The sequence below is a fragment of the Diadema antillarum genome, unplaced genomic scaffold (genome assembly GCF_040938485.1).
Source record: "Diadema antillarum isolate AM-2024a unplaced genomic scaffold, OU_Dant_1.0 seq00001575_RagTag, whole genome shotgun sequence".
Taxonomy (NCBI): Eukaryota; Metazoa; Echinodermata; class Echinoidea; order Diadematoida; family Diadematidae; genus Diadema; species Diadema antillarum.
Window position 1 is genome coordinate 298610 of NW_027272295.1, and position 60948 is coordinate 359557.

General features: G+C 38.9%; 1 protein-coding gene across 1 annotated transcript; it reads left to right on the plus strand.

Annotated features, from left to right (window-relative positions):
- The first annotated feature begins 14625 nt into the window (after positions 1-14625).
- On the plus strand, positions 14626-60716 carry LOC139710847 (major vault protein-like). Its single transcript, XM_071622768.1, has 26 exons — positions 14626-14748; positions 19499-19632; positions 22016-22079; positions 22563-22629; positions 24472-24501; positions 25644-25792; positions 28629-28720; positions 29964-30033; positions 30714-30875; positions 31947-32088; positions 33435-33536; positions 34067-34172; positions 44464-44524; positions 45119-45213; positions 46436-46520; positions 48166-48222; positions 48718-48814; positions 50819-50898; positions 51350-51409; positions 52478-52556; positions 52927-53069; positions 53876-53976; positions 56164-56344; positions 57197-57388; positions 58305-58385; positions 59504-60716. The coding sequence occupies exons 1-26, from the start codon at positions 14632-14634 to the stop codon at positions 59609-59611; spliced, it is 2655 nt and encodes an 884-aa protein (XP_071478869.1). The 5' UTR covers positions 14626-14631; the 3' UTR covers positions 59612-60716.
- Positions 60717-60948: the final 232 nt, after the last annotated feature.

Sequence of the window (60948 nt, forward strand, 5' to 3'; positions counted from 1 at the left end):
GCATTTCACTATTTTTCAAAGCGACACGGTGCTTATAAGCCTCCAGGACGTAACAATTTATGAAATTCATGTACAAACAAAGAATGAACTTGCGTAGACTAGGTATGAAGCATCCATTTCATTACTGTTCATCGAATGCATTATCATATCTATTATCATTGCAAAGTGTTAGGCTTCTACGAACTCTTTGTTGCTGTCAGGTGGATGAGCTAGCTGACAATCACCAGTTATAAGGATTACATGAATAATCAATCTCAGTGAATAGTTAATTTATTTCAATCTGTGGATGTTTCTTATCCTACAGCCTATAAAATAGCAACGTTGTATTTCATTCACCTGCTCCCTCTCATTAAGCTCCATAGGCAGGAATCCGCTCAGCTGCTACTTAGTCCATGGGCCAAGACCCGAAAAATGGGTTGTTGGTACCATCTGAGGTGGCACAATCTTTTTGGTGTCAGTTTGTTTGTCGGGCATAGATATGCTTATCAAGCTATGATAGCATTTCCAAATGAGTAGCTTAGTCATAATAAATGAATTTTTAATCAGTTTGGTCTCGTTTTTATATCCCTATACTTCTGAATCGAAACTAAACCGCTATACAAAGAAGAGCACTGCCTTCTGCATGTCCACAGGTGTTCTGTTGTAAACGCGGTGCGCTTAGTCTTTATTCAAGGCAGCGAAGGGAATATCCAAAGTGTTATGACGTCCACAGCTGTCACGCGGTGCGCTTAGTCTTTATCTAGACCAATGTACCGTTATCATAATTTATCATATATCGCTGTTGCTTCAACGTGACGTACATTGCCGTAAGTACCACTAAACTACTACGAGTGCTACACGTCTGTACAGTCATTGTTTGAATCCTATGTGTTTCCTCACAGTGTTTTCGAGAGAACAAGTCATGGAGCAATAATTTCGTAGCATACAACTCAGTTTGAGGATGCATCTAAGTCAACATTCTGGAACTTAAAAGATCAGGCACGTACCTGTCATTATGAGAATCTGCACCAATCGCCATTTTCGATAGATCTGATGAATGAGATACGAGTTTTATGACAGATTTGACCCTGAGATATCTCCACAATAATGATCGAACATTTACATCGTTACTGATACATGATATTGATATATTACGTTCCATCGTGATATAACTCATCAGGTCTTTGCTGACTGATTTTCCACGCACTTCATATATTACAACTTCGCCCGCCATCATGGTTGCATTGACCCAAGATAGAGTCCGAGCCATTATTGACGAGGCATTGCAGTCTTTTGTTGAAAGCGATTCCTTCCTTCAACTAATCCGTAAAGCTGTGCGTGAATCAGTGAAGGCCGAGATGTCCATCGTCACGGAGCGGATCGAAAAGAATGAAGCGAGGATAATGGATCTGGAGAAACAAATTGAAAACCAATCAACCGAGATCGCTAAACTCTCGAAAGCAGCTGAACGTGAACAAGAAGTTGTAAAGAGCCTGCAAAGGAACGCCAACGCACAAGAACAATATTCAAGACGCAATTGTCTGCGTTTCTATGGCGTCGAGGAGTCCAACGGAGAGAACACTGACGATCATGTGTGTCGAATAGTGAGCGAGGTTCTCAAAATTCCGATCACCAAAAACGACATAGAGAGATCGCATCGCATCGGTTCTGTGAACAAGGCGGAGCAAAGATCTCGAAATACTCGCGCATCACGGAACACCAAAGAAAAGCCTCGTCCGATCATTGTGAAGTTTGTGTCATACCGAATGAGGAAGTTTGTCATCTCCAAGCGACGTGCGCTGAAGGGATCCAACATGGGAATTGACGAGGACCTCACAAAGCAGAATGCAGCGCTGCTACAAAAAACAAAAGCGTGCCGTAAAGTTCTCTCATCCTGGACATCGGATGGAAGAATAATCGCTCTTCTTCCTGCTACTGGAGGAAAGACAATCAAGCGGGTCATCAACTCAGAAAGTGACTTAGACTTGATATGATAGTAACTTTCCCTATAGTGCTGACGCCTATTCAACCAATGCAAGAAATGAAAATCCAATTTTTGGTCAAATCTTCATATAACTACAGTAATATCAGTGTGTATGGTTATAAAGATGCATTCTCGTTCTATTGAATTGGTACCTTTTCATAAGAAGTTTTGTTTTTTGTTCTGTTTTTTGTTCTTTTTTTCTTTTCTTTTCCGTTGGTAATTTCTATTTGACACGGGCAATTTGAATTTTTTTCCTTATTGCACTGATTCATTTTAAAAGTTGTTTGATATTCTCATGACTCTAAGATACCCCTGTGTATCATGTGCCAAAGCAGTAAAAAACAATCAGAGAGGACTACAATGTACTTCATGTTCTGCCTGGATGCACATTACTTGTGCGGGAATAAATAAGGAACAATATGATGACATTCATTACTCATTTATCAATTGGAGATGCACAAAATGCATTTTCCAGTACTTACCTTTTCATTCGTCCTCATTTACTGAACCCACGAAGGAATGTATGGATTGGAGTGGATTAGTTGATCAAAAGACGCCGATGAAAAAATCCACAGGCAATTTTGTGAATTCTCCCAATATAGATCCTAATGATTATCAAGTTGAACATGAAATAGATAAGATTTTTAATCCCATCCCAATTAAATATTTTTTGACTTCTGAACTGAATGATGTCATACAAAATTGCTCAGTGACAAAAAACTTCAGCATGATTCATTTCAATGCAAGGAGCATGTGCCAAAATTTTGAAAGAATACATACTTACCTTTCATGCATCGAATTTAAGTTTTCAGTGATAGCTATATCTGAAACGTGGATAAACTCAGCTATATATGTTCCTTTTGCACTTGACGGTTACAAATTTATCCATGTTGACCGACCAACTGGTCGTGGGGGTGGAGTTGGCCTCTTCATCCGAGAAGAGCTAAGCTTTACACATTATGAGTCTAAGGAGCAATGTGAAGGAGTTGATCAGTTATTCATTAAAATTAATTGTAAATCATTTCGAAATATCATAGTCGGAGTGATATATCGCCAACCAAAATATTCCATTTCTACATTCACTCCTTTCTTTGAAAAACTGATCAGTGAATTCAATATAAAACAAAATGTTGTATATTTGATGGGAGATTATAACATCGATTTGACTAAAAAAGACATAAGTCCATCAATACTGGAGTTTGTAAATGTAACTGCTTCTTCCGGATTTCACCCCTTGGTAGATAGACCAACTCGCGTCAGCGCAACGTCAGCCACAACTATCGACAATATATTCACAAATGATAACACCATCTCCACTCTGTCAGGCATCCTGATGACAGATATTTCTGATCACCTACCAATATTTCATATATCATTACATCCAGAGGAGAATCGTAACAGTAAGAAGCCAAAAATATTCAGGAAGATTACTAAAGAAAATCTCGTTACCCTTTGTGCTGACCTAGCAGACACGGATTGGTTAAGAGTGTATGAACAAACTGACCCCGAGGGGGCGTATAATGTGTTTTACGAAATATTCATTAATCTGTATGATGTGCATTTACCTAAGAGAGAAATCAAGAATAAGAAAAAACAAGAAATCAGAAAACCGTGGGTTACAAGTGAACTTTTAAAACTTATCAAAAATAAAAATAAATGTTATAAGAAATATATTAACTTTCCCCTTGAATCAAATTATGAAAGGTATAAGAAAATTCGTAATAAAGTTACTCTTTGCTTACGCAGAGCAAAGAAGGGTTTTTATTCGAAAAAGTTTGATTTAATCAAAAACAATTCAAAAGAGACATGGAAATTCATTAATACAATTTTAGGGAAGAAAAGATTATTACCAATAAAGAACAAACTTTTTCGCACAATGGAACTGATATTCATGATACCGCTGATATTGCTGAACATTTTAATGAATATTTCGTTAATATTGGATCAAACATATCCGCTAATAATGTGGCGCATAATAAAGATTTTTCTATTTATATGAATAAACCTGTTTTTAATACTTTGTTTTTTAAGCCAGCCACAGTAGATGAAATTTTAGATATTGGAAAGGCATTAAAGTCTGGGAAAAGCAGCGGATTTGATGATATTGATCCAACTGTGGTTAAATATGTTTTACCTTATATTGTTGAACCTTTTTTGCATGTTTGTAATCTTTCCTTAAGTACTGGTATCGTACCATCCAAAATGAAAGTTTCAAAAGTTGTTCCAGTTTTTAAAAAAGATGATCCCAGAATATTCACAAATTATCGTCCAATATCTATTTTGCCTTGTTTTTCAAAAATATTAGAAAAAATAGCTTTTACTCGTTTTTATGATTTCTTGCTTCAGTATGATTTATTATACGATAGTCAGTATGGATTCCGGCAAAATCTGTCTACAGACATGGCAGTTATAGAAATACAAGACAGAATAATTCAAGAAATGAATGATGGTAAAGAAGTTTTGGCAATATTCATGGATCTTTCTAAAGCATTTGATTGTCTTTCTCATGAAATTTTACTTCAAAAATTGCAATATTATGGTGTTCGTGGTGTCTGTCTTAAGTGGTTCAGAACTTATTTATGTGGGCGGAAACAATTCACTGTTTATGATTCTTTTCATTCGTCTTTTAGAAATATCAATACGGGTGTGCCTCAGGGATCCATTCTTGGACCTTTACTGTTTTTGATTTATATAAACGATATTGTCAATTCTTGCCATGAATCTCATTTTATTTTATATGCAGACGACACCTCACTTCTTGCCTCTCATAATGACATCAATGTGTTGATTGAACTTTTAAACAAAAATCTTTATCAAGTACGTAATTGGTTTAAGTGCAATATGCTCACTTTGAATATAAGTAAAACACAATGTGTACTTTTTAAACGCGGAGGTGTGCAGTATAATACTGATGATATGATTTTAAAAATTGGTGATATACGTTTGAAATTTTATGAATCTGTAAATTTTTTAGGTGTTGTATTAAACAGTAAGTTGAGTTGGAGCGATCATATTGACTTTGTCTGTACAAAAATTTCTCGTTTTATTGGAATTTTGAATCGACTGAAATATGATTTGCCAAGTTACATTTTGTTCGCTCTTTATAATGCTTATATCTTATCTGTTTTATCTTATTGCAATTCTATTTGGGGAAACACGTATTCTTGCCATACTCAAAGACTTTTTATACTACAAAAGAAAGCAATTCGAATTTGTACAAAGTCAGATTATAGAGCTTCAACATCTAAACTTTTTAAATCATTACACACTCTTAAATTGCAAGATTTGAATAAAATTCAAATATGTTCCTTTATGCAACGTTTCCATGCTAAAACTCTTTCACCTTATTTACAAAATATGTTTTCTGTGAACTCTGATGTACATAATTATTATACAAGATCGTCAAATCATCTTCATCGATGGCGTTTTTTAACCGATAAATCTAAATATTCGTTACGTCATACTGGTCCTGTTTTATGGAATACGTTAGAATTGAGCAAATTCAATACACAGTTTAATAATATGTTCAAAAGGCAGTACAAGAAGTTATTGATTAGTAAGTATTGATTGGATTATTATGTATGGATGCATTGGTCTTTCTTTTATTTGTATGATGGTGTTTAATGTTTTTCTCTTTTTTGTTATGATAAATTTGATTTTTTTTTAAAGTAATTTTCAAATGACTATAACGCGGAGTATGTGCAACATAACAAGCCTATTCTGGCTTTCTACGCGCATACCATTTTCCGGTCAACCAAACACATAATGTTAATGAGTTTCTGTTTTCTATGTACCTGTGATATCTGTTTTCCCGATGTGTTTTTTTTTTCTTTTGTCTTTATCATAATCTCGCTTTGTTTTGTTGTCGTTTCCATTGTTTTTAAACTCACTTTTTGTACAATTTGCTCATATTCACATATATTTTGTATATTATATATTGAATCGGAAATAAAGATTGAATTGAATTGAATTGAATCTAAAGTTCCTCATAAAAGGGATTATCTATACTGTTTTTATACCACCCTAGCAACAAATACATCAGTTTTAAACAAAAATCACTCTGTTCATTTACAATATCATTCATTATAATGTATCGTAGTGTACCGGTACATTGTTTTTGCATTATCTTATATTGTTGGAGGGAAATAAAGGGACATTGGCGTGGTATCAGCGTTTTCACCGTAGCGTTTTCGCCGGAAAATGATAAATAATTGAAAGATACGGTAAAATTCACGAGAAATTGCTTTTGTTGTTGTTGTTGTTTTTATATAGATAAAAGGATATACACTGTATCATTACGCTTTGGATATTCCCTTCGCCGTCTAGAATAAAGACTAAGCACTGTGGACATCATAACCTTTGGATATTCCCTTCGCTGCCTTGAATAAAGACTAAGCGCACCGCGTTTACAACAGAACACCTGTGAACATACCATAGAGCTGCACTTTACAGCTCTATGGAACATACAGAAGACAGTGCTCTTCTTTGTAAAGCGGTTAGTTTCGATTCAGAAGTATAGGGATATAACAACGAGACCAAATTGGTTAAAAATTCATTTACTATGACTAAGCTACTCATTTGGAAATGCTACCATAGCTTGATAAGCATATCTATGCCCAACAAGCAAAATGACACCAAAAAGGTTTTGCCACCTCAGATGGTACCAATATCTGGCCAGCGACTGGCCCGGCCCATGGACTAACTAGGTTGGGCAAGCCTCCGGCATGCTTTGTGGTTGCAAGAGCAATCTTTTTGAACAAAACATGCATAGAATCTGAATATATTACAGAACCGATCTATTAAGACAAAACAAAACAAAACCCAAAAAAAAAAAAGCATGCCTGTTATCACAAAAAAAGACCTTTCTCCGCTCATGCTCAAAGTGGGATTTACAAACTTTCTTGGCACTCCATATACCGCCATTTACTTCGATATTGAATTTTCAAGCAGGAGCTTCATTTTGAGAAATACTCCCAGCATTTGAATGATTAGCAGGCAAAAATTTTACACAAATTCCATTATGCTAATCAAAAATTGCCAATTATTTCTGAAAGATATAATCAAATTCCTATAGAAATGACAGATTTTATACCCTTTGTATATAGAGGATAAAATTGGTGATGAATTTCATTATCGTCAGTGCAGCCTCTTTTATGAACAACCCCAACAGAAATGGGGGCATCCCACGAGACCGACACCCACGAGTCATACGGTCCACGAGACCGACATCAATAATAGGTCCATGAGTCATACAGCCCACGAGTTATACGGCTCAGGAGTCATACAGCCCATGAGTTCGACACTACGCACAAAAGACTCATGAGACCGACACTAAGCAAACATAGCCCACGAGACCGACACTAAACAATAAAGGCTCATGAGACCGACACTAAGCAAAGAAAGCCCACGAGACCGACAGTAGGCAAAAAAGACCCACGAGACCGACACTAAGCTAAAAAGGCTCACGAGACCGACACTAAGCAAAGAAAGCCCACGAGACCGACAGTAGGCAAAGAAGGCCCACGAGACCGACAGGATAAACAGCGCCATCTACATGTCAATCATCTGTACAGGGTGTTCCATGAACGGAAAAATAACATACTGGCGGTTGTAATTTCGTCACGCTATCAATTGAAAGATGGTGACCATCTACATAATTATGAACGACATCAAACATGTATTTCTACATACTTGGGGGGGGGGGGCAAGTGTGTCAGGGAGCGACATTGTTATCAAGTAGAAAAATAGAATTGTATTCTTCATGCCCCCCCCCCCCCAAAAAAAATAGAAGAATTAGTATTCTTCACCCCCCCCTAAAAAAAAGAGACACCCCCCCCAAAAAAAAAGAAAATGTATTAAAAAGAGGGCAAGAACGATGTATGGATTAATTTTAGAGCTTTGATAATGCCATCGTGCTACTTTAATAGGCTTTCCCAGTTTTTAGCTAGAAGATGGACAGGATATAATTTTTACCTCTTCTCTTTCCCGATTCACTAGTTACTTATTCTATTTTAGATATTCTACCCTCCTGCTTGGAAGTTTTGCAGTAAGATCTATGTGTAATTTTCTCTGTAACTATAATGTAATGCTACTGATTAAAACGTTTTATATCCCACGGATTCACCTCAATTTGTGGCTTGTGTTATTCTCCGCCAAACAGTAAATTTTTTCGTGAAATACAATAGCTGTTTTCATGGATCCATCTAATTTTTTTCCCAATCCCTTACGCTACCCTAATAGACGATTACGTTATTTTTTATTTTTGATTAATACTAATTCAACACCCTCGCAGGTTTACTGTGGAAAGATCTGTTACACACTTTGACTGTACTTTGTTCATTTTTTTTTTCACAAACAAACACCCATGCAAACACAATTAAAGATCCTGATCATTTCGGGGGGGGGGGGGGGGGGGGGGCAACCGATGGGGTAACACCCTGCCGGAGATGGCAACTCTTCTTTTCCATGTCTCATATCTTCCTATGCTATTATCAGGACACCCTATACAATTTATTGGTCTATAGGTGGCGCTGTTCATCCTGTCGGTCTCGTGGGCCTTCTTTGCTTAGTGTCGGTCTCGTGAACCTCCTTTGCGTAATGTCGGTCTCGTGAGCCTTGTATGCGTAGCGTCGGTCTCATGGACCTTTTAAGTGTAGTGTCGGTCTCGTGGGCTTTGTTTGCTTATTGTCGGTCTCATGAGCCTTTTGTGCGTAGTGTCGGTCTCGTGAGCCGTATAACTCCTGGGCTTATTTTACTTGATGTCGAACTCGTGGGCTTTACTTACACAGTGTCGAACTCGTGGGCTGTATAACTGGTGGGCTGTATGACTTGTGAGCTGTATGACTCGTGGGCTGTATGACTTGTGAGCTGTATAACTCGTGGGCTGTATGACTTGTGGGTGTCGGTCTCGTGACGTGCACCCACAGAAATATCTTAGAAGATGTTAATGGATGTATCCAAGTACCGTGAAGATTAATCAACTATTTAACTGTGCAAAGAAGACAGTCCTTTCTTATCTAACCAAGTTTTGTTGTTGTAATAATGACATATGTTTAGATTATTAATTCCGTTCTTCTCTTATTACTATAAGCTTTATTTACAGTTATTATCAGAGTTAATTTGTTTAAGTACCTTGTAACAAGTTTTTTGCGTCTTTCTCACTCTTCCCTCTTCCCCTCGACTTCTCCTTTCTCTTCCTCTGGTCACATTTTCCTTCCTTTGTTTTTGTATTCATTATATCGTATTTCATATGCATTTGTGTACATTTTCCTTTTTATCATTCGTATTTTACTCTTGTTTTGTTTTATTATGGTTATATTGTATGTTTTGGAAAGTAATTCGTAACTCTGTTAATATTATCGAATTAATGTGAAATATGTTTCTACATTGGACTCCTATACCCTGAATGGGTTGTTGAGTATAATAAACTTTCAAACTTAATTGCCAAAAGATCGAGGAGATTGACAAAGATCCGGGAAATATTCTTAGTTTGATTGGGAAGTTTGGCGGGAAGTTTCGACATGGCGGTCAGGTGGCAAAACTTCGAGATCTTTATGATCGCGATCTTAAACTGTCTTCTCGATTTTTTTTTTTTTTTTGCCAGCGTGATCACGGCTATTGATTTGTCATCGTCTGCTTGGTGTCTGCATTTGGTCAATTCATGTACATTGTACCTGCATCCGTTCCTACTGGTATACGTTGTACTCATGTGTTCAAGATGCACTATACATCATGCAGTAAACGGGCCTTATCTTTCAAGAAGTAATCCCTGTTGAATGCAGCTTTTCACAGGAATATTCTGGGATGAGAATGATACCATATATTTTGGCACACCAATCACAACAAACTTCTGCCAATATATCGAAATTATCATATCTCCCGGCAAGCATGCCTGCGTTGATTTATACTTCCCAAAAATTGCACCTTCTGTTTTGATGAAACCCGCAGACGAACCTGCGCACAAAGGGCCTATACTTTAACTAGAGAAGCGCTCTTGTTGAGAGCGCAGACGTCCGCAAAAGCTCATTTTCACCACTGATCTTGTTCTTCCATAGAGATCAGTGATTTCCATCCATACGTATGCATGCTGAAAATCGCCCGATTTCCCAATTAAAAAACATTTTGTTACGTCGTCAACTTCCAGCTGCGCAGCGCCTTGCCCTTGCAAAAGCTGAAAGTTGGAAGTTTATTGCATCAATCACCCCATTTATGCGAGTACCAAAATAACATTATTATCATACAAAATATGATAACATACACAAACATAATAATGTACAGAAACGTTACAGGCACCGCCTGTGACGCTAAAACACGAACTCATAGATGATACAATTATCATTCTATAGGCCTACCAACTAAATCATCTTCAATTATCATATCAACCCTGGCCCTCGCAAGCCCAAGTACCCCTGTGGGGAGTGTAATAAAGCTTGTACCAACTATAAAGGTGCAAAAGCCAGTATCCTGTGTGAGTCGTGTAACACATGGTTTCACTCGGAGTGTGTGGGCCTGTCAGATTCTGCGTTAGACAACCTCGGAAGAAGTGATCTTCCATGGGAGTGCTGTCACTGTGGATTACCTAACTTTTCCTCAGGGCTCTTTAACTCTACAGAACTTGATGGATCTAGCACTGTGGACACTTCTAACATTTCTCACACTCACCACTCAACAAGCTCCACAAGTTCAAGTCAACTTGGTTCCCCTCTCGCTAAATCATCACCGAGCTCCAAGACCATATCTCATCAATCCTTTCAGAACCTCCGCTTTCTCGAGGTTAATTTCCAGAGCATTTTCGGGAAGCGTGAAGAATTCTGGAGTGTTTTGGATGCAGTCAAGCCTGATGTTGTTTTTGGTTGCGAAACGTGGCTTAAACCAGGGATTTCAAATGGAGAAATCTTCCCTCCTGGATTTGATGTTTATCGCATTGATCGCCAGGATGGTTACGGCGGTGCGCTACTTGCTGTCCATAGTAGCTTGAATAACCACCAGATCTCAATCAAGACTGAAGCTGAGCTAGTTGCTGCTAAGATTGTCAACAACAAACAGTCTATCGTTGTTGCCTCTTTCTACAGACCAACTAACAATAATGTTGACTACATGGTAGATCTGTGCAGTACTATTAGCCAGCTTTGCCAGAATCCAGGTGCCGCAGTTTGGTTTGCTGGAGACATAAATCTGCCAGATATCAACTGGGAAACCTCCAGCATCATCTCGGATCAGTACCGGCGTACCATCAATGAGACTTTCTTGTATCTACTGGAGTCGGCAGGTCTTGAGCAAATGGTTGATTTTCCAACCAGAGGGGATAACACACTTGACATCATCTTGACAAACAGGCCTTCCCTCACAAATAGATGTTCAGGTCTTCCTGCTCCACTAGTGATCATGATCTTGTCTTCATGGATGCTAACGTACAAGCCAGCAGAAGAAAGCCCATTCGACGCAAGATTCTTCTATGGAATAAGACCGATTTTGACGTCATCCGCTCAAGGGTACAACAGATGTCAACCAGCTATACCTCCAGTTTCAATACTTCTACATCAGTCGATGACCTTGCCGACGCTCTGCAGCAGGAACTTGATTTGATCATCAGTGACTGTGTTTCTTCCAAGATGACCTCAACTAGAGTCAATCAACCGTGGTTTAATTCCAAAACCAAACGCATTCTGAGACGCAAACGTCGTGCCTTCAAAAAGGCCCGCCAGACGAATATGACCAGGGACTGGGACCGCTTCAAGCTCCTCAAGAAGGAAGCCCAAAAAGTGTGCCGTAAATCCTACAACAATTATGTGCACGACATCATCCACAGTGTACCAGCTGGCTGCAGAAACAAGAAGTCGGGTGCTTTAGTGAAAGCTAAGCGTTGCGACCACATAGGTGTTGCTCCACTGAAAGATGGAGGTTTCCTTCATTCGGACCCAAGATCTAAAGCCAACATCTTGAACAGGCAATTCTCATCTGTCTTTTCAATTGATGATGGAGCCCCTCTCCCAGACCTTGAGGACAAGGAGTACCCCACTATGGATAACATCCAAGTCAGTGAAAACGGAGTGATCAAGCTTTTGAAAAATCTCAAGTCCTTCACTGCCTCAGGTCGATCCTGATGGGATACCAACTATGCTTCTGAAACAAGCAGCCGTGGAGATTGCACCAGCAGTGACTTTACTTTCCAAGCTTCTATCAGCCAAGGAAAAGTGCCTTCACAGTGGAAAAAGGCTCAGATCGTTCCATTGTTCAAGAAAGGAAGTCGCTCTGATGCTGCAAACTACAGACCCATTTCTCTAACATCCGTACTGTGTAAGCTGTGTGAACACATAATTCACTGTGCTGTAATCCGTCACCTGACTGACAACAACATCATTTCGGATGCCCAGCATGGTTTCCGCAAACTGAGATCGTGCGAAACACAACTCATCTGCATGCTGGATGACCTTGCCAAGGGTTTAGACATGAAGTCACAAATTGATGTGGTCCTTCTCGATTATGAGAAGGCTTTCGATAAAGTCTCCCATCGACATCTCATGGAGAAGGTCCAGCACTATGGAATCTGTGGTAAAACAGCAGATTGGATATCTGATTTCCTCCACTCACGCACACAATCTGTTCTTGTTGATGGCCAGGAGAGCAGGGAATCCCCTGTTACATCGGGAGTCCCACAAGGAAGTGTCTTGGGCCCCCTGCTCTTCCTCATCTTCATCAACGACCTGCCGGACTGCATCTCAAGTTCATCTGTCAGACTATACGCTGATGATAGTGTGGTTTACAGGCACATTTCTTCACCTGATGACTCAACCCGCTTGCAGAGGGACTTAGATGCAGTTCAAGAATGGGAAGCGAAATGGCTGATGCGATTTAATGCTACCAAGTGTCAGGTCTTGCAGGTCACAAACAAGAGGAATCCCGTTCCTGCCTCCTACACCATTCATGACCATGTACTACAAGTTGTCCGCTCAACCAAATACCTGGGTGTCCATATCGATTCAAGATTGAATTTCAACAATCATGTGGATACCGTCACCAAGAAAGCCAATGGTACTCGAGCCTTCTTCTCATGCAACCTACGTCATAGCAGCCAAAAAGTCAAAGAAGCTGTCTACACAACATTCATCCGACCAACTGTCGAATACGCAGCGACTTCATGGGATCCAGACACACAACGGAACATACACAAGCTTGAGCAGGTTCAGAGAAGTGCAGCTCGATTTGTCACGGGCGACTTCGAAAGATCTAGCAGCGTCACAGCCATGCTGGATCATCTCAAGTGGCCTCCACTGCAGGAACGTCGCTCCCAAAATCGTCTGCTGATGATGTATAAGATCAGACATCACTTGGTTGACATCCATTGGCAGACTTACCTGACCCAGCTCTCAATATCTACCAGAGGACACTGTTCCCGATTCACTATCCCCCACACCAGTACTACAGCGTATGCCAACTCATTCTTCCCACGCACCATCCGGGACTGGAACAGCCTGCCTGTTGATCCTGCCACATACCCATCCCTCATCGCCTTCAAAACTGCGCTGAGGGAACTCTGTAGGATGTAACTCTTCATCCAGAGATTTTTACTCGCACCTGTAAATATTTTTCACCTGATTTCAAATTTCTGTTGCCCCGGTGCGGCGTATGCGCATGTTCTCGCAGTGCGTTCATCCATGACCATTTGAGGGCAGCACTTTATCGGAAGAAGAAGATTTACACACACAAAAAAGAAAATCATTGGACTGTATTTATGATAATATTTTGATATAGCCCTAGGCTCTAACTTATCGAAATCATTTATCCTAAAACAGTTAAATGTATATGCCTACGATATAATTCCTGATTTATTCTGTGTTATGTTTTGTTGGAAAAAAGGAATGAAAATGAATGAATTGAATTGAATTGAATTGAAATTACTTGAATTGAATTGTATAATGTTGAACAATTTCTTTGCAGAATTTCGCTATCTTCACTAGTTAATGTCTCTCTGGTAGGCCTACTGTCATTAAAAAGTATATCCATTTATGTACGTTTCGGTGTTTCCAGAAATATTTTTTAAGCGCTTGTTCGCGAGGATTATGAAAAAGTGGACATCGAAATGAATAATGAAATTCATTACCAAACTGGCCGAGAGAGCAATTTTCACGAATTCTTTCACTTCTTGGGATGTTTGAGTACCGTCACCACAGGTAACTTTTTATTTAAAAAAAAAGAAAAAAAAAAGAAAAAAACCCTTCGCTAGAGCAAGCACGCGCAGCTTGAATTCCAAAGTTCATTGACTCCTTACCTGCCAAAATATCGAAAATCCTTGAAGATACCATAAAAATTCCCGGATCACTACTAAAATTTAATCATTTGTTTCTTGTGTCATTCTCAACTTTTCCTGTAAGTTTCAAATCCGTTCACGCAACTTTTGAGTTGTTTTGCACACAGACATCAAATAAAACAAGCTAACTAACAAACGAACAAACAAACTTCTACTATTAAGGCTGCTGCTTTCACTCAATCCACATTTCTCTTTGGGTTTGGGTTCCCTTTAAATTTTGAGTTCGTGAAACACACCTCCCCCCCACCCCCCCCCCCCCCCCCCCCCCCCGGGTTCCTAGGCATAGGAAGTTGACGTCTGGTTCTATGGTGTGGTTGTGTATTATGTTTGCCGGTGGTTCGAATTCCAGGTCGGTGTGTTAATGTTATTATTGACATTGTTGACATACAACTGTACAAGCCGAAATCCACACGAACATCTCATCATGAGCGATCTTATTGGAATTGGACCTTCCGAGTTCGTCCACATACTTGATGTTGTAAGTGTATGCCTATGCCATTATCAGCTTTATACCTCAAGTCACACAAATAACGAAGAAAATGACGCCACGAGTCTTTCGATTGACATGTTTGCGTTGTTGACGAATTGGCTGTGCAAATTCTACATTGTAGTCCTACGCCTAGGCATCTGTGTTGGGTCTGTAGCTCTGCGACCAATTCAGTCACTGTTCTCCTTCCTAATTGGAGTCCTATCCAAGGGCGGATCCAGGAATTATGTAAAGGGGGGGGGGGGCGCAAACGATATTTCTGGCGCTATTTCCGAATTTCATTTCATTTTTCTTTTCATTTCTTTTGTTTTAACAAGAAATAAAGAGGGGGCGTGTGCCCGGTGCTCCCCCCTCTGACTGGATTCGTCGCTGCTACTCACTACGTCAGTATCTGACTAAAAGGTCTATTGACAGATTCTGTGACGCGCTATGTGTATTTTTGGCATGGGCAGCGCCATTACGCGGTGTCTCCACCGACCCCTCCCCTCTCCCCCACCCCCTTCCACGCACGGAATGAAAAACTGATACATGGTTGTTTTAGCCAATGCCAATGGGCGTGTCGTACTGAGTGCGCGAATGCTTGCTTAGTGCCTTAGTGCGCGAACCTTTGTTACAACTGCGCGATAAACATATACTCTTCACTTTCAACTCTAATAACTCTTTAAAAGATAATGCTACTGCTTTGAGAGTTAGCATTAATCATGGACAGAATGTGTTAATATAGAACGCTCAATTTGAGCTTAATCTAGTAATCCCTTCGTTGTTGTTGCTCTAGTACTTTCTGTCTTTGTCCTATTCATTGCACAGCTACAATGTAGCATGGCTTGCTAAAGATTACCTGTAAGCTCTTGAATAGACCCTATATTTCAGAGCTTCTTTTCTCAGTTCACACTTTTCCTGACAGTGTGCTTTCTTTCCAATATTTAGATAGGCTTGGAGAGTCCATTTGTATTGAGTTATGTACAAGTACATCATTTTAAAGCTTAGAGTCTGCTCAGATTTTAGAATCTGCCCTTAACTAAAACGCCATGTGTGGTGACTTTTTGTTGGTTTTGTGATGCAGGATAACACGTAAAGGACACTTCAGGTTATCTTAGTTTACAGAAAAGAGTTTTATTACATGCCTCTTCTCCCCATAAATATGGCATAATGTCATAATCTTCTGATCTTTATACTTTGGCTGTAAATAATGTGTGTGTATTGCCTGACTACAACGGTATTGCTTGGGGCATATATACTGTCAATGCACAATTGCTACTCACTCATCACTCTAAGGTCAAGTGGCCTTGTGCATGTTCGGCTGAAATAAGCCAAGGCTGATGAATTGTCATAGCTCTGATTCTGTTCTGGTATTGTTGAATGCTGCACAAGTGCTGTTCTGTGTTCTCCATAAGATATTTAAATTGTATGGCAGCTTCTTATTACATTGTGAATGATGGATAATCCATTTACTAAATGCAGGAGTTTCACTGTCTTTTTTTATTTTCTTTTTACAGCTAACTATGAAATGAAAACAAAAACAAGAAAACAGTGCATTTTAATACTGTCGGGGTCACCAATTTAGCGAGTGGTATGATGATGATTGTGTAGTGGTAGCAACACCTACTCACTTATTAATTAAGGTCGAATACACTATAGGAAATGAAGACATCGAGCACTCCGAGCGTACATTGTAGATGAGGTTTTATTTGAGCCTCTGCCCAGAGTTGTAGGGGCAGCTGCTGTGTTGAAATTGTGATACACTCTGCATTTTTACACAAAGAGCAGTCGATATTTATACATGTAGAACAGCAGAGAAGTGACTCACCTCTCTGGTATCAGACAGTGAAACAAGTGGTCAGTGTTGACAAGGGGTTACCTTGGAATTGTTTTGAAGAGAACCAGCGGGGAGGATAAATGACCCACGGAGAGAGGAGGAGAGAGAGAGGGGAAAGACGGAGAGATCGGAGCGGAGAGAGAGAGATTGTGGAGGAGAGAGAAGCAGAAAGTTGAGCTGCTACATGTATAATATTACTGATTTATACAAACTGTACAAATGTATGTAGAAGTTAATGGGAAGATATCTGTATTTCCATTAATGATAGTGTTTGTCTGTCTGTGATCCTGAGATACAACAAAGTGGACTTTACAAATGTTCTAGAACTATTGATGAGATAATTGATTATATATGATTAAAATAGATGATAAAGTGTGTGTATAAGGAGAAGACTTGTGATAACTGGTAAGATGCTACCAATACCATTACAAGTTGTAGACCTGTATCAAGCATTGTACTGAGATATTTTACAAAATGTGAATATAAGGCCAAGTAAAAAAAGAAACCAGTTTCTCGTCCTCGCGCGCATCGATTTTGGCCGCCGCATCGATTTTTTTACTATTTACTATTTTCAAAATGGCGCTGAAAATACCAAGAAATTCATAATTCTCGTCCCAGCCCGCTCCCCGCCCGCATCGATTTTCAGTTGCCGCATCGACTTTTTTGATATTTACTATTTTTTCGGCCGTGTCTGTAACTTGCTAGCTGTCCAAATCGGGTCCCCAGGCCATCGCACGCATGAACACATTCGAATGTGTAGAGGCCCGTACACTCTGCTCTGTAACGTTGCATCTGATGGCGATGTATTTTGAAGAGAAAATGAGTGCGCTTTTCCAGCAAATGTGGAATTATAAAATGGGTGTATCTACAAAATGAATAACTTTTCCACGGATTCTGGTTTGTATCGTATTTCTGCGGGATACTTTTCTTTACGACGTAAATTCACGGACACGGCCGTGAATCGTAACATCTGTAGTGTGGTATACAGGGCAGGGGAAGCTCGGTATATAAAACGAACACTGCTATAACGAGATATCGGTTATTACGAGGAAATTTTCCCGGTCCCAAATTTCCTTCCACACAAGTCCATGTAAAATGCTACTCTTATAGCGAGATTGGCTATAACGAAATAACTGCTATAACGAGATAAATTTTGTGATTTTCAAACAAAGAAAAACATAGCCAATCAAACCTGATATAGCGAGGTAAAGCAAAATGTCTTCGGGTAAAGCTTAACTTCGCCTGTGCTATCACGGTCCGAGATTGTAAAGCTCGATGCGCCAAAAACTGTCTTGTACACACACATTTTCTTCATGACAGTTCACTCTACAGCTAGCACCGCGTGTTGTACGTGTATGTGTGTGTGTGTGTGTGTGCGCACTGATACATGCAGAAAATGTGGTGGGACGGCCGTATACATGACATCATCATGACATTTAGCAAGTGTGAGGCAATCTGATGCTGTGATTGGCTTTCTACGTAGGGAATTCCCCATCTACACACACACATGCAGTCATGTACATACAGAATGTGTCACACACACACACAGCATTGTGCAGACCATATTCAAGCTTTCCACACACAACACCCATACCATAACCACATACCAATCCACAGACGATCTTCACACAATCGCAAGCTATGTAGATTTACAAATTCAAACATCTATTCTACAATTAATAAGAAAAACATTCTTGATATCGGATTTCATTGGCAAAAAAACATCTTCTTACCCATAAAGGTGAGTAATTACCTCACACACATTAGCAAGTTATCAGTATTGATTGAAAGATGATGGGTAGTCCCACGTGTGCAAATTAATGTCTTTATGTTATGTTATGCCTTCTTTTATGCCTACTGATATAACGAGATATCGGCTAAAACGAGGAACACGACTCGTACCCGACCATCTCGTTATATCGAGTTTCCACTTGTACAATCATCATCCAAATGATGAGTGATTATCAAATGTCTTTTTAGAACATGAAGAAACATCTTTGTTTAATGCTATAATGCCATAAATCGTATCATTTTGACATCCATCTGCAATTATACAAGCCAGTTTCCAGTTGAATGTGCTACAACACTACTGTGAAGAAATGCATATATACATACACTATACCAGCTGTGTGGACACAAAATGTCACAAACACAATAATAAATAAAGCAGTGTTTTGAATATCATGGAATTCATTTCAGTCGTACATTTGTTGAAAGACATGTTTTATACCTGTTTCAATTAATAGCACAATGCATCAGAATTGCAAGTACACTGGTATCAGAAATGCCATTACAACACTAAATACCAGTATTAAGATGGTCATTTTCCCTTGACATCTGTAATGGAAAGAAAAAGCAAATGTATTTCTGCATGCATGAAGTTTCATTTCAAGTATGGTACATATATCTATTTGTTTGAAAATGTTTGAGAGTGCAGGCAAGACATACACTTGGGACCTGGTTTTTCATAACACAGCTACCACTTAACAGAGTGATATTTCATTTCATAAATTGGATATAGAAAATAGTAAAGCCCTCTCTCGTTACTTTTCTCAGAATTACCGGACGAGAAACACATATTACTTTCATTTTGACAATCCTCGAAAAAATAGTAAGATATCAAATAGTAAGGACCTCCCTCATCGCCTTGCTCAAAAAACCCGGACGAGAAACTACTTTCTTTTTTTACTTGGCCTAATTGGAAAGCATGGCAAAGCAAGAAAGTAACCCACATTGAACGATCAAATGGAATCATACATGTTTGTACAACAAGTAGTTACAGTGTGTGTGGCAGCACAAGAGCCACTTTTTTTCTGTGGTAGTTTTCTTGTTGCTACATTGTATGTAACAATAATTATTTTCTTCTGACTTTGTGTACTTGAAAGTGGAGTCATACACTCTTTTGTGTTTGTCCTTGTTCTACAGACCACCAACATCACTCACCTGGTAATGGGCCCGAAGCGGCTGATGCTTCAAACACACCAGAAGAAGATAGTGGGCCCCTTACCCTGCATTGTGGTTCCCCCTGGATCGTACTGTGTCATTGCAGATCCCATCAAGTAAAGCCTCTCACAACATGTCAATATATTTATATTTCATCACAGATATAATTTGTACATTGCTTTAATAATTTTTTTCCCTTAACCTGAGTAGCCCTCTTTAGATATGGGGAGGGGACCGAAGAAACTAACCTACATTGTATATTTAGTCTGAAATGCTGATGAGGTAGCATAGAATCACTGCTTAAAGGTAAACTAATATCCCTTGATAAATCACAAATGGATCTCCCAATTATCTGTTAGAGTAATGTTGGCAATGCAATAAGAATTGCATTCACAAACTCTGAAAAAATAAAGTATTTTGTTTTTGTTTTTATGAGCATTGTTAAAAAGCTTGGAAAAGATGGATAATTGTCATGGTTCCTGCACTCACCCCTCTGATAAACTGAGGACGCATGTGTGTGTGTGTGTGTGTGGGGGGGGGGGGGGATGTACTTTTGACCACACCTTGTAAATGAATATCTCACTATTTTGGAGCTACTTTCACAAACTACTGTAAGTATTGTCATGGTACAGATATTCTAATATGCAAATGATTGTAGTGTCAAAATGGTGCAGATTACTCTGGTCTCAGTCTGATGTTACAACAAATAATGTGGACATGATCTGCATTATTGAATTTCTGAAAGGGTATCAGGAAATATTTTTGTTTTGTCCCTTGCAGCAGCTGGGAAAAGGATTCTTTTTTGTTTTTCATGTGTATTTAGATATTCAATGATTACCATGGCGTAGCCACTGTATATATCTGAATGATGTATCGCAGGCTATTACGATACAAAAGGGAAGCTTTTGGCAGCTTGTGAAAGTGAATTCTACTACAAAAAAAAAGAAGAAAAAAAAAAAAAGAGAAGAAGACAAGAACGAAACAGAAAGAGGCTTCCTTCATTAGCAAAATTAATTCTCAATGCAACATGCAGTGAGCAGTACATGCACCCAAATAGTGTTTGCAGATGTGTACAATTATGAAGAAAGCAAAATGTATGGTGTATGAGGTTATCAATCTAAGTCTGATTTGTCTTATTAAAAAAAGATGCCAGTAATTATGATACAGGTGTAAGTAAGCATATTGAAAACCTGGTTTCATCTCATAAATGGGAAGTAAAAATGAATGTAAATAAATGAAACAACAAACTGTCAGTCATCCACGTTATGCATTAATTTACTTTTCCTCTGACAATGCTGAAAATGGTTTTGCTGGTTTTTATAATCATATCATTGTGTACCTTGTAGTTAATCAGCCTGTTTTGCACATACAACGAAAGTGACTACACAACTGCTGTAAAGAGAGAGATTAAAAAAAAAAAGAATGCTTGGTATATCCTGTTTTCATGGTCACAACACAGCTCTGGTGAGTGGTGGCTATTTCCTTCCTGTTACCAGAACCATTCATCGGTGGAATTTTTGATAAAACTTCCGAATATCCTCACAGTTCGAACAGATCCATGCTGGTAATTCTCATGTATGAAAATACTGTGGAGTTGACATCATTCTACTACTCAGGAGAATAGGCTGGTCTGGTCTGCCAATGTTTCAATTTTTTGGATGGTTTTATGAAACATTGTAAAACATGCCATTTCTCTTCACCTGTCCCTGCTACATACATTGTACATTCCAATGCTCGGAATCAAGTGTGCATAATTTTTTTATTCATTTATTTTATTTTTTTTACTCTTAAAAGGTTAAAAGGACTGGAGTGTTGGAGACTACCAGTTCGTATGGGGAGGTTGCTAGTTTGCTGCCCACCAGGGCACATTCAAAATAGAACTCCTGCTGCAGCAGGACTGGTGGAATTCTTCTCTGTGGCTTTATGTATTCTTGGTTTCTATTGCAAAGTACATGTACATGTACCATTTTCCCTGTAGATATACACTGTACATATTTTTCTGTGTATTTTGTACTATATTTCCTGATTTGTATTTCTTTTTTTTTTTCATTTGCTCAATAACATGAATTGACAAAAACTTACTCTTATTATTATGTATTACTTTTTGTTGATGGAAATGAATTGAGTCGAACCTACTATGTACATAGTAAGGTTCGTGTCAATAAACAATGAAAAGAAAAAATAAAATAATTGCACATTGGCAAATATGTGTACTAAAGCGCATGCTCATCGGTAATGTTCAGCTCTCTCTGAGATTCTTTGGCTGTGTGTGTACTGTGTATAAAGCTGTACACGATTTGTTTCAGGGATTCCCAGACATATCAGAGTCGGGCCAAATCAATCTAAAATTACAAAACATAATTTCCCCAAACTCTGCTCCCCTTAAGCCTCATGCAAGCTTTCACGTCGTATGTACATATTCACAGGTACCTTCAATTATGATAAGTTTATAAACCTGTTTATTGTATAACGATAAACCTGAATGTTTGTTCCTCCCAGAAAATACAAGGAAGGAGAAGTTTGTGAGCTCAGGTATGGCCACAAGGAGATCCGATTCCACCAGGTGAGATTTGTATTTCATCAAGCCTCAGAAGCAGTGTTTTTTCATGTTTTGTTTGTTTGTGTGTGCGTGCTTTGTTTTTGTTTTTGTTTGTTTTTGTTTTTTTACTTGTTAACCTTCTGAAAGCAAAGAAAATGGGATTTGTCTTGTTGACACACTGACATGTGAACCGTTTTGCACATGATGATGCATACATGTGGGTACTGAAAAAGGACTATGCCATTTGCTTTAATAGAGTTGCAGTTATTGTTGAATGATTCATTCAGTAGAATGCCAGAATTGAACAAAATCAGGTGTGCTCAAACTAAACTAATAGTGGTCTGGCTGATGGATAAAAGTCATAAAAAGCTATTCACAGATCTATGTTACGTGTACTTGAGTCATACTTTAGGTGAATTCAGTTATGTGACGTGTGTGTATGTTTGTGTTATTCCCATTCTGTGTTTTACTCCTCTATTTCTTTTGGTCTATCTTTTCTATTTCTAGGAGCCGTTTCCCCTGTACCCTGGAGAAACCTTGGAAGGAGCTCCACTTTTCATGGCCTCAGCAAATGGTATGATGATTTTGTTATGTAAAGGCACTTCCATTTCCTCTTTACCCTCTTCCTGTACCAAGCCCTGTACTCAAGAGGAAATTTGTAGGACTGTATAAATTCCTAATGACAAGTGGATTATTTCTTAAATTGCCTGTAAACTAAATGCTGTCAAAAGCTTGACAAGAATTTGTGACAGCTGATTGATAGATAATCATAATGATATAATGATCGATTATTTTCACCATTATCAGTCGTATGTTTGGCATTGATCATGATTATTACGATACCACTACTATTACTACTACAACTACTAATGATAATAGGGCTGATTATGTTAATAAAAAGAATAACAAGTTTATTTGGGGCTATTATTGTAACACCAAGGAGGGTAATAATGTTAATCTTAATGTGTATCCCTGTCACTGTTTGCCAGTCATTTTCAGTGGAATCATTTAAAACATTTCTAAAAACCATATCTGTTGAGAGTATGTTGTAGGAAAAAAAGGGGGAAGGTGTCACATACTTCTTTCTTCTTCTTCTTCTTCTCTTTCTTTACCTGAAAGCCTAAAAACGGCATGAGCATCTTTTTGATGTATTGTTGCATTATAGAAGTATCCATTATTATTATTTTTTTTTGTTATTATTATTATTATCATTATTATTATTATTTTTCATTATTATTATTATTATTTTTTTTTTATTATTATTATTATCCTTATTATTATTATTATTATTATTATTATTATTATTATTATTATTATTATTATTATTATAATCATTATTATTATTACCATTATTATTATTATTATCATTATTATTATTATTATTCTTATCATTATTATTATTATTATTATTATCATTATTAGTACTATTATCATTATTGTTATCATCATCATCATTATTATGATTATTATTATCATTAATGGAAATTAGGAAAGTAATGTTATGTATTATCATTAAAAGTACCACGTACATGTATACCGCATGTACAACTTCCACCAACATTATTGCTGCAACTGATCCTCAAGATACTCTGTGATCAAATCGGTGCTGTGTAATGGAGTTGTTTAAGGACCCATTGCTGTTGGACTGACTCGGTGATGAGTCGCTCCTATGTCACCTCACCCCAGATAGTGAATGATTAACTCCACCCTGGGTTGGGGAGATTAGCTTTGGATTCATACATGTATTAAATGCCCCTTTAAGAGTGATGACTCATGGGTTGGTGCTTTGAGTGCTGTGATGGGCAATATGTGTGTTTTTATCATACCTGTAGAGTCCTCTCTGTTTTTGTGTGTATGTGCATGAAAATCTTGTGTTTTTTAGTGTAATAATTGACATATCCTGTTTCACTGTGATGCCATCGTGGGGAGTACTGACTAGCATAGCGGCTCTGAAGGAGAAATTAAAGGCCTGCTACATGGCACCGTCTATTGTGGCCTGGGTACAATATAGTTATTAGACAGCAGTATTTGATGTAGTTTTGTTTATTGGTGCAAACGACTATATCATCAATTCAGTGTAAATGAAATAAATGAGTGAATATCATATGCGAAGAAAAAAAAAAACACACCTAGTCTTCACTAGATAGTTCATTGGCTGTATCAAAGAGGTCAAAGTTATGTACAAATAATTAGACTGCCAATCTTACATCTCTTCATATTTGTGATGTATTCATTCTATCTTTCTTCCAGTGATAGTTGATTTTAATACATAATACATACTGTGCATGAATGATTCTATTCTGACACTTCTCAACCCCCCCTCTCATATTCTCTTACATTGTACCTCATTGTTTATGATCTTATTCCATTATACTTTCTTGCCCCATCCTTCTGTGCTGTCTATTGGACTTATCAGGGGAGTTTGGTAAGAGGCAGTATCTCAAAGGTGAGTGACCTCTTGCTTCCTTTCTTGAGTAGTCTGACATTTAGTCCCCCCCCCCCAAAAAAAAAAAAAAAAAAAAATTAACACAAAACAAAACAAAACAAAACAAAACAAAACAAAACAAAACAACATGCAGTAATGAAAGGGGGTTCTTTATCATAGTAACTTGTATGTCTGTTGTGTTTCTTTTTACACAACAGTATTATGAGATTGGAGTGAAGACTAGGCTCTTTTTCCCTGCCTTGAAGTTGACTGCTGTGTTTTGTCAATCCGAGCATTTCCATGTCAACTGTCTAGAGAAAAAGGAAGCACTAGATGACCTCAGATACAGGAACTAAATGCAACCAACACTAAGCTTGAAATAGACATGCACTCATGCAAACTGGCAATATTGAATAACAAGGATTGAGGGATGTGGTCAATTTTGTGTTCATGATTTACAGCTTATAACTGTTATATTCCTATGTACCAACGAGAGTCAAATTTGGGCAGATGAATCATAGTTGCAGAGTGCATTATTTGTAGTTTGGATGAGAATAAGACTAACTTACATATGAGCCATACTTGATGATAGTTGATATACTTCAGAAGTTGTTCAGAAATTTAAAAACGATGAATAACACTTAAGTTATCTCAAAATGAACAAAATATATACTATTCGTTTTTTACCAATGATTTTTTCCCCCTTTCCTTGTTTAGTGTGCTGACCATTCTTGAATGCACACGTAGCAATAAAATGTAAAAAAATTCCAGGTATTGAGCAAACCTCACAAGAATGGTTAAACGTGATATTGTCATATTTGGAATTTTAAAAGTGAAAAGTAAAATGTCATATGTCAAAATGTCATGAAAATGTAATGTGAGATGTACTTTTAATGGTATTGTAGTAAGTTATTATACCCCCGCATACACAAAGTGTATAAGGGGGTATATTTCAACTCAGTTCTCTGCATACGTGTAATTCTGTGTTGGAACCTCCTACACAATACAGGCAGTTTCCAATCATGGAAGATGATATGCTATATCGTAATAGCAGTGGAAGAACACTTGTATGTTCCTAATGTTACACTTGCCCTGCAGTCTGAATATCAGTTTAAAGTTATCATATTTCGTGAAGCGCTCCTATTCTATTTTCTGTCGATCAGCAATGAGACCGTTGCCAGTTGTGAAAGCGAACCAGGCTGTTCGTCTGAAGGCGGTCATGGACCACACATCACCTGACGGAGTGAACAGGATCGCTGGGGACATGTGGCAATACAATGGACCACTCACCTATAAACCATGTCCAGAGGCGGTAAGTTTGGGAACATTACATTGGTCGTTTACTGGCTCGCCTGAGTCAAAGCTCAAATGAGCTATTGTAATCATTCATTGTCTGGCGTCAGTTGTGCATTGTGTGCAAACTTGTTACATTGTCACTTTCTTGAAAACCCCGAGACATGTTTTCACCAAACCTGGCAGGTATTATCCCAAGGGTGATAGGATCTCAATTTGTTCAAATAGGCACCATGCTTCCCCCCCCCCCCCTTCTGGATTTTCACTGTACTTGACAGCACTTGTAGAGAGTGTGTTTGTACAAATGGACACAATTTCCCACTTGGGGGCCACATGGGCACTATGACCCATGGGGAGGTGGAAGGCAAAGCCCTCAAGTTAATAAGGAATCTTACTGAGTCTTTTTCTTTAGAACCAGAAGTGATATGTTCAGTAAGTATTATGCGTAAGTAGATTTGTGACTGCAGTTCAGCCTAAGTCTGTTCATGGCAGTTCCATGGGTGGGCCCTGTGAAGGGAGAGGGACCAGATTGGGGCATAATTTTTACATTATCTTCTTCTTGAAAATGCATGGTTGAATTTGTCACCAAACTTGGCAGGCGCAATTCCTAGGGTGACAATATCTATTAAAAACAAGGCCCCCAAGCTCCACATTAGAGAATCTATAAAAAGAAGAAAAGAAAAAACAAAATACTCTGAGTAAATATATTAATAAGTGAATTTACTTTCAAGGTTATTTATGGTAGATCCAGTGTTTATTCGGTGCCTGAATTGGGTGCCAGTTTCTACATTTTGATTTAAAAAAAAGAAAATATGTAATCATATTTTCTGAACGCAGTGTACTTGGCACATATTTTTACCAGTGTAATAGAATATACAAATGGACACCATCCCCACACCCTCGAAGCCCCCCCCCCCCCCCCCCCCCAAGTTTGCTATGATCTCTGGTAATAAGCCTGCAGGAATACATGGAAGGTGAACTTGTGATACTCTGGTGAGTGTGAGACACTCAGGTCTCTCTCTCTCTCTCTCTCTGTCTCTCCTGCATAGTGGAAGTGAGACTCACTTTTCCATCATCACCGTTATCGTTGCTGGCATTGTCAGCAATTAGGTTTACTATTTATAATTTTCTGCAGCTTTGAGCTATGACCACCAAAGTCACACCACACGTGCATAATCTCAAAATGCTGGTCAGGTTTGATGATATGGGTAAAGTTGGACAAGGACAAAGGTCGCAATGATTAACAAACTTTCCCTGATAAGCACCAATATATTGTGGTGTGCTCTAAGTAATTTTCCACAGCCCTGAGTTGTAACCACAAAACTCACACTGTAGATACATCACCTAAAGATGCTGGTCAATTTCCAATAGTGGTGTGAATTCAGACAAGGTCAAAGGTCAAAAGATCAAGGAACTTGCATCGAAAAACACTGTAATTACAAACTGTGATCAGGCAAGACATCGCTTTGTGTTTGCCTGGTTTGTAATCAAACTCATGGATCCTAATTATGCAAACTTGCCTCATACCAATCACAGGTGCTTCTTGTAAATATCAGGAGGGAGTATTTTGTTTTCTTGTTTGTTTGTTATTCAAACTCACATAGTAAACTTGGCTGAAAAAACAATCACATGTTTTTCTAGAACATTTCACAAAGCTGCTTGCATGCCAAATGACAGGTGCCTGTTGTAGATGTCATTCTGCCAGGTGGTACACACCATAATGGCAAATCAATACTTTACATGTTATTCAACTTGACACAAAGGAATATGCAAAATGTAGCAATTTTCTGTTCCAAATATATCTTACCTCATGACCTGAATGTACAATGTTTTTGTACATTCTTTCCAAACATCTGCAGGGACATGTGCTCTTTTGAAAGATTGTTTTATTGTTTGTAAGATTGTTTAGATCTATCCCCTAAAAACAGCTGATATTGATTTTGAGGTTATTTTAGTCCTTGGATGTCACCTGAGTCATGAAAGTTTTGATAGATATTGCAGTGTGGCTTCTTTTGACATACAAACACACTTGACTGGATACACAGACATCCACATGCATATGATTAAGCCAAGCAGATAACATGAATCAGGTTGTCAAATACTGCTTGGAAATTGAAAAAAAGAAATGCTTTACTTCAAGAAATAATCAGTGAGTAGAGAAAAGCTTTCATGGTGTTTGTGTTTCTGTACAAAGTACGTAACTTGGCGAGCAGGTAAACAAGTGGCCGAGTTTACCCGCTAGGCCGAGTTTACCCATAACTACGGTATGTCTAACTTTGCAAGAACTTGTAATGTGTAATGAAGAATCCCTTGTTTTTTGGTGGATGCAGGATACTGTAAAACCAGAATATGTTCACATGCATTTGAATTTCACAAATTTTGTGAGAGCCAAGATCTGCAAAATTAGAATGCACATGAAAGTTCATGTCTACGCTATATACATTGAATGCCAGTGAGAATTAGTGAAAATCTCATGCAGTGAAAGAGGCCATCAGCTCCAATTCATGAAAAATTTCATGCTTGCGAAAATTTCTTGCTTACAGTAGGTGAACACCATGCCCTATGAAAGTGTTATTTAATGTTAAACCTCAGAATCAAAACTGTTTTTTTAATGTGTTTGATTTTATGTATGGTTATTATTTTGGTATCATGATAAACGCCAGCATATAGGTGGTAGGGGATGGTTCTGTGTTGTAAGGACTTGCTGAGGATCTGATTGCTAAATTCAAACTTGGTAGAAATGAATTTGTGCCACATTTTATGGAAACATCTGTTATTTTCAGTGACCAACCATCGTGTCAAGTGACTTGAATAATATAAGAGGTATTTATATATAACTTGCATAATTTTCACAGATGATGGTGGCCATAATTGACGCTTCAGTGCTGACAAAGGGGGCAGCACTACGTCTGACAGCTCTACGAGACCTAACAGACAAATATGGCAAGTAAGTCATGAAGAAGCATTCTTTTTTATTGTTTCTCATCTGTGTTCACAACTTGGTTTTGTTTGTTGTATTTTTTTTTTTAATTTAATACTAAGTTACATTCAAGCAAACGTTTGGTGGAAATGAACAGGAGCAAATAATGATTGGCCTGGCAATCGCCACATTGACTGGACAGAGTCACAAATATCAGGGCTTATTGAGAAAACGGGAAGAGCTGTCATTTGCCAGAAAAATAAGAAATGTTTGGGTATTTTTTTTTTTTGTTCAAAAATATTGGACACTTAGTACATCTTGAGTACTGGCTGTACAAATTTGATACAAAAGAATGTTTTCACATTGTGTAAAAAAATGTGGCTTTCACATAGCATATCTGTGGTGATTTTGACTGACCGTGTTGTGTCTTAACCCTTTCTCAGCCATGGTTTTTGGCCCATGTGTAGAATGCTATGGGTTTGTCTGTCCCAATTGGCACTTGAAGCACTAAATGGGTTAATCATGTGGATCTCCTGTATACTTGTCCATGACTCAACTTCAGAACCAAATTCTAAACTCTATGCTCATCTGTTAGCCAGCTTTGTTTACAGTGTTTGTGTTTTGGGGGGAAATGAAGTGTGGCAAATAATTCACATTTTATTTCATTTTGATATCTTAGTCATTAATAAGATATGTACAATTGTATATTATGAATGTACAGTGTATATCATTATTTTGCTAGCGTGTGCAGTTTAGTTAGCTTGAAGCTGGTGCTGGCCTTGCAATCTTGTGGAAATGGCTGCTGATGAATCTATATCATGTCACCATTTTATTAAACAAATCTTGCACATTACTTGGTTGGGCTTAGTTAAATTTTTCAAAGTTACTGTTGGGTGGATAATTCATACTAACACCCTGTGTAATGTGCATTATTTGTGTAAAATCACAACACCACAAGCAACAGACATTTAGCATATGGGAATTCTGCCAGTGACAGCTGATTTGGTTTGACATGAATTAATGTAACAGCAGTGAGCCTTGTTTGCTACAGTGAAGTGATGAAAACATGCCTTAACTGATGTTGATGCCTTTGCATGCAAAAACAATAACAACAACCCCAAAGCAAACAAACAATAAAAAAACAAGCAAATAAACAAAAGAAACAATCAGAGAGATGATGTTTTTGAAGTTTAAAGGCACACATATTGTTGAAGAAGTGAAAAAGCGAACACCTTTATCTGAGTGTTGCTGCTTTCTGTGTCATTCTCAGGCAGAGAGTTGCAGGAGAGCAGTGGCTTGTGAAGGAACAAGGAGCATACCTGCCTGGGGTGTATGAGGAGGTAAGTGTGCAAACCTCTCTTAACATGATGTATGTGTTGTCTCATCTCTCTGTATGTCATGGACATTTTTGTAGACAGTGTGCACAATGCTATGGGATTTTCTGTACCAATTCGCACACAGAGAGGTAGGCTTGTTTCAAAAGTAGAAAACGACAAAACACTCAAGTGTTAAACCAACAAGAAAGAGAAAAACCCAACCTTTCTCATGAGGTGGTAGTCCTCTGTTCACCACTTTCGCTAGTTCCTGCATCCCTGAAGCCCCATTTTGATAGAGCCATGTTAAGACTACAACGTCCGGGTAGCATCAGGGTTACTTTTTGTGCACTACCTGTGAAAATGATCCCGGCAAAATGTTGTTCAGACATTGTCGCGTTAACTTTTGCCAAATTCTTACCGTGATATTGTTCTGACATTACCCTGACATTACCAGGAATAAACGTTGTTTACTGCAATCTAAATTTTGTACACTTTTTAAATCTTGAAATACTCCCGAATGACTCATAATCCTAGCAAATCGTGTCAGCCAGACAAATTCTGTTTTTAGACCCTTTCGATGTCTTGCAAGCAAATTCGAAATGGTGGAAGATGCATTTTGACCCCTTCTGAGAATTACAGGTAGGTTTTATGTGAAATACGGAATATGAATAGGGCACATGTGCTTATAATATCTTGCTATACAGGTTGATGGCATCGTGGAGCCCTACCAGCTGACCCCCTATACTGGACTGCACCTGCGGGCCCTGCAGAACTGCACCGACGCCCTGGGGAAGCAGCGGGTGGCTGGGGACGAGTGGCTGGTCACTGGCTTGGATTCAGAGGCCTACATCATGGAGATTGGAGAGGTAAGAAATGATTCCCTTCCTTCGATCACTTTTTTGTCTCTGGCCCTGAAGAGCTGTCATGTAGTATGTCTGTACCATGAAAATTGTCTCTTTATTTCGACTCGGATATTAGATTTTCACATCAATAGATCAGTATTAAAATGAGAAAATCATGTGACAGTTGAAGAATTTACTCCGTTTTGGTTTTCTATTGTATACGCTTATTACTATTACATGTTTTCTGTATACTAGAGTGTGAGAATATACATGGCATTATTGTGATACCTGTCAGCTCTCCGTTCACTGCCATTCATTTTGTCACTACTGTTCTTAAGTTTGGGATCATAAAATGAATGGGATATTGTGTTGTTGTTGTTATTTTGTGTGTAGTTTTTTTAGACCACTTTTATGTAGAATATTGTGATAATGTAGGACCTATGTCATAGAGGCCCCTTTTCATTTCTTCAAAACAATACACTTTCACGCTAATAACTTTCGAAAAGGATGATACTACTTGCACCGTTTTTAAAGTTAGTTCAGTGCAGTTCACTGGTTAGTATCAGTCATGAATAGAATGTGCTATTGAAAGAGAGAGTGTCAAATTGCAGTTAGCTTTAATCCTGTAACCTAATAATCTCTTCATTGTGGTTGCTTTAGAGTTTTATATCCTGCCTTTTGCACCATTCATCACATAGAGCACAGCTTGGTGAGAGTGAGCACTTGAATTGATCCTAAACTTCAAAGCCTCTCTTCTCAGTTAACGCTTCTCCAGAGTGTGTTAATTTCTTTCCATTATTTAGATAGTAAATTTAGTAAATTAAATAAATTAGTAAATTTGTATTGAGTCATACATCATTGTAAAGCTTAGAGTCTGCTCTTTCAGAATCTGCCTTAATCTAAGAATCCATGTCTGGCGACTTTTTGTTGGTTTTATGATGCAGAGTGATATTTTATTGCTGTGCACCATGCCCACTTCATTGATGTCTTACCCATACCCTGCCATCAAAAGATTTCATCTCATCCAATAGAGCTTTCTCTCCATGTGCATGATCCTTGACCCCACCTCATTCCATTCCCTTTTTCTTGGTGTAGGAGTTGATCTGTACACTCAAGCAAACTGTCCTGCAGAAGGGCCAGTACTGTGTCATCAACAACCCTGTGGATCGCCACGGCAAGCCCCAGTTTGGCAAGAAGGAACTAAGAGTGGGCAACACCAGCTTCTTTCTGCATCCTGGTACGTGCATACAGGTTTTATTCTTTAAGTGAGTCCATCCTGAAATGTGAATGCTCACTTTAAACCTTGCACCACACCACACTCAAGTTTGCTGGTTAAGTGCAGTAATAGAATGTGGCCCTTCAAGGTACATTGTAACACTGTTGGTGCAGTATCTATAGAAAGAAATGTAATTTACATACTCTCTATTAAACTTATATTCTATCCTTGCATTCCTCTGTGTCAGGGATACATTCTGACGTGATGAAAGCTCTCCTGATGTTTGCTACCAGTGTTTGTATCAACAAACATATGCAAAAGGATTTCAAGTATTGAAATGTAGATACAGATGAAATGAATGATTCAGCACTATGTCTGTTTGGGAAGGGGGAATTTAGAGGTAGGATGCATCAATTAATGGCAAATTTGGTTCTCATCTCATATGCTGACTTACTAACTGTGCATTCAAATTCATGATATTCTCTCCTTACTAATAATGGGCTGGCAATGAGCAAGTTCAGTCACTTCTTACCTCAGCTCAAGAAATTGATCCATAACTTTGTTAACATTTGTGACCCTGCATCACAAGACCAACAAAAAGTCACCAGACATGGATTTGTTGTTAAGGGCAGATTCTGAAAGAGCAGACTCTAAGCTTTAAAATGTTGTATGACTCAAATCAAATGGACTCTCCTAACTTATCTTAATCTTGGAAAGAAAGCACACACTGTGGAAAGTGTGAACTGAGAAAAGAGGCTCCAAAGTATAGGGTCTATTCAGGCACTTTTCTTTTCCAAACCGTGCCAGCTGTGCGATGAATGGGACAAGAAAACAGGATGTAAGCCACTCTAGCAACAACAATGAATGGATTATTAGATTAAGCTGAAAGTGACCATGCTCTATAAACACATTCTGTTCATTGTTAATGCGAACTTTCAAAGCAGTAGCATTATCCCTTCAAAAGTCATTAGAGTTGAAAGTGAAGGGTGTGCAAAAGATTTTCAAGAAATGAAAAGGGACCTCTAAGACATACCTGATCTCGCCACTCTACAAAAAAGGTTGTTGAAAAACTGCTGAAAAAAACACTTTCCCATCCATTTTATGATCCAAAACTCTGGTATAATGCAGAAAAAGAATAGCTCTTTAAGAAAATATGACAAACCAAAGATTGACCTGTTTGACCCGTTTCACCTTTTTTTAGTCCTCACGTAAAATCAAGGGGTGTGACCTATTGTTGGTTTTTGTGATGCACAGTCACATTTATAAAGCAGCTAATTTTGTTGTTACTCTTGAATGTTTCATGTTCTTGCAGGAGAGTCTATTCTTTTGTTGTCAGTCTTGAATCCTTATGTTTGATGTCTTTGCAGGAGAATCCATTGAAGGAGGGATCAAGGAGCAGTACCTCTTGGGTGAGGATGAGGCTCTGGTCCTGGAGGCAGTGGAGACATTCACCGACAACTCATTTCCTGGTATGAGGAGAACACATTTGCACTTTTTTTTTAGTCAGTAAAGCAAAGCCTTCTTCTCTGAGTCAATTTGATATTTTTAATATTGTGCTCTTTCAAGGACAGATTATTAGTACATAATGTGATTACCACCTTTAAGAAAGAAATATGCACTCTGTCACAAATAGAGTTTGTGTGTGTGTGTGTGGGGGGGGGGGGGGGGTCAACACCTCACTTCTGGGTGTCATAGCCCATGTGTACTTGTTACCATGGATATCAATAGATGAAGTAACTGTGTATGGTTTAGTGTAATGCCCACATAGTGGGCTTCATGTGGGGGTGATTCGAGTGGGCCAGTAAACCACTGCTTAAACTGTAGCCCTGTTAAAACATGAATAAAGCCCAAACTTGACTCCTGACCCCTCCCCCTTTATAATTTGGGGTCACTGTACTGCAAGTATCATGGTGCTTTCAATGAATTCATGATTGTTTAAATGCAAGTGTGCTATTGGAAAGGCGTAATGTAACTGTTACTGTGCTGTCTAATGTAGGAGGCAAAACGCGTAAACCTGGCGACAGATGGATGATCCGTGGTCCAAAGAGCTACATCCCTCCAGTCCAAGTTAAAGAGGTTGACCAGGGCAACCATCAGGTTATCAGGTATGCCTTTCCTTCTTCTGACCTAATACCACATTACTGTAAAAGTGGATATTTTCGTGTGACTAATTTTTTGCGCTCAGCGGGGTAAGAAGAGTTTCGCGTGTTTTCAATTCTGCGGAATGAAGGCATCAACTAATGGAACATTTGGGAAGCAAAAATATTCGCGTGCTTTTATTTTCGCGCTAGTTTCGGGTTGCGCGAAATGCGTGAAAATTTCAACACTGCGAAAATCTCCACTTTTACAGTACCCATTTAAAGGGATAGTACAGTATTGGTGGAGATGAGAATTGGGCTTTTAACTTTTTGCGAGATACCAAGAAAACGCTTATGATATAGCACAGAGCATACCATTTTAAGAGGAATTCAAAGTTTATTTGATGAAAATCAGGTTTGGAATGACTGAAACATCCAAAAACAAAGTAAGACGAGATATGAAACTCGTCAGACTGACGAGTTAGGTGATACGCTTAGGGTCATCAGATGTCGGTCATTTGTGATCGACAAAGAAAAGAATGTGATATAGGCACCTTGAAGTTATATTGAGTTTGCATGCAAAACCGTTTCTCTAACCTCTCGGCCACGGGACATCCACGGAAATGGTAAGGCAAAAAAGAAATGTGTAGATATTACCGGGAGAAAAGTCAATGCGCACTCAACCAACGTGGCCGCGTGAACATGTATTGCATTGCTAGACGGAAATGCGGCCTTGTAACTACTAATGTCGCTATGCCATTTCTGGCAACTTGGGAAAAATATGTGCCGTAAACATAAAACCTATAATCGGCTGGTTTTGATACCTTGCCTTTAATCACAATTTTCAGTGTGATGACGCCATCAAAGTACAAAACAATGACATGGTCTTGAAAGACAATTGTTCAAAGTACAACACCTTCGTCGTCGTCATTACATACTATTAGTCCATGGGCCAGGCCAGATATTGGTACCATCTGAGGTGGCAATACCTTTTTGGTGTCATTTTGTTTGTCGGGCATAGATATGCCTATCAAGCTATGATAGCATTTCCAAATGAGTAGCTTAGTCATAGTAAATGAATTTTAAACCAATTTGGTCTCGTTGTTAAATCCCTCTACTTCTGAATCGAGACCAACCGCTATACAAAGAAGAGCACTGTCTTCTGTATGTTCACAGGTGTTTTGTTGTAAACGCGGTGCGCTTATTCTTTATTCAAGGCAGCGAAGGGAATATCCAAGGGTTATGATGTCCACGGCGCTTAGTCTAATATTCAAGACGGCGAAGGGAATATCCAAAGCTTATAATACAGTGTATATCCCTTTATCTAAAAACAACAACAACAACAAAGCAATTTCTCGTGAATTTTAGCGTATTTTTCAATTATTTATCATTTTCCGCTGAAAACGCTACGGTGAAAACGCTAATACCATGCTAATGTCGCTTTATTTCCATTCAACAATGAAAGATTATGCAAAAACAATGTACCGGTACACTACAATACATTATAATTAATAATGTTGTAAATGAACAGAGTGATTTTTGTTTATAACTGATGTATTTGTTGAGAGGGTGGTATAAAAACAGTATAGATAATCCCTTTTATTAGGAACTTTAGATATGATAACGATACATTGTTCTAGATAAAGACTAAGCGCACCGCGTGACAACTGTGGACATCATAACCCTTTGGATATTCCCTTCGCTGCCTTGAATAAAGACTAAGCGCACCGCGTTTACAACAGAACACCTGTGGACATACAGAAGGCAGTGCTCTTCTTTGTATAGCGGTTAGTTTCGATTCAGAAGTATAGGGATATAAAAACGAGACCAAATTGGTTAAAAATTCATTTATTATGACTAAGCTACTCATTTGGAAATGCTATCATGATGATGATGATGATCCACAGCATTTGTATGGCGCCATATATCTGTCACAGAAACATTCAAAGGCGCAGACTCCTCCAAGACAGTTAGCAATTAAATGTCTGGTGAAAAATGTGAGTCTTGAGTGAGGCTTTGAAGTGATCAAGTTTGTCAATTTCACGGAGGAAAGATGGGAGGGAGTTCCATAGGCGAGGAGCAATAGAGGAAAACGCCCGGTCTCCGTATCCCTTGAGATGTGTGATGGGCACCTGGAGAGTGAGGCCAGATGAACGAAGGCCAGGGCGAGGCTGCCGTCGCTCAATTAGGGAAGACAGGTATCCTGGGGCCAGACCATGAATGGCCTTAAAAGTGAGAAGTAAGATCTTGAAATCAATTCTGTTCTTGATGGGAAGCCAATGCAGCTCAGCCAGGACAGGGGTAATGTGATCATACTTCCTCAGCCCGGTGAGCAAGCGTGCTGCTGCATTCTGTACTGCTTGAAGTCTGTTCAAGGTTGCAGATGGAAGGCCAGCTAGGAGACTGTTACAAAAATCCAGTCTTGATGTTATGAGTGAATGAATGATGCTTTCTGCTGCTATCCTTGTAAGCAGAGGTCTAATAGCTGCGATGCTACGAAGCTGGAAGTAAGCAGTCTGGCATACCTGCGAAACATGCCTATCCATCCTCATAGACTGGTCAAAGTAGACCCCAAGGTTACGGACGTTATCTGCAGGAGAGACAGACACATCACCGACGTGAAAATCCATGGAGACGATCTTGTTTCTCATTTGTGGAGAAGAAATGATGAGGCATTCAGTCTTGTCGTCATTGAGTTTCATGAAGTTCTTCACCATCCATTGTCGGATATCTGACAGGCATTCAGTCATCCTCGTAGCTGCTGCTGTTTCTTCAGCTGCCACTCTTGGATCGAATGTCACATAAAGTTGAGTGTCATCTGCATAGAAGTGGGGTTCTAAACCATGCTGACGTGCTATGTTCCCAAGGGGGGAAGTGTATAGTGTAAAGAGTAATGGTCCGAGGACTGAACCTTGTGGGATGCCACAGGTCAGGAAGGCCTGCTCTGACAGAGTTCCATTGATGTTCACAGACTGTCTTCGGCAATGGAGATAAGATCTGAACCATTGAAGGGCAGTGGCGCCAACTTTGAAATCCTGCTGCAGCCTGTGAATGAGGACTTTGTGATCAATTGTGTCAAATGCAGCTGACAAATCCAAGAGAAGTACCATGGCTGCTTTCTTGTTGTCAACTGCTCGCAAGATGTCATCAGCTATTTTCAGAAGGGCTGTCTCTATGCTGTGGTGTCTCTTATAAGCAGACTGCATCGGCTCATAGAGTTTGCAGACCTGGAGATGTGACATTAGTCTTTTGGCAACTACTTTCTCGAGGACTTTGGCAAGGAATGGCAAGTTAGATATAGGTCGGTAGCTGCTCATCTTATCCGGATCTAAGGGTGTCTTCTTAAGTACAGGAGTGACATGGGCGAGCTTCAGCTCATCTGGAAACATTCCTTCCTGTAAGGAAGCATTGATTATCCTGGAGATAGGAACGGCCATTAGTTCATAACTCTCTTTCACAATTGAGGTTGGGATTGGATCCAGGGAGCATGACTTGGCAGGAGAGCTGCGGATAACACTCTGTATTTCTGCCGGAGTTGTGGGCGCGAGTGTAGTAAGATGTTCATCACTTGAGGTTGTATCACTGTCTGACTCTGGCTCTACAGTAAGAGACATGTTCGACTGTAGATTGCATCTTATAGACTCAATCTTACCAATAAAGTACCTTGAGAATTTAGAGGCTACACGACCAGGAGAGGAATGATGCCCTAGTGCCACAGCTGATTCTGTCTTTCTGTACAGAAGCTTGTTGATGATGGCATAGAGTGCTTTTTGGTCAGATCCACAATCAACTATTAGTTTATTGTAGTAGGCAGCTTTGGCACACATGAACAACTGCTTGACTCGATTTCTCTGCTCTTTGAAGAGTTGTCTATCAGATGGGGCACGAGTTTGCCTCCATCGGCGTTCAAGCTGTCGCCGCGTGCGTTTTGCAGTAGCGATAACCTCACTGTACCAGGGGACAGCCGGCTGTTCCACAACTACACATGTCTTTTCAGGAGCATGTTTGTCCAACAATTCCCTGAGAACCACATTATACTGATGGACTGAGTCATTCACGGCAACACAGGTGTTAGAGAACAGACCGGAATGTTTCAGGTCAAACCTAAGCTGAGTCAAATCAATAGTCTTCAACTTGCGGTAGGTGATCTTCTTCTTCACAGGCTTGGGTTTCTCGAGTTGGAGGAGACAGTGGACAGAGCTGTGATCTGATATCGAGTCCTGGATACATACTGAATTTATGCCTTCCACATCAATATGGGTGATGATCAGATCTAAAATGTGACCTGACTCGTGAGTAGGCTCATCCACAATCTGCTGCAGATTATGATCTAGGAGAAGTCTCTGGAAAGCTTTAGTGTCATTGGATTGTTGGTTTTCCCAGTGGATGTTAAAGTCACCAAGAATGAACAATTTCCCAGTGAACAAGGAATGTCTATCTAACAAAACTGAGAACTCATGGATGAACTCAGTAAACGTACAACAGTTCTTACGTGATGGTGGTGGACGGTAAACAACAATTACCTTAATCCTTGCAGTACCATGTGACAAATCAGTTTCCATAAACTCAAATGATTTAGGTTGAATGTTGGTTCTTACTGCTTTTGAGCACAGACTTGATTTGTACAAAAGACCTACACCTCCACCCCTGCGATACTTCCGAGGGACATGAAGCAGTCTGTATCCAGAAGGAGTTACTCTCGCTGCGCTCTGGGGCTCGCCTGGCTTGAACCAAGTTTCAGTCAATGCTAGAACATCAATATCATGGTCTATCAGATGATCCTTAATTAAATCAGATTTATTGCATGCTGATTGACAGTTAATCAGACCAAGAGTAAAGAGAGCATGCACAACTACAGGAAGAGTTGAACTCTTCATAGCTTTGGATTCACTCTCAATAATCTGCTTCTTCTTACCACCACGGCAGCCCCTGTGACCATTGCGCCTCTTGTGTATTCCCAAGGTCTTCAATTTTCCATAAGTAGAAGCAGCTAACATGCGTTGGTTAAAGCTCATACCATTCCATATTGACTTCAGTTCACTTGTGCTGTACTGAATAAGTGGCATTCCTGGGGAGAGTCCACTCTGGCAGAGCTATTGACATTGGTGGTACTAAGAAGAAGCTACACAATGGACACTGCATGTCATCCTATTGTGTGTGATTCCGGTTGGTTGCACAGAAGAAGCACCCAGCTAAAGCCCATGAACTTCAGAACAAGACATGATGAAGCACATATGGGACAGGCAGGCAAGTAAAAGTGAAATAGGACCACAAGCTGAGAAATTGACTCTACAATTTCTGAGGAGATGAAATTCCATATCAATCAGATAGATGTCCAGTGGTATCCAGGTATCAAACTGGTCAACTAGAAGCACTCACAAACTCACAAATCACAGCAGACAATGCAAAAAGCCAACAAATTGGAGGAGTCAAAAGAGGGGTCGCCAGCAAGGGCGCACACACACACACATCATAGCTTGATAAGCGTATCTATGTCCGACAAACAAAATGACACCAAAAAGGTTTTGCCACCTCGAGTGGTACCAACAACCCATTTTTCGGCTCTTGGCCCATGGACTATATGATCGGTTTGACAAAGTCAGCCTGCCAAATTTTGCAGCAGTCGAAGCAATATGGTCTCCAACACACAAAAAGAGGGATATGGCGTGTGTGTGTGTCTGTGTGTGTATAGGTGCGTTTATATACGAATGTGATTTCTACATGGACGAATATGTAATACAAAATTGAAGAAAAAAACAGTAAGATAGCTAAGTATTTTGTTTCGTGATCTTGTGGGGTTCGAACCCGCACGTGTGCAACCTCACGTCTCTGAGACGTCGCCTTTAACCACTCGGCCATACGTCTCGACGAAAAAATATGAGGAACGTAAACTTATGTATGTGAAAGATGAATCAGGAATCGTTTTGTCCACATTCCATTCTCATTTTCAGTTTTAAACTGCAAAATTGTCAAACTAATGAGGAGATTTCAAAGAATAACATGCATGATTACTGCAGCTTATTGTCTCAGTTACCACATACTTAAGTTACAGAGGAAATGGAGCAAAATCACCTGAGATAAAGGTGCTTAAACGTTGTCAAGTCAATGCACATTAAAAAAAAAATCACCTCCCATAGAGATAACACGTAAACTTGTCTGATTTTGAGTCTTTACCTTTAATAACAAATTGAAGTATGATGGTAAGTCTTCTCGAACCAAGAGTGTGGAATGTAAGCTTCTACGTGAAAGATGAATCATGACGATCACCCGTGACCGACACATCTTCAAAGGGATCAGTTATTAGAAGTGGAAGCCCTCGTGCCAAGCATAATTGTCTCAGCAATTCCAAAGCAATGATACCCTTACATTTAGGCATACCATAATTTCCCTCTGAAATCAATGGTAGGTATTATTCATGTACAATTGCTTGCCTTGTCCATAAACTTTGCTTTACAAACTTTCAGTGAAACGTGTCATAACATAATTCTGTAACTCCATTAGCAGGGATTGACTTCATAAAGAAAGATATATCAAATTGAACGCTTAGCGCGTATAACTATTCAAAGGGGGATTTTAGCCTGATGCTCTGTTCTTCACTGCTCAGATACCAACAACACTCATTACCTACGGCTACGTATAGAGAAACAGCCATGACGAAAATAAGTTTTTCCTCTTCTTTGGCAGATAGACACACATCCCCTTTGAACACACTATAATTGACATGGAGGGACATGGAAAAGTTCATTACTACTACTAAACAGTGATGCCTTCTACTCATGTGGCACAAGATACCTCTATAACAACATAAAACCTGTCTACAACTCCGTTATTGCGTCAAACAATAACATCCTGGAATTTCAAAGAGATGAGCGAGACGCCATACACCTGGCCTAGAGTTAATTCATTCAGTTGCCATTCCTGCTCCAGGTGAGTTATGCAATTTATTTTCCGACCTGTCTTGTGACAGTGTAACAGGAACAAACGTAGAGAAAAGGAAAGAGAAAAGGAAAGGTGGCAAGCGGGGCACTGTACCAAGGGCAATTTAAACAATACGTATGATAAATGAAGCAAATCCAACCTCCAGCCTCCGACAAAAAAAAAGGAACTTGAGCGACTGTGTGTCGTGGGGTAGTATAATTGATAAGATAATACGATAAATGACATCGATCGGAATAAAGCTGAACTGCCAAAAGAAACACAAAGAAATAGAGAGAGAAAAAAATGATAGCGTCCTGCGGGTCTCGAACATCTCGTCCTGAGGTAGTGCATAATGACCATGCAGCGCGCTAAGCGACTATAAAGCCACACGGCTGTACCGAAGATTGGATGTGAAATTTATCTTTAATCTTTTTTTATTTATGTATATACATATATATATATATATATATATATATATTTATCTTAAATCTTTATACCATTTACAACATGAAAAAGTTCATTACTACTACTAAACAGTGATGCTTTCCACTCATGTGGCTCAAGATACCTCTATAGCAACATATAACCTGTCTACAACTCCGTTATTGGGTCAAACAATAACAACCTGGAATTTCAAAGAGATGAGCGAGACGCCATACACCTGGACTAGAGTTAATCAATTCAGCTCCCATTCCTGCAAGTTATTTAAATGTACATGTTCCTACCTATCCTGTTACAGTATAACAATAACCAATGAAGAGAAAAGGAAAGAGCAAACGAAAGGTGGCAAGCGGGACACTGTAACAAGGGACAATTTACAACATTAAGTGTGACAAAATTAATGAAGCAAACCCAATCTCCAAACTCCAATACAAAACAAGGGAAATAGAGCAGCCGTGTTCACGGGTTACGTACACTTGATAAAATAATACGATAAATGACATCGGAGTAAAGCTGAACTGCCGAAAAAAAAAGAGAAAAAAAGAAAGAACGGATAAAAGTCCTGCGGGAGTCGAACCTCTCGCCTTCCGGTATGGCGTTATGAACAACCAGCGCGCTAACCGATTATGCCACATGGCTGTCCTGAAGATTGAGTGCGAAACTTAAATCTAAATACTATCGTGACAGTGTTGACTTGTGATGGCGCTATTCAACTTCTCACAAGTGGCAGCGTGGATTCGATCAATATACAGTTGCAAAGAAAAATTGGGAATCGTTCCGTACAGATTGCCTTCTCATTTTCAGTTTTAAATTGCAAAATTGTCAACCTGATGAGGAGATTTGAAAACATAAAATGCATGATTACTAAAGCTTATTGTCTCAGCTACAACATATTTATGTTTCAGCGGAAATGGAGCAACATCAGATGAGGTAAAGGTGCTTAAACGTTGTCAAGTCAATGCATGGTTTAAAAAAAATCACCTCCCATAGACATAACACGTAAACTTGTCTGATTTTGAGTCTTTACCTTTAATCACAATTTCTAGTGTGATGACGTCATCATATTTCAAAACCATCACATGGACTTGAAAGGCAAATGTTCAAAGTGCAACATATCTGAATTTGGGATAATATTGAGCTTAAACAACAGAGATACGAGCAAATGAATGTCAGAAACAGTACCTCAAAAAAATCAATTCCACTTTTTTTATTCAAAATGACGATATGATGACGTCATCACGTTTTCCTGGCAATATTGATACTAGGAATGTTATTTACAATTCATATACTTTTGTAATATGCAATAGAAATATAGGGTCAACGGACGATTTAAAGAGCTATGGCGAAATAAACAAAGACATGTTTTTTCACTATATTTGCAGAAAGACGCGCACGTGGAATTTTAACTTTGACGCCAGTGCATTCCTTTGTTATAGGTCGAAATCGATCGGAAATCAATGGATATTGTTACTCAAAGTATCAGGAATCCAAATCAGTCAAAAAAATTGCATTTTCATGTTGCTTACGGGCTCTGCGCGCGAAATTGCGCGGACGGACGCGCACGCGAGAAAATGTTTGAAACGCTTAAAATTGTCTGAAACTTCGAGATTTCCCATTGGGAAGTTGTTTTGAGCCTTTTAAAATTTTGACGCGCGTAATGATGACCTGTGTAACTAGCGTTAAAAAGTAAGATAGAGCGTGACCTGAACTTCATGTCCACCGAAAATGATACAGAAATGACATATAGTTATGAAGTTATGATCGATCATGTGACAAGGTCCGAAAATCACAAAATGGCGCCTGGATGACGTCATAGATATGTTACTGTCATGAAAACCTTATTGTGGCTAGATTTTGTCATGAGACATGTTGACTGAAAATGTCATGTTATTGCGTAATGTCATTCTTGAGATATTGACGACACAAAATTGTCCAGAAAGAAAGAAGAATAAAAAAAAATAAAGAGAGATTTTGACAATCACAATAGGTGATACGCTGATAGCTTATCACCTAAAAAGCGATCGTGATAAAGTGTGGGTCCCACACTTTATTAGAATCGCTCATTTTTGGATATCTCAGCCATTTCAAAACCAATTTTCATCAAATAAATGTTGAATTCCTCATAGAATTACATGCTCTTTCATATTTCATAAGAGGTTTCTCATTATTTCACAAAAAAATGTTAGAAACCCGAAATTAGGTCTCAACCAAAGCTGTACGATCCCTTTAACATTAAACAGGGAAAATGCAAAATGTGATCATTTGGTTGAAAATGTTCAAAAGTTTAGATTTCTTGATACACTGAAAGTTTGGTATCTTAACCCCCAAATTTTTAAAGGTGAATTATTATAATTATGTTGTTGGAAAGTCTTGACGAATTTAAAATCGTGAAAACAGGTCGTCAAGATTCGGCAACACTGTCATTCTCTTTATGTCTGGTCACATATAATTTGGTTTTTTACCTTAAAAACTTGTGAGTTGCACCATCAAAGAACGATTGCTAGTAGTGTAGGAAAAAGCTATACCGAACTTGCCATGCATTACTGCAGTAATCTGCCACTGTATGAACATTCCAGTGTTTCAGTTATTTGTGGGCTTCTGTTGTTCAAACACAGTTGCGTTTGTGTTGCTATGTTAGGCAGGTCCCCTTATTTACATACATTAAAAACACAGCCAATGTCAACATGAATTTTATCGTGCCATTTGTGATGAAGTGTGGGGGGGATATGATAATCATTGTAAAACTCTTCACATTGGCTATTCTAATAATTTCATTTGACAGATTGCATTTTATTCTTGGCATAGCAGAATATGTTTATCATTTTTTTTAAATGCCCCTTATTGATTTATGTAATCTGTGTGTTAAAGATTGTTCCATGGAAATGAAGGATTTATTGTGTTGATCATGCAGTTATAGATATCTCCATTTTCCTTGATTTTCTATATGCTTTATTAACAGGAAAGCTATTCCCCTTGGTGAGAATGAAGGAATCTATGTCCGCAATCTTCAAACTGGAGATGTGAGTGATTGAAGGCTTGATTCTATCAGAATGTTCACCTGTGTTTGCAAGTTTGCTATAGAGGTTTATAGAATGTTCTTAAAACCCAACTTGAATGAAATAATTAGCACGTGCCTTTTTGTTTTCTTGAAGAATTGCATATCTTTAAGATGTGAATGGGTCCTTATTCTCATATTCAATTTTGGTGTAATTATTGCAACCATCTTTGGTTATGGAGCCCCAGTATTTGCTTTCTTGTCAGCTTTTGTGACAAATGCGGTGATAGAAAATGACTAAAACATATAATGTACATAAGTTTGTGCTGCTGCTCATTTCTAAAATTATAATTTGTATTTGACATGATTACTGTTCTTGGCTTCACATAACATTTGTCTGTGTCTGTTTCATATGGAACCATCAGCAGGTGTGTTCTTTTTGAAGAAATTGTCGAAAAGTTAACCTTTTGTATTTGAGTGCCTGCTCAGTCTCAAGTAAACTCTTTGGGATTGCAGAATATCAAAGGGAATGGGTTCTACAGGGTAATTTTTGTCTCATTGCCAAAATTTAAGATTTTATTATAGTTGTGCTTTTTTGTACATTTGTTCTAATCTGTAGGTGAACATGGTTCTGGGACCGAGGTCCTATCTTCTCAATGAGCACGAGATGCTGTGGGAAAAGGAATTGGACCCTCTTGTGCTTTCCATACTCAGGTAAGCCTTGCAGCATAAAACGCGCGAAAGAAGGCTTTGAATTCATCATCCATGTTAACAGGACTGCCCTCTCATTCTTACTTGATAACAACAATACTGTTGATGAAACTACATTTGGATTTGATGATGATGATGAAGATGATGATATCGCACATTATCAGATCAGTGAGGTGGCTCTTTGGTTCCATGACATTTGCTCCTGCGACAATTGCTTTCACGAAATATCTGTACGCTATTAAAGCCAAACATAAATTCTACCCACAAACATTACCCTAACCCTAATCCTAATCCTCACATCAAACTAAATTAAACCTGAACCCATATCACAACCTAAACCTAACCCCAAGTCCTTGGAGAAAGTAAGACCGGAGCAGTTTTCACAGGAGCAAATGTCATGTCACTGGCTTTGTCAGTAGCTGGTCTGCCTTGCAGTCTGAGTTGGCTTGGATTGGAGTCCTATTGACGCAAATTCACAAAGCTAGTTTAAATCAAATCAATGGCTTAGTTAGATTAAGTCAGTGGACTAAAACGAGCACGAAATAGGTGTACATATCACATGTGTGTGTGCGAGTGCCTTCATTATAGGATGTCTGTTGGCATGTACAATCGTGCACACGCATTTGCACTTATGAAATTTGCATAGATATAATCCACAGACTACCCTTTTCAATGCAGGCCATTAAGTCTAGCTGAGAAGTGTTGTGTGCAATCATGCTGTTCCCTCCGGTAAGAGGTAAAAACATTCTGCCCCTTGAACAGGAAATTAAATGGCGGTTCGGAGTGTTAGAGTCTCAACTCACGCACATAAAAGACCATTTAATTTCCTAGCAAACAGCAGTGTGCAAACTGAGGAAAATGGTCCGCCCCATATACCAACACTAGAAAACAGGTGAATGGTGCTGCCCTCTCCTGGTTTTCCCCATGTGACTAGCAATAGTCAGCAAACTGTGCCATATGAGAAGTGAAAGATTCTTGAGTGTGATCAGGGCTGGTCTTGATGTTTACATGCTAATCGTTGAAATATTTAGCAGGTGTCCTAGATCCAGTATAATACATTTTAGTGCTTTATACATACAAGATATATTCTGATATGTAAATGCACAGGGAAATTAGTTTTATCTCATGGAAGGGCCTTTTTCAACCTTTACCAGCACGTTTTTGAATCAGTCGTATGTCATTCAATTTGTAAAAAATCCCCCTTTTTTTTATGCATCCTTGACAGAAATGGAGGAGGAAGCGGTGAGGGTGACATCAGGAAGTTGGCCTACTTTGAGCAGTCCATCGACCCAGAGTATGCAGGAGGCAAGGTAGGCAGGGGGAGCTCATATTAAAGGATTAAAGGGTTTGCCATGGCATCTTCAGCAATCTCTTGATATGAGAACACTTAAAGGAAAGCACACTCAAAGGCAGTCATGTGGTATAAAGCCATGAGTGCTGTAGTATATCAGACTCTTTAAAGCACTTCCTTTTGGAGATGTCCTTTCACAAAACTATGAACAAGATTTCTTTTTTGTTAGGTTGTTACTAAACTGGGTCATTCTGGTAAATCTTTTGGTTTTTTATCTTTTTTGAAAGAGCAATTACTTTACAAAATTCTTAAGTTTAAGATCATAGCATGAATTGAATGTTGTATTTTTGCCAATTTTTCTGGAACACCTTTTTCTTAAATAGTGTCATTTAGCATGTCCTAGAGGTCCCTTTTTACTTCTTATAAACCCTTAACATGGTGAGGACGAGTCCAGAGTATACTCGGGCAAGTGTCTATGGGAAATACATGTTGAAGCAAAATCAGCCCATCCTCAAGGGGTTAACACTTCCTTCACTTTCAACTCTAATAACTTTCGAAAGAATGATGCTGCTGCATTTCAAGTTGGTATCAGTCATGAGTAGAGCGTGTAAAATTGCAACTTAACCTGATATTCCTGTCATTGTGGTGCTGTGGAGTGTTATATCCTGTTTTTTTGTCCCGTTCATTGCACAAAGCACTGTTGACTGAGATTAAGCACTTGAATAGACCCTAAGCTTCAAGCCTCCTTTCTCAATGAACACTTTTCCAGAGGGTGTACATTGTACATTCTTTCCATTAAATACTAGTAGATAGGTAAGGAACATCCATTTGTATTGAGTTACATGGCATTTAAAAGCTCAGAGGCTGCCCTTTCAGAATGTGCCCTCAACTAGAAATCCCTGTCTGGCGACTTTTTGGTGGTTTTGAGATGCAGGGTCACATTCATAACCCCAATCACTCGAATCCTGCCTGAACTTTATATTGCATTCTCTCCACTCCTTGGTAGATGTTCAAGCCAGGCTGCCACTGTCTTAGACAAATTGCTAGATCCAGCAACGACATTGTCCAGTTTTTCTACTGGGTGTCAATTCATAAATCTGGGTAGTAGAAAGGCTGAACAATATTGTTCAGCTTTTTTTTTCTGGATGTCCATTCATAAAGCAGGATTAGGAGGAGCATTTTGTGTATACACTGTCTTGCTCAAGGATGCAAAGTTGCTAATAAAGTGCAAGTGCTAAAGATTGTTTGTTTGTTGTTTTCTTGGCTGGCAGAGGGGTATCAACTTGAAATTCCATTCAAGAACGGGATTATAATGCTCCTCTGGCACCTCATGGAATAGTTTGTGACACCTACATTTGTATATAATGCTATTCCTGGTGAAATAGGCAACGTGATATGGGAGAAAATTCACTAAGTTACATATGCAAACTGCGAGTATCAATGTGCTAAACACTATGTTAAATGTATTAATACTATAAAGGGGAATTATGAACTGCAAGAATTATTCCTGGCATATGTCAAGCTTTTACAAACTTTCCATTTGCAAGCCAATAGCAGTACTTATTATGCACATTTCTTACGTCTGATTTGCATAGCTGTTTTTTTTTTTCTCTCTCTCTTATCTTAGTCTCTGATGATGATGCAATGTTTGATTCCTTTTGCAGCCCCGGGACAAGACCAAAGTGGTGAGATACAGATGTCCCCACAACACAGCAGTGCAGGTGAGATGACAATCTACTACTTCATCTGTAATGTTGTCTGTATTCAGGGGACACTCATGATGTTTGTGCATTCCATTGACACTGCAACAAAAAAACTCGCAAAGTCATTGGCACTGCAGACATATCGCAAGTTTTGGCCACCATAAATGTGCTGTGATTTGCAATTTCAGGTGGCTTTTTGCGCAATTGCTCTGCCATTTAACAGAAATGGTGCAATTTTTCTGTGGGGTGATTTTTCACTAGCAGTGTGAATGTCCCTGTGGCAGACCAAATACATGAATTTCTCCACATCCACAAAGCTAATGATTTACTTTGGAGGAATATTTTTCACTTCACTTTGATGTCAGAGTCACAGACATAGGAAACAAAGAAAGAAAGAAAAAAGAAACAAACAAACACCAAACCCAGAAATACAAGGAAACAAGATAATTGTTACACAATGGCCAACATACAATGCAAAGTGTTTGTTTTGTTTTTTACTTCTAATGTGGACAGGTGTACAAGTATCAAGAGAAGACGGCCCGTGTGGTCTTTGGTCCTGACATGGTCATTCTTGGCCCACATGAAGACTTCAATGTCCTCAGTCTCAGCGGTGAGTCAATTTGATTTGAATTCTTTGGTGTGAAACGACCGCAAATGGTATTGGTGCATGTGAGCGCACCCTGCACTGTAAAACTGGAAATTTTTGTGTGCATGAAACTTTTGCAGATTTTTTGAGGAGCCAAGATTTATGAAAGTAAAATGCACACAAAAGGTTTCGTCTACACAATGCATTGAATGCTAACGACAATTCGTGAAAGTGTCATGCTGTGAAAATGGCTGTTAGCTCCAGTTAGTACAAATTTCATGCCGTGATTGTTTCTTGTTTTACAATAAGTGTGTACTCACTGAAATGAGGATGATAGCAAGAAACTGTGAGGAAATTCAATTTAACATGGTAGCAATTTCCCATAGAAAGCAGGTGAAGTTTCATTTTTTTTTTTTTTTTTTGCCTCCGTCAAAAATGAGCATTAGAACTTGTGTGAACTGTCACCATGAAAACCTGATAAAGCAGTTAGAAATCTCTGTTTGGTTGTACTATTTTCACAATATTCAGCCTGTAAGCTTTTTGGTGCTATATGCTTTGTCCTGTGTTTGTATCCATGGACCTACCAAAAAAATGTGAGCAAGTTTACCACAAGACACGGCAGTGAGAACAGATTCTTTTGTTGATGAGTTTCATGACAGGGCACTGTTTTCCATAGGAAATGTACACAAAATCAGGAAATTGTTCCCATTTTGGGGTAACATGCAGTTGCAAGAAAGGGCTTGGCTTTGTAATGGTATGTGCAGACACTGCAAATTTGGTATCAAAAGTTGCCTGAGACTTTAAAAAAAAACATAAGTCAAGAAGACTCATGACGAGGCCTTCTTGTGTTGTCAAATTATTGCAGGAAACCTGCCCCTGGCTCTTTTAGTGTTAAACTCTTGAAATCTGAACAAAATCAGAGAGATATTTACCAAAATTTGCCAACTTCAAAGAGAAACATCATCTGTCATCATCTGTCATAAAGATCAGTCAAAAAAATGTAGCAATCAAGAGGCTCTTGAAAATTCTGCAACCGAAGCAAACAGTCATAGGTCAACCATGAAGTGCTCAAATGAAAGCTATCATATGTGACCCTGCATCACAAAACCAACAAATAGTCACCAGACATAGATTTTTAGTTAGGATAGATTTTGAAAGAGCAGACTTTAAGCTATGAAATAATGTACAACTCAATTCGAATAGACTCTCCCAACCTATCTAAATATTAGAAAGAAAGCCACACTCTTGAAAAGTGTGTACTGGAAGATTGTACTGAGAAAAGAGGCTTTTAGGGTCTATTCAAGCCCTTAATCTGACCCAGCTGTGCTAGCTGTGCAATGAATGGGACAAAAAAGAAAAACGGGATGTAAACACCCTGGCAACAGCAATGAAGGGATCACCCGATTAAGCTGAAATTGAGCATGCTCTATTAACACATTATATCCATGACTAATATAATCAAAACTTTTTAAACCTTTACCATCATCCTTTCAAAAGGTATTAGTGTTGGAAGTTGAAAGTTGAAAGTGAAGAGTGTGTAAAGGATTATTAGGGGAATGAAAAGGGGCCTGTACGACATACTTAATCACTCTATTCTACAAAAAGGTGTTTTGGCAAAACTGTTTAAAATTCAATTCACAATTTGTTTTAGGAGAGGGACTGCTCTTTTAGAAAATGTAAAAAGTTCTCCAGTTTGACTAGGTTGACCCGTTTTGCCTATTTTGAGTCCTCACATAAAATCAGGGCGTGCGACTTAATGTTGGTGCTGTGATGCATGGTCATGTAATGTATACAGCACCAAATCACCAGAATGTTACTTGTGGGACCCTATGGGTAACTGCTAGTGACATTGAGATGTAAAAGATGTGGAACCAGTGTTTCAATGTATTTGGTACATATTGTAGATTGTTCTTATAAGCACACATTCCGTTATTTACTAAATGGCACACTCCTGTGTTATTTCAAGAACTAACATTCCTCAAAAAGTACCCAGAAATATTCTTTCACTGACCTACTTTCTCCAACCAGCCGGCAAACCCAAGGTGGAGAATGCCCTGAAGACCATCTGCCTCATGCTGGGGCCAGACTACATCACCGACATATTCCAGGTCAGTCTAGGGATATGTGATATGCAGCACAGCATTATCATTGAAAGCATTGTGTGACGTGACGTGATGTGTCTTCAGTAGAATGAGCGTTTGGCTCAAAGACTGGCTGGGCATCTGTCAGTTACATTTGAATCTGTGCTACGGTACAGTGTACCATTTTGAGTGATGACTTGTGTAGATTCATGAGTGACATTTTATGAGGGTCGTAATATGCATTGAATGCTGGTTGGAGAGTTCTTAACTCTATTTAACTATTATACACACCTTTACACTTAAAGTTTTGCAAACAATTAAAAAGCTAGTGTAAAGTAATTTGTATTTTGATTTGTCCATCCAAAACATGTGAATTTTGTAACCTGTATGTAATCATTGTGTTAACTCAGTCAGAATGTAGTGCATGGAGTCAACTAGTGATTACGTGAATTCTCTTCTACATCCTCTTGTTTGACAGGTGGAAACGGCAGATCATGCTCGACTACAAATCAAGATTGCTTTCAACAATCATTTTGAGGTGAGGTGGTTGTATTTGTCACAGCTGAATATCCCAGTCACAGTGCTAAATCCTGATAACGAACCAGATTTCTTTTTGCCGAGCTTCTTGTTTGTTTGAAGTAATTCACATTTATTTCCTTTTCTTTGAAAAGAAAATTAGTCCTGTTATGTGATTGTCCCTTTTTAAAGCAAAGGTATTAGATTGACCAGATTTTGCCACACTATTGTTGATTTTATTGTCCTCTGTTTTGTCAATTCCAACTACTGTCAATTTCAACCCATGCTGCTGTGCTATGCTGCTTTGATCAAATCGAGTGTGGACATTTGTGGAATTCGATTTTCTTGTATATCATAACATGATGTTACAGGGATGGGATAATTGTATGGTCATTGTTCTGAATACAGTGCACATATCAAGTTTGGAATAGGACATGCAGTAATTGCTTGTCGACTACCATGTTCCACTTCATGAGTGATTTTTTATGACTGAAAATACATTTGCATTTTTCATGATTGTGTCAATCAAATAACATGGTACTAAAAAAACAAAAGAGAGGGAATTCCGGCAGAAAATATGATCGTCATTGAACATGCGCTAGTAGGAGAACCCATGTCCAAACAGAAAAGAAAAGAAATGTAGGGTTTCAGAAACTCAATTTAAGAAACCTATACATGTATTTCACACATAAAAAGAGCAAGAAATGAAAGATCAAAACCATGTGAAGCAATGATACAAGTGTGAAAAACTTGAATGTAGCACTCCAGGCATTTGATCAGGCGTGATGCATCAGCAAGGTACTTGTATGTCGACATCACTATAATAAGAATTGTGATAATAAAAGTAATAAAATAGTGATAATAATAGTAATGAGTTTGAAAAAATAAATTGATCATAAACATATAAATTCATTGACATTAGATTTCTCCTGATAGATAGATAGATTGATAGACTGATGGATAGATAGATGAATTGATGGATGGATGAATTGATGGATGGATAGATTGATGGATGGATTGATGGATGGATAGATTGATGGATGGATTGATGGATGGATAGATTGATTGGTCTCTTTCTCTCTTTCTTTAGTTCAAGCATGGAGACCCAGTTGAAGAGAGCTCCATCTTCTCTGTACCAGATTTCATTGGATTTGCCTGCAGACAGATTGGTAAGGTCTTAAGGACTGCATGTCTTCATTCACACTATGTCTTTCTCGACACTTTACCTTCCTCCCACTCAACCCCATTTTAAACTTTCCCACCTGCTTCTTGTGATGAATCATGCGATCTCATTTTTTCTTTTGACATTGTTACTGTTCCTGCAAGAGACACAATGATAATGGAGGATTTCAGTGAAAATTGGTATCTTTTATGTTAGTGTCCGATGCATTGTTTCCCCGATATATCTTATTCCTGCGAATAAAATACATCTGGTATGATAACATATGTTTGAAAGGCAAAAAGAGACTGTGGAATCAGCATGTAGTATATGGCTGCTGTTACACTAATTTAAAAAGAAAAAATCTTCTTTGCATGCAGGAAGTCGCGTCAGAGGCGCTGTCTCCCGAGTGAAATTTGATGAGTTCCACCGCAACTCAATGCAGCTACTGAAGGCGGGAGTGTTTGGCTTCAACAAGGACGGGACACTGAAGGATAAACTTGTATTTGATGCCAACAAGCTGGTGAGTAACCTTTGACCCCTGCCTTGCACATGAGCAAAACTCAGACAGTACGGCTTGTCGTATGTGATATACCCTATGCCCAGTTCTCAGGAAAAAAAACAAAAAAACACAACAAATATCTGTCATGGTGTTTCAATATCTACAATTTGTTCAGTGGTTGATGTTTCTTTGGGAACCAACAGAGTCAAAAACCTTGTCTTAAAGTCTACCCAATGGTGTTTGGTGATCAAAAAGTATCTTGTTTCAAACATTAAGAAAGATATTTAAGTCATTTGAACATATCTACTTGTTTTCTGTATTTTGTAAGCTTCACATACATATACATACACACATAATATATGCATGTTACACTATCACATTTTATTCATATTAGTTATCTACTCTCTGGCTGTTGTGAAAGTCTAGCATGCCAGTTTCCTTTCAAGGTACTTGATGTCTTTTTTGATCTATTCCATTCCCGAAGTGATTTGAATGTAAGGGCTGTTTAAAAAGAGAAAGAAAGAAAGAAAGAAAGAGAAAGGGTAGAACAGACTTCAGGTGCTGCTGATCTTGCATTGAAGAGAAAGAAATATCTGACTTGTTTCTGATTTGAACAGGTGCATAATATCCATCATATTCATTCACATAAGAAATTATAGCAATAGGCAACATACTAGTTGTGCATGCATTTCAGTGTGGGCATCTAGTATCAATTTTCCATTTACTAAGGTGAGAAGTTAACTTTGAAGGTGAACCAATCTGCTCCAGGCATCCATTATACCAGTGTTTATGTTCATAACAAGGGTCCTAATTTGAACTGTGTGCAGGTGATCACTAATGTAGACATCCAAGCCATCGAACCTGTGGACTCCACCATGAGAACAAGTCTCCTTAAGTCCGTTCAAATGGCCATCGAAATAGCAACACAGTAAGTCCATTTTGCTGGTGCTTTTTCTTGCATGTTTTGTTAGTCATTGAGTCATAGAGCCATTCTTTCGTTGTTGTAAACACTTCTAGTTAGCAAAGCCTTTCAAAAAAAAAAAAAAATCAACAACATTTCATTCTCATCCTTCCTTCTAGGAACTCTCATTTCCTAATTTCTTAGCCCTTCTATCTCAGATAACCTTTGAACTCATCCATTTTTTTCAGCCTGTCCATGTAGCAGAGCCTCTTTCTTCACCCTGCCATTCTAACACCCTTAAAGACCCTTCAGTTCTCATGTCTCTTTATCTGTCTATTGGTATAGTACAGGTGTCACATTGCTTAGAGACCCCTTAGAGGCCAAAACTGATAATCGTTCACATGGCCGCATGAATGGTGGTCAAAATTCAGTATATGATGAGCAGCACCACAGGGAGGTTTCATTGAGGTCAAGTAGTTATCTGAAAGCTCTGGCAAACCTTGATTATTTGTGACCCGCTACAACAAAAGGATCTGAAAGTCGGGGGAGGACAATTTTCTGAAAATGGCATGACATTATTCCCTTACTCTTCTTCTTTAATTTCATATATAGCACAACTGGTAAAAGTACTCGGATGCGGAGATATTGATGATTTTATTAGCGCATGTCAAGTGGTTGAGGAAATCAGCGTTTCGAGGAAAACGCCTTCAAAGTTATCCTTCCGACGGTATCATGATCAAGGGGAGGCGAGACAATTTCACCGCTTGACAATAGAAGGTATGCTCCTAGCAACCTCCGCAATGTTCATTCAAGCTTAGCGCCAGCTGTCTACGCACAACCAATCAGTAACAAGGATGCCACGCACTGACCAATTAGATCACTCCCTCGTTGCTAGGGGTGGAGTCTAGCTGCGGCGCTAAATCCAAATCTTTGGACACGTATCTGTTACGTTGAAAGTCGGAAAATCATGGCCCAGAAAAACGCTGATCTCTTACCTTTCCTTTGACCATTTAGCTTCAAAATTTTGGCAGATGATAGACAAAACATTAGACTACAAAATTATGCCAAAAACAGAAATACGATTGTTTTGACCACTTTTGATGATCTGACTTCAAACTTTGTTTTCTCGGCTCAGCCATCAGTGACTTTAGGATCCTTTTGTTGTAGCGGGTCACATTTGGATTTTTAAAATTGTGTATGCATTGATTTCTCACAGAATTCTTGTTCTTAACACTTTTATGTTCGTGGGTTTCCGGTCATTTGATATTTCTGTTTTTACTCATATGAGTACTTGCTCTGTTTGTATAGAGATTCAAGCATGACATTCCAAGGTAGTTTGCATCATACTTATTAGCCTGTTGAGGATGAGTCCCAAGTATACACGAGCAGGTGTCTATGGGAAATGCGTGTTGTAGCAAAATCAGTCCGTCCTCAACGGGTTAACATGAATTTGGCATGTCATTTCTCAAAATGAGGGCAGCAGAGAAATACAATTGCCAAAAACTAGATCTGATATCTCTCACCCAAATTTGAGTTGCCGTACAATGTACAATAGGAGCTCAACTGTCTGCCATACGTTTTTTCTCTGCTGAAAAGATTTTTCTGTGAGGTTGGGTGTCTTTCTTTGGTGATATGCCAATGCTCTAAATCCCTTTAATCTGACCTCGTATGTGTTATCACCACTGTCAAAAATGTAAAAAAAACTACAGCAACAACAAAACAGACCACCTTGGATGCACCGGGGGTGGGGGGGGGGGGGGGTGGGGGGGGGGGAATACTCAGACACCACTGTGGCCTTAAACAAAAAGCAATAACCCACCAATAACAGCAACAAAACGAAACAAATATTGCTTGCCCAACTCCAATGTCAGTTGCCCTACAATGTACTATAGCTACTTTATGGCAGTGGAGTACTGGGGCATTATTCTGGCCCCATGGCTGTTCCTACCTGTCTAATTTGCTTCCCATTATCATTATTATTATTAGACAAATTTGTATAGCGCAGCTACTATATAAATATACTCTACTGCACTGTGAAGTAACAGAGCTCCAAACATTGTTACTGATTAGACACACAAAAAATAAGTAACAAATTAATCAAAGGCTTCTGAAAAAAGGTAAGTCTTCAACAAAGATTTGAAGGCAGCAAGTGATGGGGCCTTCCTCGTTTTCTCTGGTAATTTATTCCAATTCCCATCTAACAATATGACCTAGGTCCATCCAGCGTACTGCTGGCCATGACGCTGCCTGCAAGGAGCAGGAGGCCAGGGGTCTGTTGGAGAGACAGAAGCTGATTAATGAACAGGAGAATGAGAAGGCTCGCTGCTTCCTTCATGAGCTGCAGGCCAGCACAGCGGCCGTCGAGTCTTGTGGCCAGGCCAAGGCAGAAGCTCAGGTGAATAGCGCCCTCTCGAGATATTTTGTCTTTTTTTTTATTACGGCCATTTCTCATATTTTTGGGGTACTGCCTTTCCTATGTCTAATGGACATTAAAACTTGCCTACACTTACCTTCGAAATGTAAACCAAAAAAAGTTCATGATCAAGATTACCTGAAGAAGAAAAAGAAGAAGTAATGCTTTGTAGAAATATGAAACTCTTTGTGAAACGAGATTTGAAGATGTCAGAAAATAGATTTTTAGCCAATGAATAGCCCATGTAATTCTCCTTGCAAAAGGGTGCTCTTACTTTGTTATTTCAAGTGTCCAATAATATGATTTTTGGAATGTAGCATTATCTTTTGAGACCTGTTTCAAAACGATTTATTGGCAAGCTAATGGGAGACATTTGAGACTGTGATATCACATAATTTGTATGTGAGATTGCAAGCAATATTACTATTTTTGAAGTCATGTGAACTTTCAAAATTTGTTATCTTTTGTCAGATTATTATGGGATTCTCAGTGTCCTTTCTTTTTCTTCTTACCCAAGCTATCACAGTCTGAATAAACATACAGTGGATTTTCTCTTTGAATGCCTATTTAGTTTATTACACTTGTAATCTGTAATGTCCAGGTACAGTAAAAGTCTTTTCCACGCTTCCACTCGGGTAGCTACTTCGGATTCTATGGCATTTATTGACTGAAATTATTGTAGTTTTCCTTCAACATGAATAGGGATGAATTTTTTCACATCAGTCATTTTAGGGCTGTTGTTTATGATGCATGATGTCATCATGATGTTTTTCACATGTGAGTATAAGAAAAGGTCTCACTAATAGAGATATTTCTCCCACCGTTTCTTGGCAGGCCCAAGCAGAGCGGCTGCTGATCGAAGGCCTCAGTGCCATCGAGGCGGCCAGGCTGAAGGCTCAGGCAGAGGAGATCCTAGCCTCCAGCGACCTGGACACCACTCAGATGCTGAGGAGCTCGGAGCTGGACTACCAGCGGGAGATGAGCGACATGGAGATCTCACGCACCAAGGAGCTGGCTGATATTGACGTAAGTTGTGGCATCAGTCAGGGGAGCCTTCAATGCTGTTGGGAAGTCAGTCAATGTGTCATGGTGACCCTTTAACCTGTTGAGGACGAGTTCCAAGTTTACTCAGGCAGGTGTCTATGGGAAATGCGTGTTGTAGCAAAATCAGTTCGTCCACAATGGGTTAATACATTGTGTGTCATGATGTAAACCCCCTTTGTGCCACATTATCCTGAGATCACAACACAGTCACTATGCTATTGTCCAGGTCTAGGCGGCATGAGTTTTGCAGACACAATTGGGACAAAAAAAAAATAGAATGTATACTCGAATATCCCCAATGGAACACCACTTTTCAATCACAATGCAAACTATCTACAGGTGTGAGGAATGGAATCAGTAAATATTTCATTGTACTGTTAGCTATTTATCAAACAATTTGGACGGGGTTGTGCGTTTGAGCAGAATGTGCGGACTTGGCAAGCCGCCGACAGAGCCAGGTGTGTGAATGTCGCACATGAAGAGTTAGCATGCCAGCCCTCAGTAATTCCTCCAAATTTGACATACTTTTAAAGTTAGCGTACCCAATCGGGTGTATCAATATGCCTCAGTCCAACAGGATGTCCGTAGTGACACAATATTGATTACAGGTATTTGGTAGTTGCTGTTCATTATTATGCGCTTCATCTAGACATCTGTGTCAATCAGCAAGCAAAACACAGCAAGTGTTATACTACCACTGATCATGATAATGTTAGGATCACTGTATAGAGTGTGGGCTGAAAGATCAAAAAACATGCAGAGTGGATTAGCTTTATGACTAATTCATATCCATTGATATTTTGTCACATAAAAATTTCCAGGTTTGTTGCATTTTGTAGACTGCTGATTCTGCAGTAGTTTCATCCTGTGATTAATTAAAATTATTGTTTCCTTGCAGGTATCCAAGTTCTCCCAGATGGTGAATGCACTCGGCAAGAATATCATCAGGGACATTGCCAGCAGTGGACCCAAGTTCCAGGTATGGGCCTTTTGCTCTTCTGTGGTCACAGGCAGAGGACAAGTGTGTCCTACCTGTAACATGGAATGGAAATGCACGTGGTAGAATGTAGGAACCGGTATACAGATATGGTTTGCTTTTATGGGCATTGTTGATATTTTTGCCCTTCATGGCAATGACATTGCATAGCAAATGAATTGAGATCCCCCAAACCACTAATACCAACAATGCCCTGACTAAAATTTGAGTAGGTCACATCTATTTTGAATACAAAGAGATTTGATGTTTGCATTGCGGTCACTTTGGACATGGGTCGCCTCTTGCTCTATGAAGCCACATCATACTACAGTGCATGCACGTACAATGTATGTACCACTACCAACCAAAAGAGAACAGTTTATTACTATGGGGCAATTTGAGTTCAATGGGGCTGAAGACAATTGTTGAAATTATCCCCCCAATTTCAACCAGTCAGTATCAAGGATTCATTAAGTGAGTGAGTTTCTGTAAAAGTGGATATTTTCGCTCTACTAATTATCAGTTTAAAGAGTTTTGTGTGTTTTTAATTCCACGGAATCAAGATATCAACTACTGGAACATATGGCAAGCAAAAATATTCGCATGCTTTTATTTTCGCACTAGTTCTGGTTGCACGAAATGCGCGAAAATTTCAACACCGCAAAAATTTCCTCTTTTACAGTACATGATAGTCTTGGAGTCCAGACACCTGCAGGGATTGCCTCATTTGATATTCTAGGTCCAGTTTAAGGGAGGAGGCAGTATGCTACGTACTGTCTATGTTCACACCGTGCAACAGGTTGTATATAGACAATTGGCTGTCAATGGAAGTTGCTGTCTTGGATTTTGCAACTATCTAAATAAGGCTAATGAGTCTATGAAATCCAAACATCATGTATAAAATCAGTTTATAGAGTGATGTAGACACTGAAATCATTGCTGGTCAGTAGGTGAGAATAAATCATTCATATATATGAAAGTGAGAATGGAATGCATATAATTCGAAACATCAAGTGCCTGTTCATCTGCACCATATCACCAATGTTTAGCCAACTTTTATTTCAAGTGGCCCATGAAGTAAAATCTGACTTGCATGGTTTGAACAACCCTTCTCTTGACAGGTGGAACTCCTTCAAAGCCTCGGAATGGAGACCACCATCTTCACCGACGGCAACAGCCCCATCAACCTCTTCAATGTCGCAGAGGGTCTTGTGGCCACCCAGCAGTAGTGGGGTTGGCAACTCGCTGGGAGTGCACCAGTGAGTGGCTGCAATAGGGAGACCAGTTGCAGGAATAGAAAGTTGTGGCAATGCTATTGTCACAAAATTGTGTAGAGTGTAATTCCTCTTTTGAATGGTTTGACACAGGCTGTGATCAGTTGTCTAGATATACTAAGGTTGTAATGAACCAGGAACAAAAACAGGAGTGTACTTCCAATGTTGCAATGACTGACACTGTCACTGAGGTGTATGTTGCTCTAGATAATTTGCGATGGCATGTAAAAGGTAATTAAACCATTGTCGAGAAGCTATCAATCAAATACCTGTAACTAGTGCAATTTTCACACTTTCCCCAGTCAAGATAGTTCAGAGTTCAAAGTGCCATGTCACAATCGAGTTAACACACAGCCACTGGTGTACTTAAATCATGCATTTATAACCTATGTCCCTGATATACCTGGCAACCATGTGGCAGTTACATGTAAATGTACAGGCAGGACTGTTATGATCTTGTGTTGTATCAGCTTGTGTCGTTATCAAATTACATACTGCGAAAGATGTGGATTCCATATCGATTGCAGTTTGGTCGTGAATCACTTTGAAGCCTGCATCATGGTCAGGCTACATTGTACCAGAAGCCTGCTATGCATATGTGTTGATGTAGATATATGGTGATTGTCATGCAAAAAATCATTAAAAAAAAAAAACAAACCTACAACAGACCACTGCCTGATGGCAACTGCCCTTATATTTTGTATTTAGCAAACCATACTTCATTGAAGTGACTTCTACTAGTAGTTGTTTTCTGAGGAGGTGATTCTTTATCTATTAGATATACACATATTTGACGGAGAATATCTCCATGTGACCATTGTTAAACATTACTAATACTATAGGAATGGAAATAATTCATATGCTTTGTGAATTCTAGATCAGATGGAGGAGGATTGTTAAAGTGTTAATTCAAATGAAACTAGAATTTAGAAAATTTGCCAAGACTGACAAAGTAGTTGATCCATTCAATCCGTGATTGGAGGCAATTGGTCGTGTAATTCTTAAGATGTTCACTGAAGAAGAGATTAAAATAGAAATGAAATGTGCATGCAAGTGTGCTTCAGGGCAATTATATAATGTCTTGTACTCATAGATTATCTTTATTGAAATATATATCTACATGTACCAAGTTTCATTTTGAAAATGATGTTAAATAATGAAGATTATAATAAAATGATTTTGTAAAGTGACATCATGGATGTCACCCATCAGTTAGCAGACAGTCTGTGTAAAACTGTAACCAGATCATCTGGAAGTCATTACAATAAATTATTGGAGCTTCAACTTCAGAG

Coding starts and splice junctions, on each gene's coding strand:
- LOC139710847 (XM_071622768.1), top strand. CDS start 14,632: ATGTTATTATTGACATTGTTGACATACAACTGTACAAGCCGAAATCCA. Junction 32,089..33,434: donor CAGCTTCTTTCTGCATCCTG/GTACGTGCATAC, acceptor ATGTCTTTGCAG/GAGAATCCATTGAAGGAGGG. Junction 53,977..56,163: donor GCCATCGAAATAGCAACACA/GTAAGTCCATTT, acceptor AATATGACCTAG/GTCCATCCAGCGTACTGCTG.